Source organism: Ipomoea triloba, chromosome 2 (genome assembly GCF_003576645.1).
Source record: "Ipomoea triloba cultivar NCNSP0323 chromosome 2, ASM357664v1".
Taxonomy (NCBI): domain Eukaryota; kingdom Viridiplantae; phylum Streptophyta; class Magnoliopsida; order Solanales; family Convolvulaceae; genus Ipomoea; species Ipomoea triloba.
Genome location: NC_044917.1, coordinates 14,842,477 through 14,913,959, shown reverse-complemented (window position 1 = coordinate 14,913,959; position 71,483 = coordinate 14,842,477). Strand labels below are relative to the sequence as shown.

General features: G+C 35.4%; 8 protein-coding genes and 1 pseudogene across 9 annotated transcripts; 6 read left to right on the top strand and 3 right to left on the bottom strand.

The window, feature by feature from the left end:
- The first annotated feature begins 9,504 nt into the window (after nt 1-9,504).
- On the top strand, nt 9,505-10,413 carry LOC116010804 (agamous-like MADS-box protein AGL8 homolog). Its single transcript, XM_031250312.1, has one exon. The coding sequence runs from the start codon at nt 9,505-9,507 to the stop codon at nt 10,411-10,413; it is 909 nt and encodes a 302-aa protein (XP_031106172.1).
- A 5,685-nt stretch (nt 10,414-16,098) lies between these two features.
- On the top strand, nt 16,099-24,419 carry LOC116010803 (uncharacterized mitochondrial protein AtMg00810-like). The gene is made up of 4 exons (XM_031250310.1): nt 16,099-16,632; nt 23,577-23,629; nt 24,031-24,223; nt 24,327-24,419. The coding sequence occupies exons 1-4, from the start codon at nt 16,099-16,101 to the stop codon at nt 24,417-24,419; spliced, it is 873 nt and encodes a 290-aa protein (XP_031106170.1).
- Nucleotides 24,420-28,521: 4,102 nt separating this feature from the next.
- Nucleotides 28,522-30,245, bottom strand: LOC116009767 (autophagy-related protein 18a-like). Its single transcript, XM_031248895.1, has one exon. It carries the CDS (start codon nt 30,123-30,125, stop codon nt 29,256-29,258), a length of 870 nt encoding a protein of 289 aa, XP_031104755.1. The 5' UTR covers nt 30,126-30,245; the 3' UTR covers nt 28,522-29,255.
- Nucleotides 30,246-37,354: 7,109 nt separating this feature from the next.
- Nucleotides 37,355-38,158, bottom strand: LOC116009769 (oleosin 16 kDa). The gene has a single exon (XM_031248899.1). The coding sequence runs from the start codon at nt 38,058-38,060 to the stop codon at nt 37,572-37,574; it is 489 nt and encodes a 162-aa protein (XP_031104759.1). The 5' UTR covers nt 38,061-38,158; the 3' UTR covers nt 37,355-37,571.
- A 6,452-nt stretch (nt 38,159-44,610) lies between these two features.
- On the top strand, nt 44,611-48,423 carry LOC116010802 (annotated as a pseudogene).
- A 709-nt stretch (nt 48,424-49,132) lies between these two features.
- Nucleotides 49,133-50,735, top strand: LOC116010801 (protein ALP1-like). The gene is made up of 3 exons (XM_031250309.1): nt 49,133-49,438; nt 49,538-49,769; nt 50,533-50,735. Exons 1-3 carry the CDS (start codon nt 49,133-49,135, stop codon nt 50,733-50,735), a joined length of 741 nt encoding a protein of 246 aa, XP_031106169.1.
- Nucleotides 50,736-54,804: 4,069 nt separating this feature from the next.
- Nucleotides 54,805-57,153, top strand: LOC116009768 (single-stranded DNA-binding protein, mitochondrial). 2 transcript variants are annotated; one of them, XM_031248898.1, is made up of 4 exons: nt 54,805-55,160; nt 55,733-55,941; nt 56,701-56,801; nt 56,893-57,153. In XM_031248898.1, the coding sequence occupies exons 1-4, from the start codon at nt 54,876-54,878 to the stop codon at nt 56,970-56,972; spliced, it is 675 nt and encodes a 224-aa protein (XP_031104758.1). In that variant the 5' UTR covers nt 54,805-54,875; the 3' UTR covers nt 56,973-57,153. The 2 variants fall into 2 exon arrangements, with proteins under 2 accessions (XP_031104758.1, XP_031104756.1); XM_031248896.1 differs by having other exon boundaries at nt 55,715-55,941.
- Nucleotides 57,154-58,510: 1,357 nt separating this feature from the next.
- LOC116009766 (peptidyl-prolyl cis-trans isomerase CYP26-2, chloroplastic) lies at nt 58,511-60,318 on the top strand. The gene is made up of 2 exons (XM_031248894.1): nt 58,511-59,708; nt 60,024-60,318. The coding sequence occupies exons 1-2, from the start codon at nt 58,564-58,566 to the stop codon at nt 60,121-60,123; spliced, it is 1,245 nt and encodes a 414-aa protein (XP_031104754.1). The 5' UTR covers nt 58,511-58,563; the 3' UTR covers nt 60,124-60,318.
- Nucleotides 60,251-65,792, bottom strand: LOC116009764. The gene is made up of 7 exons (XM_031248891.1): nt 65,575-65,792; nt 65,136-65,358; nt 64,332-64,455; nt 63,846-64,183; nt 62,417-63,425; nt 61,449-61,645; nt 60,251-60,635 (listed from the first exon to the last, which is right to left on the bottom strand). The coding sequence occupies exons 1-7, from the start codon at nt 65,658-65,660 to the stop codon at nt 60,555-60,557; spliced, it is 2,058 nt and encodes a 685-aa protein (XP_031104751.1). The 5' UTR covers nt 65,661-65,792; the 3' UTR covers nt 60,251-60,554.
- Between the last annotated feature and the right edge of the window lie 5,691 nt (nt 65,793-71,483).

The window sequence follows — 71,483 nt, the reverse complement described above, 5'->3', positions numbered from 1 at the left end:
GAAGAATTAAGAATATTGTATGGAATAATATCAAATATTAACCAAAGCCTTAAAATAAATAAAATAATTATTTATTATATTTATTTAATAAGAAATTAATGCCCAAAACAATAAATTTTGGCTCCTAGGGCATACATGTCTAACATTGTCATCCCTAAACGGATGGTTAAACTGAAGTAGTGAATTGTACTTTAGTCACTTTACTTAGAGTTTTTGTGAAGAAATATCTTAAGTCTTGGGAGAATCATACTCCACATGTTGAGTTTGCGTATAATAGGCATATCCATAGCACCACTGGTTTTTCGCCTTTTGAGATTGTTTATGGATTTAATCCTATTACTCCCTTAGACTTAACACCCATATATGTTTCAGATTTTGAAAGCATGGATGCCGCAAAGAAGGCAAAATGGGTGAAAGACATCCATGCACAAGTGAGCCAAAATATAGCAAGACAGAATGAACAAGTGACTCGGCAAGTCAATAAAGGGCGTCGGAAGGTTGTGTTCAACCCTGGAGATTGGGTTTGGGTACATTTACGGAAGAGTCAATTTCTAGTTTAACGGCAGAGCAAGCTGATGCCACGGGGAGATGGGCATTTTCAAGTTGTCCCCTGATTAATGATAACGCCTACAAGTTACCCTTGCCACGTGAGTAAGGCGTTAGTACTTCTTTCAATGTTTCTGAACTTTCTCCGTTTAGTGCAGATGAGGCAGATTCGTGGACGAATCCTTCAATGGACGGGGGAGATGTTGATGATAGCAAGGATTTGTTAAGAGTCTTAGATGGTCCATTGACAAGGGCAAGGGCTAAATAATTACAAGATACCGTTGGAGGGATGTTTAGTGCTGGATGGGATATGGATCAATCTAATGGGGTCAAGGAGTGACTGGTTAATTTAATTGGAGTCCAATTTGGGGGCAATTAATTTGGTTGGACTGTGCTGATTACATGGATAGCAAATAAATTAATTGGGCTATCCATTCGTCTTCAAATAATAAGTAGCATATTATTTCTTTTTATAACAAGTAGCCTACAATTATTTTGTTATTTGTTTGCTAGTTAGACTTTAGTGCCGAGTTGAAATTCAAATTGGCTATGACCTAGTCCTTAGGCTAGAGGAGTGCTAGGCAGTTATATAACTCTTATTTTCTTTGTAAAGATCACAATTAGATTTTGAGAAATAGCAAGCAGGAGCACTACTCGTGCCTTGCCTTCTTTCTTGAGTTCTTCAAGACTTTCAACTTATCAAGGATTGTTTTCTTCCCTGTGGCGTCTTCTTCTTTCATATCACCTTCACACCAGGTGTGAGTGAATCTCCACAAACGAAAACACCAAAAATCTTTCCCACAGCACACCACAAATCCGTCCAACAGCACCACAACCATATCCAACCTAAACAATCCAGTTCCGTTCAACTAGAGGCGCGAAAATGCCTGAGGACCAATTGAGAGCACAAGGCTTCAAAGCTCTATCTCCAGCCCGAGGATCACATCATTTTCAGATGTGTTTTTTAGTTTCTAAATCCCGGTTGTGGCTCACCCACTAAAGCTAGTCTACCGCTCGCCTAGGGCCTAGTGCCTACTACAACCATGATATATATATGTATGTGAATAAAGCTCATATCTCTTTTTTTTTTAATATAAAATTTAATAACATTAATATTCTTAAAAACATATCTTAATTGATGTGTGCATGCATATTCCTGGGGAGTTTTACTTACTTATTTTTTAAAAATAAGTTATCTAGATGTTGTGTGAGTTTTTTCTAAACTAATGAATATTGGACATTGAAGAGTTCATTTGCTTACAGGGCATCAGAACTACTATTGGGAGAGCTAAACGGTATTCAACAACAATTGATATGTGGTTGTTGGGTTGCATTAGTTATCCAAACAACCATTATTCAATGGAAAATCATAGATTGAACAACTTGATAAGGTAACTATTGTTGTGTTTGTACTTTTTGTTACGAAATATTACTACAAAATAATATTTTGGGAAAATAACAATCACAAGAAATGAAAGGCTTCTCTGGTAGCAGGTGGTAAGCTTGAGTCGTGTAATCACTACACTGTAAACCTTATTTGCTACCTCCCTTGGTGCTAGGAGCGTTGTAGCCTAGGTTTTCCAGGGTAAAACAAGTTACGGTTTTAAGTTTGAACACTCAAACAATGAAACTCGACGAACAAGAACAAAGATATGAACACAGTAGGCATGAAAGGAGGAATAGAGTTTCGAGAGGAAAATAAGATTTCGTTGTGTTGTGGTTTATTATTATTATTATTATTTAAAATCTCTTACTCATCCACAACTTATATAGGAGTTGTAGGATTAAATAGCATTTAATCATGACATTAATCTGATAATAAAATCAGTCTTACAACCCCTGTAACAGCAGACCATTACCTGAGTATTAAGGGTGTGTTTCGTTGACAGGTTTAGCTATGAGGAATGGGTATCAAAGTCATTTTTATTGTTTGGTTGATAGATTTTTAGAACACTACTATGGGTTTTTATTACCCCCTTAATTGCAAAACTCATTCCTTAATAAAATAATGGTTTCATTTTCTTCCTCCTCAACCACTCTCCCATGTCCCAAACTACTAATAATCATTCACATTCCAATCTACTACCAAACATGCAAAATACTTTCACCAAAACCCATTACAATCACCAAGTATTTGATACCCATTCCGATTCCGATTCTCATGTGTGAACCAAACACAACCTAAATCTATAATTCAAAATTGGAATTAATTCGAAATTAATTCTATAACTGATGAATTAAGACTCAGAACGGTCACTCCCTGAGTTGTACTATGAGGCGAGACGAGGTTCCTAAGAGGTTAACCACTCTGTCAAATTCGAGTTATCAGCGAGCTGAGCCAATGGCCGAATCCACTCTGCCAAACATGAGTCGCTGGCGAGCCGAGCTATTGGCCGAATCTGGCAATAGCTAAAGCATCAAAGGAGTGTATTTTGGCAACCACTGACCTTTCAGCCGATAAAGTCGAGAGAATATGAATGTTTTTTAGAGACTTGAAGGAAGGTGTGGCTTGCTATACGTTAAAGAGGGCGTTCTTTAAAAACCAATTTCATTTAGGGTGCGTTTGGTTCGCACATGGGAATCGGAATCGGAATGGGTATTAAATACTTGGTAATGGTAATGGGTTTTGATGAAACTATTTAGCATGTTTGGTAGTTGGGTGGAATGGGAATGATTATTAATAGTTGTGGAAGAAAGGAGGAAGGGAGATGAAACCCTTATTTAATAAGGGTATGAGTTTTCTCATTAATGGGGTATTCCAAACCCATAGTAGTATTCACAAAACCTATCAACCAAACACAAGCAATCACTTTCATACCCATTATTCCTTATGCCTAAACCCACCAACCAAACACACCCTAAGTTGTTTACAATGTGTGACTAGCTTGCTTAGAAGTTAGATATTTGATTTGATATAATGTCTATCATCTTAGGAATTACTAACATCTCTAATATATTACAAAGTATGACAATATGGAATGAATTTGTTCTCCGCAAAGGAATATGCTAAACCTGAAGCTTCAAAAGAAGTGTGCTAGAACCCACTCCTCACTATGTGGAAGTGTAAACCAAGTGCCACTAAACCACAAGGTCTTTGGTGAGTTTCTCTTATACAAAAGTATTACATGGTTTACAAAATGTACATTTAATGGCCGTGTGGATTTTCAGCATCTTTACTCTGCTTGATTTTGGCTTTTTGATGCCTGAACTGGATTATCATTGTGAGTTTGTTTTGCAGTATGTCTGCCATTCGAGACACCTACAATTAAACTTAACTAAAAAAAATCTTTGGCAGCATATCCAAATTTTTTTTTCTTTTTTTCTTTTTTTTTTTGTATGTAAAATTTTGAATGCAGTTGTGGAGCTCAAAATGTGCTGATCATTCAAGATACCTCCCTAAAACAAAGTGCAGCCTTTTTTTTTTTTTTTTTTTTTTTTTTTTTTTTTTGGTTTGCTTGATAAGACGTTTTAATAATTTGTAATTTTAAATATTTTGTATTACACTTTTAAAAAAATTTGTTATTTTAACTAATTACCAATCTTAAATATCAATTCTTATTTTAATTGTAAATGTCTCCATATAATTTTTTAATATCAAATCAACATAATTAGTAAATGACAAAAACTATATATGAATGAATAAACCTCATATCTCCGTTTTTATGTGAAAATAACATTAATGCTTTTTGATAACATAGAGTAATTTCAATACTTATAATCTTTAATCCATGCATCGCACGGGCATCATACTAGTAATACTAAAAAGAAAATAATTCTTTTATGATCCAAAATTATACTTGGTTTACTATTACGTATTATAGTTTCCCAATCCTAATATGTATGTGGTATACACAATTACACCCTTTCCTAATTATATATATATATATATATATATATATATATATATATATATATATATTGTTCACATGAGGACACATGGTATGAGAGGGCAATGAGGGCAAATCATAGACATTAAAATTAGATGCATGCACCGCTGTGATACAATCTAAAATATGGTGTGATTTTGACTATAAATAACAAGGGAGGGAAAATAAGACAATTGATAAGGATTTTAATTTTGGTAGGATTGTAATTAACATATTTAGCATATTATAATGTGTATATTCATGGTAAAGAATCATAAGCGAATAAGGAATGCTACGCGGAGGTATCTTCATCTTCGAATGGAAACTAAGCAGAGCAGTTTTAACACCTGATCCATGGACGACGAAAAACATAGAGGGTCGCACACCACCATGGACGGCGACAACCTGGGTAAAACACACACATATGTTTGTGTTATAGAATGTTGTGTGCCACATCGATAATAATTGTCTGCCATGCATGAGAATGTCGTGTGCATGTATGACGCAAAAAAGGGGTCATGATAAATGACAGTGTGAACAATATATTCTAGTATTTTGTATTAAAGAATGGTATCTTTGTGTATGAATATCACATGCAATTAAAAGTGGCAATTTAGTCTTATTAAAAAATAGAAGAATACTAGACATAGAGATTGATAGTGTGTCAAACGATTTTTATGTTAGGGGAAATGCATTAGGGTAGAGAATAGGGTGTGCGAATTATGCAGTTGGCGTACGCACGGTTCAAATGTGGGGTAAATTACGCACATATGTTTGTGTTATTGGATGTTGTGTGGCAAACTTATAATTATCGTGTGCCATGCATGTGAATGTTGTGTGCGCGTTTATAGCAAAAAAGGGGTCATCATAAATGGCAGTATAAGCAATATATTCTAGTATTTATTAAAAATAATGATTATTATTATTTTGTAGGAACCCACGTTATATAATTCACAAGATTGCAAGAACTCCACCAAAACTAAAAAAGGAGAGAGATTGTGGGGAAACAAGTGGAGTAGTAGAATACCAATAGTCAGCCGAAAAAATAGCCCCCAAAATTAAAAACATGTTCAAAGTTACAAAAAGACCCCAATCTGTGTAAAGAATCGCAAATTATATCGTGGACCGCGCATCAAAACAACGTCGTTTTGATTAATGAAAACAGACAGATGAAACCACCTTCGTTCCGTGCCATTCACTTTCAGTTTATATACACTGTAGTTACATTTTAACAAAACTGCAGTTACATTTCAACACAACTGCAGTTACATTTCGATATAACTACAGTTTCATTCAATAATATAAAAACACAAATGTGAAACTATTATTCAGTATCAGTTCATATACACTGCAGTTACATTTCAACACAACTACAGTTACGTTTCGATATAACTACAGTTTCATTCGATAATATAAAACACAAATGTGAAACTATTATTCAGTATCAGCTCATATACACTGCTGTTACATTTTAACACAACTACAGTTACATTTCGATATAACTACAGTTTCATTCGATAATATAAAAACAAATGTAATGCACTATCTTTTGAGATGAGTTGTAGTATCAGTGACCACGGTCCACAATGCAGTATGGACCGTGGTTCATAGTATAACGACTGCTAAAGAACTACACACTCACAATAATTAATTATTTGCCTGCTCTAATACTTACCATTAATCGTCACCATCCATTATTACAATACAATGTACAAAATTTGTCCTCATCATCCTCCATAATGTATGTGTTCTCATTTGAATACATTTATACACACGCGCACACACACATACACACACACAATCACACACATAGACACATAAATAGGGGCATAAATATGTCCGTTACATAATCATGTCCAATAATGATATTATTTTTTTAATTGATTTCATTTTTCTTTGATAGCTAAACATTAAAAAAATCTAAAAGTCATTTTTTGGATTTTCAGAAAGGCTATAATATTTATTGGTTAGATTGTTTTGAATAGAGTGTCGAGAGTAGTTTTCTCCCGATAACAAATTCTTATGTTTTTTTTTTTAGTACTACTAACTCTATTAGAATGCAGTATCTATTTATAACTACTTTTTCAACCTATTGAAACATAAGAATCAATATTACCTCCACTAAGGCTCGAACCCACCACCTCCCGTATAAGAGGAAGGGTTTGATGCCACTGGACCACAAGGTCCTTGCTACGGGGAGAGTTAAATTTTAATGCTTTTTGTCCACAAAAGGAATTAATGGGTGGTATTTTGTGACACGACTATTTCCTTTCTTTCTTTACTTTTTTTTTTTTTTAAATTGAAGTTGGACATTCTATAGGTTTCCTTATATATAATTAAAATATCTTAAAATGTTCCGAACTAACGGCACGGCTTCGGAGATTAGTTCTAGATGATAACCACGCACACTTATTTTTTTTTTTTTTTGAATACTACTAACTCTAATACAATGCAGCATCTGTTCATAACTACTTTCTCAACCTATTGAAGCACAAGAGTAAGTATTGCCTCCATTGAGACTCGAACCCAGGCCACCACCTCCCATATAAAGGAAAATGTTTGATGCCACTGGATCACAAGGTCCTTGGCAACCACGCACACTTATTTATAATTAACTAAAAATTAAACATTAGAGTTCATATTACATTGTGAATTGACTGAATTATTATCCAAAAGTTATTATTTGTCGTTAAAATATTATTATGTATCTACAATTAATAATTTTTATATTTGTAAACAAATTGAAAACACATGACATGATAATTACACACACAAAATGATAACTACACATAAATTGTTAACAATATAGAATATGTTAACTGCAGACAAATATGATATTGGTTAACATGTTATGTCTGCAGTTAATTAACATATTATGTACAGAATGTGTCAGTTGCAGGTATAAAATCTGAACGTTATTTTTGGACCAGGGTCCACAATGCATGATAAACCCTGGTCCATGATATAATTTGCTTTAAAGTTTTGAATAAAGACAAAAACTTGTGTGAAACCGTCTCACATGTCTCAATCCATGAGACGGATTCAATCTTTAATTAATGAGGTCAAATGTCAAATCCATTAATCAAAGATTTGACTCATTCATAAAAAATTCTCACACAAATGTTACTCTTGAATAAAATATCTCAAATTTATGAGTTATCATAACAATTTAATATTCAAATACAACCATCATCACTTTAAATTAATCTACTAGGATAAAAAAGTTTTACAAAAATCATTCAATTTGACGTAGCAATATATAATTTGTATTTAATTAATATAATTTTTTTTTTATTCTGTAGTGAGGTAGACTAATTCGTGGTATCCAAAGAGTAAAAAATATTTTATTGCCATATTAGATAGAGATTTTTTTTTTTTGTCCTTTTTAGCTTTATTCAACATAAAATTTATCTATTTTTGGGTGATGTTACATTGTTATTTTTGTAAAAACAAAAAAATTGATTTAAAAAGATTCTGTCTTTTGAAAGAAAAGAAAAAAGATTATCTCTTTTATTGAGATTCCAGAAAAGAAAATTATAAATTGAGTTAATTCCATTTTTGGTCCTAGATTTATAGGTGACCGTCCATTTTTAGTCCACTTTTATTAAAACATCCCGTTTGATGTTTTGGTCCTAGTATTATTGTGGCATGACCATTTTTGGTCCTCCATCAACAAAATCGTTGAAATGCCGTTAAATACAAGGACATTTCGATCTTTTTAATACAAAGTCCGTTGACTCGTCATATTTTTTATGTTTATCTTTTTGAAAAAACTCATAATTAAAGACCGAAATGTCTTTGTATTTAACGATATTTAAGCTATTTAGTTGATAGAGGACCAAAAATGGTCATGCCACAATAATAGTAGGACCAAAAGAGGATGTTTTGAAAAAAAAAGGACTAAAAGTGGACTGCCACCTATAAATCTAGGACAAAAAATGGAATTAACTCTTATAAATTTAAAATGTGTATGTTGATATATTTAAGATTCCAAAAGTAGCCTTCATGAGCACCTCAGTTAGTAACATGGATGAAATTTGAGAAAAAAGACCAAGTATTGAGTCACACTAGCGACAGTGTAAGAGCAACGGTCAAACCTCTATGTTCAACTAAGTTACCATGATTTATATCATCCTAAATGTTCTGTCAGGCCGAGATCTGAGATTCCTTTGGGTTGGATATTCAACTTTTCGAGAAGAAAGATTCCAAAAGTGTAATTGAAAATGGAAACAAACATAAAATCTCAACTAATTAGCGGACAATAATTCTATTACCAAAAATAAAATTAGGTAATCTACTCCACAACTTCTCCGTACCACTTATAAAATAAACCTTAGTTGAATTCAAGAAACATTCATTCATCGTCAGAAGAGGTAACTTTTTAACTCTTGGTTTTTATTTTATTTTATTTGTTTCTTTCTGCATTATATTTTCAGTAATATATATTAGTACTTTATCCGCCATTGCCATTGTTGCTGACTTGCAGTTGATTCGTAGTTAAATTAGCTGTGTTGATCTTTAATAATTATATCAAATAACAAATGCTTTTTCTCTATCTTTTTTTTATTTGGTTATGTATTCTTTTACAATTAATAACAAAATTTTGACAAGTATATATCATGCTTTTAAAATATTAAAGAGCAATTACAATAGTAATTTTCGCTCAGTTTTTTAGGAAGAAAAAATTATGTATTGATTTTTATCTTATGGGAAATTGAGGGTTTTTTTATTAGATTTTTTTCTTGCAAATATGATTTTTGAGTGGGTCTACTTTTAAGGAGAAAGGGGAAAACTTGCACGGAATATCGCATGTGCAGCAATCTGGGTGCCTAGAATGCACGGCCTTTGGGCGCGTAATGCATTTATTTTTTTTCTGTCAGAATTTATTGTTTCCCTTTTTCACTTCTCACTTGATTCTCTCTCTTACATGACCTGCAAAAAACTCACAAAAATCTACAACTATTGAGGTTCTCTAATTTATTATATTGTGTTGTTGCTTGATTGATTTATATTGTTTTTGTGGTTTAATTGAAATTAATAATTAATAATAATAACAATAATGTTTCTTTCGTAGGTTTTGATCCTCTTGAAGATGGGTCGAAGAAAAATAGAATTAAAACTTATAAGCAATAGAAAAAGGCGGTTTGTGACGTTTCAGAAAAGAAAAAAGGGGTTAGAGAAGAAGGCTTATGAGCTCTCGACGCTTTGCGACGTTAAGGTTTGTCTAATAATGTATGGCCCTAAAGGAAACACTGAGAATCAAATCCCAGAGCCCAACATATGGCCGGAAAACCCGGAGTTTGTTTCTACCATGATTGAATCTTATCAAAATCAAGTCGAGTCCAATAAGAAGATTCGAACTCAAGATCTCTCCACTTTTTACGATAACTTGGCGAAGAAGGCAGAGTGTGAACGCGTGAAGAAGCTCCATGAAAGGAAGAATGGCGTTAACGCCGTTAAGTACCCGACATGGGATGAGCGTTTTAACAGGCTGTCGGCTTGTGAGTTGAGAAACGTTATTAGCGAGTTGGACGTTAAGGTTAAGGCTTCAAAGGAGAGGATTGATTTGTTGAAGGGCAAAAGAATAACGGTTTCCCCGCAAAAACCGGATCTGGCGGCGCAGCCGCCGCTGATTTCTCGGAGACTGGTCGGAACAGGCAGTTTGCAGATGGAGAGCATTCAGCAAACCTCGTACAATATTAATCCTCCTACGATAAATCCGGTGCCTTATCATCTTCGTCATGATGGACGTCATCTTTTGGCGGCGGCTGAGGTCATGGTGACGAAGAATAGGGTAACGATGACGAAAGTTGAGCCTATGCCCAGCAGTTTGCTATCTTGCGCCCAACCTGCCGCCGAGATGAGGCCGTACTTGCAGAATCTGCCGCCGCCGGCGACGGTGCCTTACAGTTGGAACCTCCCGGCGGCCGTGATTCCGTACGGTCAGTATCAGTGGATGCATTATTCTGATAATGTGATGAGAAATGGATACTATCCCTAGTTAGTGCATACAAAAAACTTATATTATTCTTGTTTTATTATTATTATTATTATTATTAATTTTTTTTCTTTTTGTTAGAGAGCTATTTAATTTGAATAATTGAATCTTAAACTTGATTGAGGTTTAAGATTTCTGAACATGAAGATCGAGAATAAATAAAATATTAATTTCTTGCCTTATTTTAAAAATAATAAATATAAAAATAAAAACAAAACCTTTAATTCTTCTTCCCTGCAAAGAATGAACTTGCTTCCTGTCAATTAGTCATGGCTCATGAATTGATCATATTCTTTAAACTGATAATAATTAAGAACATCTATATACAATAGTTATAACTATTTGTGGACTAACTATCCTTTTTTTTTTTTTTTGAAAAATGGACTAACTATCATTTTAATCATCTTTTATTTTATTTCCATCTATTAATAAGGAGTATAATTTAATTTAAATTTAAATAATACTTTAAATGGCCAAAGACCTTGTGGTCTAGTAGCATCTGGAGTCCCAGTTAACACTCCCACATGGATGGTGGGGGTGGGTTCGAGTCTTAGGTTGAGAAAGTAGCTATGAACAGATTCTATATTGTAACTGAGTCAGTCGTACTCAAAAAAAAATAGTATCAACAAACAGTTTCATTTTGTAGTGTTTGGCTGAAAATCATAAAACAATCTTTTTTAGTTTTTAGTTAAAAATAATATATATATATTTTTTGAGTATAATATATATATATATATATATATATATATATATATATATATATATATATATTATTCAGTTTGGTTATGTTTTAAAAATATGAATATAAATATATTATAAAATTATTTCTAAAATTATATTATAAAATTTAAGAAAGATATCAAATAGACCCTCAAATTTTAAAAGCTTCAATTTTACACTCGAACTCATTAAAATCGTTCATCTAAGTTCTTTTTACCATTTTTTACGTGTTACCATCCGGTTATGGGGTCACTTGCCACATCTACATCATATTTTATTTATACTATATTTAATACAATAATAATAATAATAATAATGTTATTATTATATCTTATTTTTATAATATCTTATTTTAAATTTATCTTGCTCAAACTCAAACATGTGTTCGCTGCCCTCAGTTCGCCGTTGCCGTCACACCATTACCGTCCTAATCAATTGCGATGCCTTCATTATATCTGAAGAATGCAGTGACATCGCCTTCCTCTTTCGACTCTCCTTCATTCGCAAATTTATAAATGAATGAGCATGGAAGAAAGCAATCATGGCCAAAAAAATTAAGACAATTGATCGTAGTATGCTGTATTAGAGATAGATATGTATTAGAGTTATATTTGGTTTATGACTCTTATTGTATTTATTCATTATGTTCCCTATTAAAGCGTCGAAGAAAGCAATCATAACGGTCTCATCTAGTATCAGTCGCTAGGTTTTCCCTATGGCTGAGAACCGTGACAGCTCTGCCAGAGTATCCTCCGAGCGGACTGTATCTAATGCTGCGTTTCCCATTCCCGTTACCACTAGCAATAATCTCTCCTCTGCCCACCATTTTATTTCCATCAAGTTAACATGAAGAAATTACCTCTTTTGAAGGACTCAACTGGTGCCATTTTTAAAGGGCCAAAGCTTGCTTGGATTTGTCGATGGAACACTCCCGTGTCCGATGCCTGCTGTGTCACCGGCGCCGGCGTCTGCTTCCGCACCGGCGACGCCTGCTGCGGTGGATCCCTCCGTTGCTGCTTGGGTGAGACAGGACCAGGCCATTCTCTCTATGCTGATCTCGTCGCTCTCTGACGAGGTCATGCATTTGGCCGTCGGCAAAACGACATCCCGACAGGTGTGGCTCACCGTCGAACAATCGTTGGGTTCGGCGATGCATGCTCGTACCCTCCGGCTACTGGGGCAGCTTCAGGGTCTGCGACAGGGCGATGAGTCCATGGTGGAGTACCTTGGTCGTGCCCAGGTGCTCGTCGAGGATCTGGCGTTGGCTGGCTGATATCTACTATTTTATACAATAATTCACCCCTTATTTTAATTGTATTTCCCTTATCCTAGTGAAATTGGGAATTGTTTGTGTGTTATATTGTCCAAGTGTTGAATTATCTACAAGGAACTACAAAGGAGGAATTTTGGAGCATTTTGGACAAGTTCTAGAAGAAAAGGGAATTACAAGGAAGAAAGGAAACAAGAATACAAATTAGAAAAGAATTGAAAGTTGCCTAATGGGCTAATGCCCATCTACCTCTTATATATTTGACCTATTCTCTACAATTAGGGGAAGGTTCCCTTACAGAGTTCTGAACCCTAGCTTTTAGTTTATATTTCCCCAGCATTGTTTAGACTAGTTTTACATTAGATTATTTAATTTCAAGATTGGAATCAAAGATTGAAGATTGGATTTGTTCTTTATCAGTTAAGTTTCTCTTCCCTTTATATTTCTTGCAATGTTTATGGTTATTAATTATTGCTTTGTTTTGTTTACTCCCATCATGCGGGAGTAGTTCGTTTATGGGTTTGGATTAGGGATCCATTGTTAATCTTGATGTTCAATTGGTAATAAATTGCATAAAGGGATTGAATCTTTTACCTAGGGTTTATGTTGATTTGGGGATTTCTTTCTACTTGTTATTGATTGATGGCCACAATTAATTGCTAGTCTAGGAGAGGGATTCATTACAACGAAAGTTGGATGGAGACCTCGAGCCTTAGCAATTTCAACCTAATTTTCCTGCTATGAAAGTAGAGGTAATTTTGGGGGCTTACAATGCTTAGGTGTTTAAGGTTATAATTGATGCATCACGACAGTGGGGCAATTGTAGCCTAATTCTTGTTATTGATTACGAAAGTAGCTGACTTGAATTCTTCAGTGCATTGCCCATAAATCCCTTGGTTAATTATTCTTTCCCTAATCCTGAGTTGATTGGAACATCAAGATTACAATCCCCCTAATCTGGCCCATACCTTTATCATATAGTTTTCACCTTAATCAATTGCTTTCTTTTATTCCACATCATTCAGTCTTTGTTACTTGGATTCTATAAATTCATATACTCGAGTGCCTGGTAATTCACACAGTTTCGTGCCATAACACCAATCCTCAGCGGAACGACATTACACCCTTTTCACACTCATCATTTGTGCTCATCACCGGCCGAGAAGTGACTCTTGATGATCAGAACCTTTACATCTTCCGGGGGCTTCGCGCAGAGTTTCGTCCGCTGGTGGCTACGTTGACGGCGATGAAGGAACCGGTGACCTTGGCTGAGTTGTCGGATTTCCTGGTGGCGAATGAGTTTATCTACGGCGACGAGTACGATGCAGGTGGTGTGCCGATGGCACCGGCTGCCATGGTGGCTCAGCGTGGGCGTGACAGAGATGGTCGCGGAGGCAGTTTCGTTCGTGGAGGCGGTCGCGGGCGTTGGCAGCGAGGAGGCCGTGGTTGCGGTCGCCGATCTCCGCCGCGCTGTCAGATCTGCGGCAATGTTGGGCATACTGCCGTTGGATGCTACCAGCGCTATGCTGCTTCTGGACCCCAGGCGCACATTGCGTATTCTAATCCAGATGCTTCGTCTACTGCTGGGTCTCACAATTGGTTCCTGGATACTAGGGCAACCAATCACGCTACGCCGGATTCTGGGGTGTTATCTACTGCTGATGAGTACACGGGTCCTGACGTTTTACGCGTAGTGAATGGTACAGGTTTGCCGATGTCTAGTGTTGGTCATGCATCTATTTCTACTCCTAGTCGTTCGTTTCAACTATCTAATGTGTTACATGTTCCGCAGTTGTCTGCCTCATTACTTTCTATACAGCGATTTGCGTGTGATAATCGTGTTTTCTTCGAGTTTCATCCTACTTGTTTTTTTGTGAAGGATCTCGTCACCAAGGAGGTTCTGTTCAAGGGGACCAGTTCTGATGGTCTCTACTCTCTTCCAATGTCCAAGTCTGGTCCTACTGCGTTGCTGTCTACGCGGGCCACTCCTTCAGTATGGCACAACCGGCTCGGTCACCCACATCAGCGGGTTCTCGGTCATATTCTGAAGTCGTGTCAAATTTCACCTTCTAGTGTTAGTGAGTCTTTATGTTCTGCTTGTCAATTAGGGAAGTCAACTCGTTTTCCACTTCCTCGTGTTAGTTCATCTAGTTCACATGTTCTTGAACTCTTGTACTCGGATATTTGGGGCCCTGCGCCATTATTATCTAGTAACGGTTCTCGATACTTCGTTATTTCTATTGATGATTATTCCCATTTTACGTGGTTTTACCCTATGCGTCAAAAGTCTAATATATATGTTATTTTTGAGCGTTTCCGTGAAATGGTGGAGCATTTATTTTCGTGCAAGATTAAATCTGTTCAAACTGACTTAGGTGGTGAATATCAAAAATTGCATAATCATTTCGTTTAATTGGGAATTGTTCATCGTCGTTCATGTGCCTACACCCATGAACAGAATGGGCGTGTGGAGCGTAGGCACAGGCACATTGTTGAGACGGGCCTTGCCTTGATGGCTCAGGCTTTTGTTCCATCTCGGTTCTGGGAGTTTGCGTTTGAAACTGCATTATATCTTATTAATAAAATGCCTACTGCAGTACTTGGTCGTGTCAGGCCTCACTTCAAAGTTCATCGGCCTTCCCCGTCATACACTTTTCTTAGAGTTTTTGGTTGTCTCTGTTATCCATACTTGTGCCCTTACAATCGGCATAAGATGGATTTCAGATCGGTTCCCTGTGTGTTTCTCGGGTATCCCGAGTTCTTCCGTGGTTATAGGTGCATGGATCTTAACACTATCCGGATTTTTGTCTGTAGACATGTGCGTTTTGATGAGCAGAGTTTTCCCTTTGCGCGCCCGGCACAAGATGGTCCTGTTTCGCCTGTCAAACTTATGCCTTGGGGTGCAATTGGTTTTTCTCGGTCTATGGCACCCTCTGTTCCGCCCCCTGTGCCGAGTGTTTCGATTGCGCCTAGTGCTTACGGTCAGCCTGTTATTGTGCGTCAACCTCGTAGGCGTGTGTGTGGTCTTCCCCGCTCGCACTCGATGACACTTCGGTCTCAAGGGCCGGCAGATTTGCGTGCTTTGGTGTCTCATGTTGCTGCTCCAAATTCTCCAAGTTCTGAGCCCATGTGTTTCTCTCATGCTGTTCGGCACAGTGAATGGCTGAGTTCAATGCCCTTTTGCAGAATCAGACTTGGCGGCTTGTTCCTCCTCATGTTGGTGTTAATGTGGTTGGTTGTAAATGGGTCTTTCGTGTGAAACGGAAGGCTGATGGTTCGGTGGAACGCTACAAGACTCGTCTCGTGGCAAAAGGCTTCAATCAAGTCCCGGGTCAGGATTTCTTTGAAACCTTTAGTCCGGTTGTTAAACCAACCACTATGCGTTTACTGCTTTCTTTAGCTTACTCCCGTGGTTGGATGATACGCCAATTGGATATACATAACGCGTTTCTCAATGGCCAATTAGCTGAGACATTTATATGCGTCAACCTCTGGGGTATGAGGATAAGGATCATCCTGATTTTCTTTGTTTGTTGCAACGGTCGATGTATGGTCTTAAGCAAGCTCCTCGTGCGTGGTTTACTGGATTGCATGAGTTCTTGGTGTCTGTTGGTTTTCAACCGTCCAAGACCGATGTGTCTTTGTTCGTGTATTCGGTTAATGGTGTCACTGTCTATCTTTAATTTTGGTTTACGTCGATGACATTCGCATTATGGGCAGTGACGGCATGCATTTTCGGCTTGGTCAGTAGGTTGTCTATAGTGTTTAAAGTGCGTGATATGGGCGGTCCCTCTTTCTTTCTAGGTATTGAGACTATTGCTGATGGTGATGGTGTGCTGCTCTCTCAGCGTCGTTATATGGGTGACATTCTGAAACGAGCTGGTATGGTGGACTGTAAGGCTGTAGTCACGTCGCTCTCGACTGCTCAACCGGGTAATGATCAGGTTGAGCCATACGCTGATCCCTCACAATATAGAAGTCTAGCTGGGGCTTTGCAGTATTTGATGGTGACTCGCCCAGATTTGTCCTATGCGGTTAATAGGCTCTGCCAGCACATGCACTCTCCGACTGTGGCTCACTGGGCTATGTTAAAGCGGGTCCTTAGGTACGTTAAAGGCACTTTACACTACGGCTTATCCCTGTGCAAGTCTACCTCGGATGCTTTGCATGCCTTTAGTGACTCTGATTGGGCTGGTTCTCCTGAGGATCGCAAGTCTACTAGTGGCTATGCGGTCTATCTAGGTTCAAACTTAGTTTCATGGTCCTGTCGGAAGTAGAAAATAGTGGCTCGTTCCTCTACAGAGGCGGAATATAAGGCTCTGGCGGATGTCTCGGCTGAAGTTACATGGATTGTGTCGTTGATGCGCGAGTTGGGCTTGCCTGTTGCGTCATCTCCTCGGCTGTGGTGTGACAATCTAGGCGCAACCTACCTTTGCGCTAATCCTGTTTTTCATGCCCGCACGAAACATGTTGAAATTGACTACCATTTTGTTCATGACAAAGTGGCCAATAGGGAGTTACAGGTCAATTTTATCTCAACGAAGGATCAAATAGTAGACATTTTCACTAAACCGTTACCTGGGCCGCGTTTCACTTGGCTGCGTGACAAGCTCAATGTTGTTCGTCACCCCACTTGAGCTTGAGGGGGAGTATTAGAGATAGATATGTATTAGAGTTATATTTGGTTTATGACTCTTATTGTATTAATTCATTATGTTCCCTATTATCAATAATATTCCTGAGTTAACGTTCTCATCTGCTGACATCTAAAATATAAAAAATAAAAATAAAATCCAAAGCACTAATATGAGGAGGAAACAAATATAAACAAAAATCTAAAGGTAGCGAAGCAACGTGCACTAGAATCTGCAATATTTTCTTCCTAGGGATCATATCATCATCAACAATGTACAGAAAATCTGCTTCTGTCTGCAAAGCCATTTGGAACCTGCTATAGTTCTTGAAATCACATAGCTTGAGCAAAATAAATCACTAGTAAAATCTAGTAAAATCATATTAAAGTAGTAACAAAAACCAATAGCAGAAAAATCATTTCAAACTTCTCTTCATCCACAAATATCAAAACCAACAGCTACTTTACATGTACCAACCAAGGGTTAAAAGTCAAGCCATGCAAAGAAGATGGATACAACAATGTAAAAATATACTGCTTTTTGTGCTCAACATCTAATTGAGAAAAATAAATTTAGTGCAAAAGAATCTTTTAACAAGATTGTTGTAGCACGAAACATGTATGAACTAGGTAAGCCAAGCGATTAGAGGTCAATTTTCCATATTGAACATCAATAATTGTTTTTACAGTGGCCATGAAACGTCAACCAAGCAAAATTTGCATATCCGACTCATCATGATTACATTTTTTATTCATGTCTAAAACCACAAAATATAATGAACAAGAATAATCAACTTATCAACCTAAACTAAAACATTTTCTACAATGCCCTTTGGACGTCTAATTGAACGATTAGCAAGTTCTAGAGACATGATAGTGCGTTTTAGCTCACTCAAACCTAATTTCAAATAAACAGAAAAGGGCATCAAGTTGACACTTGCCCCCAAATCAAACATTGCATTTTCTTTTTAACAATCCCCTATTTTAATAGAAATGTTAAATTAAAACTGTAGTGATCATCTAATTTAGGTGCAATTCTTTTTTTTTTTTAGCACTACATTAATTGTTTCAGACACAAAAACTTTTTCAGGTTGATCATACGTGCACTTTAACATGCAATTCCTTCAAAAATTTTGCATATGCAAGCATATTTTTTATCATATCAAGAAGAGGTAAGTTAACATGAACTTTAGCAAAAATATCATAAACGGCCTTTCTAAAAAATATTAGAGTTTTTGAGCCTATTTGGAAATAAGATTGGGGGCACAGAAGGCTTGGGATGTACTTAGGGTCCTTCTTCCTCAAAATCTTCTTTTTTCATAGTTTGGTTTTTCAACACGTACTTTCATCAATGGTCTTACGATTATTAATGATTTTTATGGACTTTTCTTCCTCGAGCTGACTTGGTAACCTTCCTTGCACATGCCCATGTAATGCTTTTGCAATCTAACCTACCTATACTTCCAACTTCCTCAAAGAGGGTTCATTTCCCAAAAGAAATGCCTCTCTATGTTGGAAGCGTTGCTCATTTGATTCTTGATTTTGTATGCACACCTGCATAAAACGCTGCAAAGTATCTTCAAAAGATGGTTTTTTTTAGGTTAGGGGTGGGGTTGGTTGATAATTATTTTGATTATTAGCCCACGAAAAGTTGAGATGATTTCTCTAATCCGGATTATAAGAATTAGAAAACATTTATTTCATTAGCATGTTCAAAATTCTTGCTACTTCCTTGAATCGTTTTTTTTATACAAGTTGGCAACGGTTAAATAATGTTGTGCTAGGAAATGGGTTATCTACCAGCCATGTTGCTCCTGCTTTAGATACTTGACAACAGCCGCGATAAGCACCAAGAATAGTCGAAATTAGGGTCGGTTATAAGACATTATTACGTAGTTTTATAGCCCATTTGTAATCATTTCATGCGTAAAAGACTCTGATGTGATCAAATTTGCAAACTCCACTTTATGGTATATATGTTTCGAAGCCATTCCCACAGGACAGAACAGGATCCAAGGCCGAAAAGAAGCAGCAAACAAAGAAACAACCGGACAGGATCAAACCACGCATACTCCACGCGTGGAGGTGGAGTGGATAGTTTCCAGTGTGCATCCACGCGTGGATGCTATGTGGACAGGGCCATTAAGGGCGATTTCAGAATTTTGACTTTTAGTTGGCTGTTTAAACCCTTCCCCTGCATTTTTGAAATGAGAGCCCAATTTCCAAATCTGATTTCATTTGCTGTCTCCCCTTTGGGGGGAAATCCCCCATTTATTTAGCCTAGATTGATTCTCTAATGGTAGATTTAGCTAGATGGATGAGAGTGAAGATGTAATAGGATATCTTAGATTCAAGTAGTAACTTTTCTCTACTCTTGTCTTAGTTAATTTCATTGTTATTTCCTTTGAATCCTTCATTGTTATTTCTTGTTTATTTCGTTTGCTTTGAATGATGTTTGCTTAGATTAGATTAGGGGATTGGTGGCCCCAAGCTAGTTGTGTGGTTGATTTGTTGAAATATTTCCAATTAATTGTGAGCATGTTGAATTAGGGTTCTAAGACTTGTGTGGTTGATGTTTGATGCAATTTATGCCTAAGTGTGGCCACATTAGATAGAAAACTTTGTGAAAGCGGGTGATTGCACGATAGCGGGTCCTCACGAGTTCAACTCATCCACATCTCCGCCCTTTATCCGGAAGGATGAGGCCCGGGAGGAGTGGTAGACAAGGTGTTCGATGAAATGCTCCAGCCGAATGAGGATGTGGGAGTCCGAGTGTGGCGCCACCCAGTGTTGTGCCGTGAGCTCCCTAGTTTGAGTCCGAACCACGTTGTTTACAATCCCGTTAGTAGTGTCGACCACATGTACTAGCTAAGACTACCGATCCCCGTTATTTTTCGTTGTTTTCCTTAGTTCCCATTTCTTAACCCTTGTTTATGATCCTTTTATTTTCTAAGCCGTTCATGTAACTCTTGCTTATTAACCTCTTGAACGCCTACATGTTATTCAACTCCAATTTGCCTTCCTTGAGACGACGCTTGGGGAATTCTTTTTTCCTCGTTTTATCACCTTCATTCCACCACCACCACCACCACCATTTTACCACTAAAGCTACCCCTTTTCACGCCGCCGCCCGAGATGTTTAAAGCTTAATATTGATGTAGCAATGGATTTTCAACACCGAAGGATGGGTTTTGGTTGAGTAGGACGTGATGAGATGGGAAGGGTGCAAGCTATGATTATGGCTAGAATGGAGGATCTTTATTCGGTTAAAGAAGTGCATAAGTCATGGGCGCTAGAGAGGCATTGAGATGGTTAAAGCGGATGGGTTGGGAGCAAGTTGTTCTTGAAATTGATGCTCATGTGGTCACTAGAGCGGTTCAGTTATGCATGGATCTATCTCCTTTTGGGACAATTATTCATGATATTTGAATTTTATTGCAGGACCTTCCGAATGATATGTTTGTTTTTGCTAAGCGTAGTCATAATATAGCAACCCATTTTGTGACTTCTTATGCTTTATGTAATACTGAGGGGGTCTAGTCGAGTTTTTAGATTCTATCCCTCGTTTTCTTTTGGATGTTGTTTGATTCTCTATTGATTTATGGAAGTGATTTTGTTTGTTTCAAAAAAAAAAAAGAAAAAAACCTTAAATTTTGTAATTGAAACTTTGAAAGCAACAAAATAGGCGTAAGACATTCTTCACTTCTTCTGCCACAGTGACGACGCCCGGCGGTGGTAATTAAACCAGCGGCGGCGGTGGTTCGAGGTTATGACTCGCACCTCACTAACTAAGGCAACAAGCGAAAGCAATCAAGCATTGATTCTTTAGTAGCGACCCAGCAAACGGCGATTGTCCTCTGCTTCGCACATCGTCAACTTGGCAAATCACAGTTTGACTACGCCACTGATTCCGTGAGTCATGTTTACGACTTTACTCTTTAAATCGCAGCTTAATCTCTGTAAATTCATAAAATCAATTTTTAATCTTTGTACCCGCAAATTATATGGTGGACCATGATCCACAATGCATTGTGGACCGTGGTCATGGCTGATACTGCAGTTGTGTTGAACGGATACTGCAGTTGTGTTGAAAAGATACTGCGATTGTGTTGAAAGGAAACTGCAGTTACGCGGAACAGAGGTCGTTCATCCATTCAACACAATTGCAGTATCCATTCAACACAATTGTAGTATCCATTCAACACAACTGCAGTATCAGTTCAACACAATTGCATTTATAGACGAATGAAATGGCCTCTGTTCCGCCCAACTGCAGTTTCTTTTCAACACAACTGCAATATCCGTTCAACACAACTGCAGTATCAGCCATGACCTATGGTCCACAATGCATTGTGAACCATGGTCCACGGTATAACAACTGCTTTGTACCAACTCAACGCATGCATCGTCCATTTGTCTGATCTTTGTTCTCTATATCCGACAAATCGAAACAACATTAAAATATTTAAACATACTAATTAACAACATAATGGTGTGGTTAGTTTGTGAATATATATATATATATATATATATATATATATATATATATATATATATATATATATATATATATATATATATATATATAGTGGCAGAAGAAATTTCAGTGGGGCGAAACATATTGTTAGATATAGGCAAAAACATAACTAAAAAAAAGCTTTGTGAAGGAATAAGGAATTGAACTCTAACCTTTTTTAGCACAAAGACACATCTACCAACTAGTCAAGAGCCATAGGAAGCCCAATAAAAAAACTATGCTATCTACAAATTTCAAACCCACATCATTTGTTGAGTGATACACACATCAATAGCCTAGTCTAGCGAATCCATTGCTAATTATAGCTGTTTTTAAATATTTATATTAAAATATGTACTATATATACATATATACATACAAAGGTTATATATGCGGTGGAGGTGGGTGGGTGGGGGCAGCTGCTCACATGCTGAATCCGCCAATGTTATATATATATATATATATATATATATATATATATAGGGACGGTCTTGCAGGGGCGGGATGGGTGACCGCCCAGGGCCCAAGAATAGAAGGCCGGGGTCATCCATATATATATATATATATATATATATATATATATGTATGTATGTATGTATGTATGTATGTATGTATGTATGTATGTATGTATACATATATGTATTATAGTGTTATAATTAGGGTAATAATTATATTAGAAAATAAAAAAATTAGTGTTACAATTATATTAAAAAAACAAAAAATTAAGAATAGATGGGACTGTAGGAAGCTAAAAATCGATGCTTAATTAAATAATTTAGAAATAGAATCGACACGGGGAGTCGAGGGCACCTAATTATCTTTTATCTATTAGAATCGGCACCCTAGCCGGCTAACCCATTCGTCTTCTTCAATAAAAAAATTTTCCAATTCAATTAATCAACGATTGTTCATTTGTTTGCCAGTTTGGGTCTCATTGTCCGTTGTAACTTGTAAGTTTTCTTCTATTTGTAATTTGTTCTGTCTTTAAAAATATTCAGGTGCTTTTGTTCTTTTCTTATACACAGTTTTTAAAATCATTTTATATAAAGTTACTTAAAAAGCATTTATGTGATGGTGAAAAAAGAAAAACAAAAACAAAAAACAAAAACAAGTAGGGCAGCTAATAGAATCACAAAGATGAACTATAAATAAAATTTTCAAAAAATCAGAATCATTTAATGAAAATTTGAAACAATCTAAAGAAAATTTAAATGACCAAGGCCATGTTAATGACGATTTTGTGTATTGAGAAAGATATGATAAAGAATGTTAATCTTGATGCAATTATCGATGATTTTGCATTCCACGTAAAAAAATTTTGTCATGATTACTTTTGTATTTAAAAAAATGTTGAAACTTTTCTAATAGTATTTCATGTTATTTGATGTTATTATTTTTAAGTATTATTACATTTAAATTTTAATTTTTCATAAAAGGGGCCCATTTTTCAAATTTTGCTTAGGGCCTCTAAAATGTTTGGACATGCTCTATATATATATATATGTGTGAATGAAGGTGGACAGGCTTAATAGGGCGGGCTGGCCCACTTGGCTTGACCCCTTGTCCAAGTCGGACAGTAGTATATTAGTATTCTGCAATTTTTCATTCCTTTGGACTCCGCAGCGTAAGAGAAGGTTTGATAACTCTTCCTTTTCTTTGACAAATACTTAGGGTGCGTTTGGTTCGCACATGGGAATCGGAATCGGAATGGGTATCAAATACTTGGTAAGGGTAATGGGTTTTGGTGAAAGTATTTAGCATGTTTGGTAGTTGGGTGGAATGGGAATGATTATTAATAGTTGGGGAAGAAATGATGAAGGAAGATGAAACCCTTATTTAATAAGGGTATGGGTTTTGCCATTAATGGGGTATTCCAAACCCATAGTAACATTTACAAAACCTATCAACCAAACACTAACAATCACTTTGATACCCATACCTTATGCCCTAAACCCCCCAACCAAACACACCCTTAATTCTTCCTCATCTTCTATTTCTACATTATCTCCTGCTTATTCTTGTATCAGTTATTCGATTCCCAGACTTTGATTTCATTGGTCTCCTTTGCGATTTCACTCAGGTAAATTCAAGCCCATCCCCTTTTTGACTTTGAATTCATATGAATCAGTTCTAATTTTATTACTTTATGCTATTTTGCCCTGTTTTATCATGTGTGGAATGGATTTTCTTCAAGTTTTTTTCCCTAACCCTTGAAGTTGTATATTAAAGAAAGCATTCATGTTAAAGTACTGAAATATGAGCACATATTAGCTTTGTCAACAATTGATTTTGCTCTATGGAAACAACTCATTGCACATTACCATTTGTCCATTTATGACTTATGAGAGAACATACTTAAGGCAAAAAATTGATGAGCTCATATCTGCTTTAGCAATCCTCCAATATTCCACTGTGAGAACTCATGGTATATGAACTGTGTAACCAAATCTCATGCTTAATCTTAGGTTGTTTTGTAATCAGAGTAATGGCTACTGAAGGAGGTAAACCTGAGACACAAACCTCAGGTGCAACTGTTAATACGGTGACGGCTTCATGCCGGAAGAAGAAGTCTGAAAGTGCCACTTTTTTAGAGGATGTGAGAGATCATATGGACGAGTTCATCAATGCTTCAATGGATGAACATAAAACCTGCTTCAGGAAAACTATGCAGAAGGTTTGTTTTGAATTTCTAATTATGTGATACTGTTGCTATAATGAATATTTGAATTTTGAACAGTTTTGCATTGTTATTGATCCTGGATAACAATTCCTCTCAGATGTTTGGAATGTCGAAAGTTGTTGCGGAAAGAAATGGTGAAGTGAAGGAGGTTGAAAGCAAACTTCCACTCCGAACAGTCATATCTGAATAGTAAATTCAGAGCTGCAATTGGAAAAGAAAATCTTTAACTAAATCTTTTCTTATGTAGGCTAGGAGTTTCAGTGATAGATAGGTCTTGTTACTTCCTCAATTCCTTGATTTTCATGTGGTTTCCTTAATTTTAGGTTATTTGCATGTTCTTCTGAACAACTTAATTAGATAACTCTTATGGTCAAAACAACTTGGTGTAATAGAAGTTGGTTTATGATATAAATATAAAAATCACTGTGTATCATGAGATATGCATATTTTGTGAATATTGCACTTGTGTTTTTGTTGTAGGCATTGGGCTTATGAGTTCTGATATGGAAAAGAATTTGACCTTACAACAGCAATTTTAGAGATGGTTATGGTTATTATATCTCAATGAAGCCAGAACTTCTGTTTGTAGTACTTCTGTTTGTAGTTATACCATACAGTCTGTAAGGCCGTCTCCAATAGTTAAGAGTTTGGTATAGATTTTGAGGAGATTTCCTAAATGTGATTATGAAAGAGAAAATAGGGTAGAGGGAAAAAAGAAAAGGAAAAATAAAACAAAATTAAAAAACAAAAAAAAAATTTTAAAATTATAATTTACGCGCCCGCCTGGGCGCGTGCAGTGGGCGCGAATCTGCGCCTCACGAAACGGGAGGCGTAGCTATTATGCCATTTGGTGGGCCCCAAAGGGCTGACAAAATCTTGAAATAGCAGGAGAAAAATTCTCCTTCCATCTCATCTCCCCATTTGTTTAAAAAATTAACATGTCAGTTTTCTTTCTTAAATTTTGTGTCCAAAATGGCTATTATGGATGGGCCTGAATGATTTATCTGTACAAGATATTGTACTTTTCTTTTGCTTCTCTTTAGGCCTTCCCCAATAGTGGGTGTTGGCACAAATTCCTAGACATAAAAACTTAACCAATTGAATTTTAACTATTGGGGTTGTTGCATTTTAGAGATATATTTCTCCTGCAACAGCCCCTGCTTTGTAAGGTTCTTTTTTTTTTTTTAAATATATGATGTTGATAGGGAGCCAACCAGCGGGCGCGTGAGTGACACGCACTCGTTGGGGCACTGGCGGCCACTCTCAGTTTGGACCGTTGCCATTAGCAACGACTATTTTCGCCAATGGCAACAGCCAAGTTTCCGGTCATTGCCAATATGGCAACGGCTGGAAAATTTTGTGTCGTTGCCATATTGGCAACGGCCATTTTTTTTAAATTTTTTTTTAATATTATTAATTAATATTTTTTTTATATATAAATATTATATCTTCCATACTTTTTATCCTACATTCCTACTGTCAATTTATTCTTATACTACTCTCAATTCATTCTTATACTACTCTCAATTCATTCCTCTCTCAATTGTTACCTTTCAAAGCAATTGTATTTTTATTTTTTTTTTGCATACAACAATGGATAGAGGCAATTCAAGTAATCAAAATTCTCAACCTAATTTTTCTTCTTCTCAACCCAAATTTTGTACTTCACAACTCAATTTCTCTTCTTTCCAACCATCAACACAAAATTTTAGTTACACACCAAATTATTCATTTTTTTACACAAGTCCAAAAGTCTCAAATTCCACCCAATTTTCAATTTCCACAATTTGCACTCATTTTTCAAAATTCTCAAATTGGACAAGCTTCACAATTTCCGTTCAACATTCAAGGTGGCCAATTTCCGGGAAGCATGCAAAGTCAATTGATGTATAGGAAAGTAGATACCTATGCAACCCCAGTACTTATATATAGGCCTTGTTTGGTAAAATAGCTAGCCTATCAATCAATATTGACTGTTTTAAAAAAAAATCAATTTTGACTTATTTGACCAGTACTAGCTGTTTGACTTGGTTAAAAATCAACATATATGTTTGGTTAATAAGATTTTTGTAACTTCAAAAATGCTAAAATTCAAAAAGTTACCCAAAGTAACTTTTTCAATTAGCTCTTTGAGAAGAGAAATTATACCAAGCAGCTATCAGGTAACGGCTAATTTACCAAACACATTTCTATAATCAGCTAATTTATCAACTAGTTATACCCTCTAGCCCAATCAGCTAACAGCCATTTACCAAATAAGACCCTAGTTTTTCTTTTGAATAACACTTGCGCATTCTCGCTGGAAAAAAAAAATTGTTGGACAGAGTAGTATACAAAATTGAAATAAACGGACTTAATATTCAAAATTTAAGATTCTAATGTAGTTTTTTCACATTTTATATTATATGAAAAAAAATTAAATTAAAAAAAACAAATATTCAACAAAATAAAATGGAAACATTGGTATACAGACAAATACAATTACAAATATTTTTAAAAAAAAAATACAATTACAAATAACATCCTATAAAAAACAAGATTTAACTAGACTAAACTCTATAATTATACAATATTCTTTACTGTAGTCTACTCTTTTTTAGATAACATTTGTCCTATTCTAGCAAATCTCAATAGTGATTCAAACTTAGGTTAAAAAAAAATAGAAACACAACATTTTATCTTAAACTAATCATTATTTTTTCTTATTATATTCAAATTTGTAATTAAATTTAAAAAAAAAAGTAGAAGTTTAAAGGTAAGAATTATTTATTTTAATTTTTGATAGCTATATAATTTTTTTCATAATAGGAAAAATCGCACTTTCAATCCCTCAACTATGGATTGATATGCAATGTAGTTCCGGTTTTCAATTTTAAAAAATTCGGTCCATTTATTTTAATCGTAGCCAATTTAATCCTTTTGTGAAATTTTCATTTAACATCCATTTAAGTTAACGACTTTTTAAGGATTTCACTCCCTACTAATTATTTCCCTCAATTTCTTAAATTTTTTAAAATTGAAAATCGAGGACTACATCTCATATCGGACAATAATAATTGATGGACTGAAAGTGCGATTTAACCCTTGTAATATTATCTATAAATTAGTATAAATAGATAAATTTATGATTTAAATGTTGAAGAAGTTATACTATAATAGTTCAAGTAATTATACACATACCAATACAATTAAAAATAGCATTATATCCCAAGACAAAGATTCAATTAAACTAAACTCCATAATTATACAATATACTATTCTAAATCAAACTATACTTGCCAAGGACCTTGTGGTCCAGTGGCATCAAACCCTTCCTTTTATATGGGAGGTGGTGGGTTCGAGCGAGAAAGTAATTATGAACGTATACGATACGTTAGGTGAATAGAGAGAGAAATAGAAGTAGTTATGAACAGATACTGCATTGTAATAGAGTTAGTAGTAGTATTCAAAAAAAAATAAATAACGGAATTGAACTTTGGGCTAGGTGGTAGATTATGAGTTACACCCCTCATTATCCAGTATGTATGTCAAGCTGGGAATTTCACTTCAAAGTCAAAGAATTGGGTCAAATAATTCACTAGAGGTCGACATCATATCCTTTTTGGTTAAGAAAGCCCGGAGTGGCGGCGACGTGAAGAATGACCATCCAGCGTAAAGTTCTGCGATTTTCGGTGCTGAACTGGCTTCATACGAGCTAGACAGAGCACCTCCATCTCCGCTATTTCCATTTTTCTGAGGACTTCAATTCGCTTCCTCCTACACCACTTCGACGGGAAAGGCGTAGAAAGGGAACTCTTCAACGGGTCACGCAGATGAGGAACCCAATGCTGGCCATTGGAAAGTTTTGAATTTTCAGAGAAAAACAATATAATCACGAGTTTACGTTTATAAAAGAGACTTCTATGATCATACATTCATACGAGTGAGTGCCTATGGGAAAATTTGCGAAAAGAAGGCACACATTTTATAGAAACAAAGATTATTGCAAGCGGATTGGAGCTATAGTGTGTTTTTCTAATTTGACTGTGAAAAGCACTACTATTATTTTTCTTTGTCAAACAGTATTTATCTTTTTTTTTTTATTATTATTATTTTTTTATCTATTTCTAATCTAAATATAAAAACCTTCAAGTGAATTTACTTTAATACATTTGACTTATGTCTGTATCTCTATGCTTAATATAGTTATACAGTACGGGCATTACAAATATTATACAATTGTTGTTGTAAATTATCCTATGAACAATCTATGTATAACCACATGATCTTTCTTAGATAAAAAATGAAGATAATTATTCGCGATCAGTCTCTCTTTGGTTTACAAAAATGATATTTATACATTCAACTGCCACTGAGTAATCTCAATATATAAGGACCTTAGATACAAGGGAGTTGGGATTATCAATTAGTCTCCAAGCTTGTTTCCCGAGCTAATGACACATTGAAATCACCAATTCTGCGAAAGCCTAGACCACTGGCTGATTTTGAAAGGCAGAGGTCACGCCATGTTCTCATCTTATCCTTTTCCTGTTGTCACCTTGGCCGCACCACCAAAAGTCAAGTCATTGAGAGCAAGCTCGATGCTTTTACTGAGAACAAACTTAGCTCATGGCGTACATCAAGATAGGTACTTCTCTTCCAGCTCTGGAGAGGAATTTGTTATTCCACCTTTTTATTCTGCCCATGATCTTGCCTTTGATGAACCCCAAGATTTCTGATTTTCTCCCACCAATGAGAGAAGGAAGGCCAAGATAAGAGCTCCTTTGATTGCCTTCCTGAATCCCCCTCCAATACAGACCCCCTCCTAGAGAATAGAGAAATCCACAGTAGTAATACAGATAGTGATTTTTTTTATTTTTTTTTTGACCCAAATGTCACCACTTGTATATTTACAGTTCATGTCCGTTCACAAGGTAAATAAATTAATATACTCTCAGAGACAGGTCATAATAGTAGAAATCGATGGCTAATATTTATGATCAGAAGCTCTCCTCAGGTTGCAAGAAATCAAGATGTTCAAGGAGGGTCATCTCCTTTCAAGAGTCCCTTTACTACTTGTTGTAGCAACCAATTTCCCATCGTTTGTTATAGCAAAAGATGAAACCCTCGAATCGTGAGCCGCTATAAATTTTGTCCTCTTTGAGGCATAGTGTTCAACCCTGACCTGGCCCTTTTGCAGCCCCGGACAAAGCAGCACCATAGACCCTGAAACCTGCGAGACCTCACACAATCCTTTGGGGTTCACCATAGTCTCTATCTGGTGTACCAACTTCAAATCAGCGAAATTGTACACCAATATCTTCTGCGCCAAAACAACCACGATTCTATCCCTCCGAAGCCGCCGGACGGACTTCACCTCGGAGCGAAAGGATAGCTCTCCGATGCACCTGGACTGATGATCGTCCCAGATCATGACCTTATTCAAAGGATACTGTGGTTCCAGCGACAGAATATTACAACGGAATAGCATCTGAACAACCCCAATTCCGCCGCCCACGCCGCCACTGTTGTTGGCGAAATCGCGGCGGAAAATCTCACGGACGGGATCGCAATTGTAGATACGGAATCCCCGATCGGTGCCAGCAGCGAACCAGCTATGGTCCTGGTTGAAGGAGAGGTGGAGGAGGGTAGGGCGAGAGGAGTCGACGATTTGAGGAAGCGGATTAGGGTTAACATTCTGCGAAGTAGTGGTGGGGGAAGAAGTTTGAGAGCGGTGGTTATCGTCGTCGGGGGAGACAACGGCGGCGGAGATACCGGAGAGAGGGGAGTGATCGTCGGCGTCTAAGGACGGAGGAGAGTTGGCGTCCATGAAGATCGGTGAGGGGAGGCGGCGATTGGGGGTGGGACTTGCAGGGTTAAGGGGCCAAGGGGAGGAGGAGGGTAGAGTTGAGGTCATCGGAAGGAGGAACGGCGGCGGAATACGGCGGAGGAAAGAGGGGAACTAATTGCGTACAAGCGGTGGCAAGGGATAGACTACAGACGGTAAAATAAACTATTTAAATATTTGGGATTTGGATATACAGATAGTGATTAGCTCCACAAAATCGGGGTAGAAACCAAAGTTCTTATATACTGTGGACCACGGTCCACGATATAATTTGCGCAATTTCCCCGAACACCAGTGATCAATTCCCAATTCGATCACCTTGTCAAAGGATTTGCTCATGTCTATTTTCATACTATCCATGCCCTCTTTTCGCCTAGTTTTTCTGTTTAGATAATGATAGGCCTCGTAAGCCAAAAGTAGGTTAGCAGAAATTAGTCTTCCTAGAACAAATGCACTCTGAGGGCTGGAAATAAGAGAGGGGGGAGAGGTTTGATTCTGTTTGCTAAATTTTTGGCAAAAATTTTGTACATGACATTGCACAAGGAGATGAGTCTCAAGTCAACCATGGATTCGGGTTTGGAGGTTTTGGGGATAAGAACTATGTTTGTGGCATTGCTACTCATAGGTACGGATGTCAATCGGGCCCGAACCCGATGGGCTAGTCCGAAAAAATCTGAAATTGACAGGGCTATAGCCCGAACGGGTTAGCCCGATGAGCCCGAAACCGATAAGCCCAATGGCTCGATAGGACTAGCACGAACAATTGAAAACTATTCTTTATTATAGAAGTGATGTGAAACATAACATACATGGAATTTATATGTGAGTTCATCTTTAGTATTTTTTTTTATCACTAGGTACAATTTTAAATAAAATTTTAATAAATATATAAATTAATAAATTTTAAATAAATATAAATAAACATATAACTATAAATATATATTATACTAGTTTTATACGCGCATTGCGCGTATGGGTTAATGCCCAATGTTTATATTTAAATAAATATTTGAAAGTATATATCAATGCAAGATTATATAGGAGAAGTTTATACATGGGTAATTGAATGTCGATTTTTTTTTATTTAAATATCTAACTCAAAGTATATGAATCCAAGATAATATAGAAAATTCATTATAATTATTACTAAAATAAATGTTTACAACCTTATAAAATCGATAGTCTAAATATTTGGTCTAAAAATGATAGTCTAAATAAATACTACTTTTCATTTGAATTTTTCTAAGTGTTCTTAATTCTCTTTTGAGTAACATTGTCATTGTCTTCATCTTTACTATTTGTTCTCTTCCTTTTTTTTGGTAGTGTGTTATTTGCAATTCGGTTATTGTTGGTAGCATAGATGACAACGTCATGCAATGATATTATGATATAGAAGCTATTGACTTTCCTTTAGTTGTTCTGTTTGGGGTTCATTTGGTTCAATTATTATTGTTGAATGAGTTATTGTGGATAAAGAAATCCCTAGTTTAAGAAATTAAATAAATTAATAAAAATTTGAAAATTTTAAATATTATATATTCCAAAGATATTAAAAGGTAGTTTCTCGCTTCAATTTGCTGGGTAATGGGTTATTTGAGTACTTTCATTGTCAACAAATCCCCCAAGTAGTTAATATGATTGGTTTCAAACTATTCTTTTTTATTTTTTTCATGGTATTAAAGAAATACATATGTATCATTATTTGGTATAATAACTCAATAAGAGTAAACTAGAGCAATTCTGCTTCAATTTGTTGGGTTATTTGAGTACTCTCTTTGTCAACCAATCCCCAAGTAATTAATATAATTAGTTTCAAATTATTTTAAAATTTTTTTTCATAGTATCAATAAAATACTTGGTAAATAAATATATAACATTACTTTGTACTATAACTTTGATATTTAATTACAAGATATTGTAAAAATAAGATAATGGACAATGTAATGAATATCAATTGATAAATTTGAATGTAAAGAATCTTTGCATGAGAGAAAATAAAGACAATATAACTAATGAAATTATTTCTCTTATTTAATTTAATTTTTTGATAAAAAATAATTTTTTCAAATAAAGGTATTGTAGACACATAATTCTAAATTAAAGAAATACATATGTATCATTTTTTGTTGTAGCTAATAATTTATTTAATTTAATAAGAGAAAATAGAGTGAGAAACTTAATTATGTCAAATTTGATTGAGATGAGGTTCGAACTTAAGATCTTTCTTATAGAAATTAATGGGTAAGTTAAAAGTTAACGGAATATTAATGGAGAAGATAATATTTAACGAAAAACTTAACGGATAATCATAAAAGTAAGATTAAATTAGGTAATCTCTATTAATAATATTAATCTGAATTATCTTAACCATCTATTTGATTAAATAATTCATCTGAACCATCCATTTGATTAAATAATTTGACTGCCATTTTTTCTACCCATTTTAGGCCTAACTCTCTTTGGCTCTTATTAGTATAATAGATATAATTAATAAATAAATAAATAAATATTATAAATAATATAATAATAAATATATTTTTTTATTTAATAAATTTTAAATAAATATAAATATAATATATATATATATATATATATATATATATATATATATATATATATTATAAATAATATAATATACTGAAATGAATTTCCAATTCTAGTTCTGGAAATTCATTCTAGTTTCCAGTTCTAGAATTAAAATTATACTTTTTATTTTTTATTTAATTTGTTTGAATTGTTAATTTGTTATGTTGGTATTTAATATTTAGATATTAGATTTTAGATTTGGGTTATTTGATATTTCATGCATAGTTATTACGACACCCCATTAAGCCGCGGCACTCATTGACCGCCTTGTCGCCTAGGAAACGTTAAAATTTGGGGGTCTTAAACCGAATCGAACGCCGAACAGAATTAAATTTGAACCGAAACCGAACCGTTGCAATTGCATTTGTTAAAATTTTGATGTGTTCAATGCTCATCCGGTTGACCCGTTCTAACTTCTAATGTTCTATCGAATATTCAAATGCAAGTATTCATTTATCTCTTGATTTAAATTTTAAAGTGTCAATGCTCATCCGGTTGACCCGTTCTATCAATCCGGATCCGGTTGACGACTTGACCCGTTTTATCGAATGTAAGTATTCATTTTCGATTTTAGTTCAAATAGTCTAGCCCGCCCGATAAGCCCGGCAACCCGAAGTTTAGGGTTAGGGCTAACCCAAATCCAAGAATAAAATAATAATTAACCGACAACCCGAATCTGATAAACCCGATAACCCGACAGGGCTAGCCCGATTGACATTCCTACCCATAGGGACACATTTGGAAATCCTAACTGATTCACAGAACATTATCACATCTTCCCCTAGGATGTCCCAATAATGCTGAAAGAAACCCGCGGACAAACCATCAGGTCTTGAGGATTTATCTTGGCACATATCAAACAAAGCCTTTCTAATTTCCTCCCCACTGAATTTCTTTGTGAGGTTAAGGTTCTGGACAATGTTGATCTTTTTTTCAAGGCAGCTCAAAACAGGGGTAAGATCACAGCTAGACGGAGAGAATAATGTGTGAAAATAATTAAGAATAAGATCATGGAGATCTTTATCGCTTTCAATCCAGTGGCCATTTTCGTCCTTCAATCGCCGGATTCTGTTCAATTGTCTCCTCCACCTCACCGCATTATGATAGAATTTTGTGTTTTGATCCCCATCCTTAAGCTAGAATTCTTTGGCCCTTTGTTTCCAAAAAGAGTGTTATTGATCAAGGGCTTTCATGTAGTGCTGAAGTTGGGCTTCTCTAAATAGGGCACAACCCCTCGGGTCAGATCTTTGCTTTAGAGATACCATTCTTCTTTCCCAGAATGTAATACGCCTTTAACATATATAGTTTCTAAAGCATCAAATTGAAGTAGTTGGCGTATATAACCCAAAGAAATACAGAACCTCATTTGTGTTGAGATCCTTCTCCTACTTGCCAAGTGTATGATGGTTATTTTCTCTTTTAACCTTCACCACCCACGTGTTCCATGTCTTGCACATATATCTTCGTCGCTTCACCACCCCCTCTTTCCCCTTCTTCACCCCCTCGTTGGGCACTCTCAGCCCCTACTGCCCACGCCGTGGCCTAGGGAACCTAGTTGGTTGTGGCCCCCTTACTTTGCTACAATAGCCCTCCATTAAAATAAGTATAGGCTGGTACACCTTCATATAAAAGACATGAAGTAGCTTGATTAGTTGGTGCTTGTTTAACCATCCAAAAGGTCACAGGTTTGACATTTCACTCCCTTACCTTCCCATGTTGTCAAGCCATGCGTACAGTGCAGTGATGCACCCACCTTCACATGCCTCCTCAGTGAGGCGCCATTGGTGCGACAGGGCCAGCTCAATCGCCTGGCCTAGTGGTGGTCATGACCCCTTCTTGTGGGTTGACATGTTGTCTTTCATCGCCCCTCCTTTTAGGCCGACATGCTTCAATTCTCTCGCACCCCCTTGCCTTAGTAATCCCTCCTTTTCCCTTGCTTTGAGCCTCCTTAATTCCCTCCTTTAAACCCAACAAAACATCTTATTCACTCTTCTTGAGCCAAAACTTTGCCAATAAAACAAACTTTTTAGACTCCATGACCTCATCAGCTAGTATCATTTTCTAACATAAACATCAAATCTTCATCTTGACCTGACTCATTTTACATGCAAGGATCGTAAAACGGTCTCACAAAAGACTTACCTTATATTTCGATGATCGGATGAGAAGTGGATATCATCCCCACTTGGTGTATACATTTTAGTATGCTTGCAAATCCATAGGTACACACATCATTTTAATTTCCAAAAGATAAAACTTATTTTCTTGTTTTTTTTTTAAATTTATTTGGAAGGTGCATGAGGACAGAGATTATATTTTTATAGTTGCTATTTCGAAAGTATCTAGCTTTTTCAAACAAGTTCTGTCATCCTTGGGCTATGCCTATGACCATGCAGAGAATAAATTAAATATTAATTTTTAATTTATTTTTAAAACAAATAAAAATATATAAAATCCCTTTTCTTTTATGCAAAAAAAGGATAGGCATGAAGAATAATTTTTATATCTAAAAATAACGAATTTGATTATTTTCAATATCCTTGTCAATACCCAAATCAATGTAAATGAAATTTTTTATTCCCTTCTTTTTCTTTTTCTCAATATATAGGAGTAGGAATATACTAATTTTTCTTAACTAATTTAACATGCATAATATTTCCTTAAACCCTTAAACAAGCTTTTCTTCTATACGACCTTCCGAATAGTTTAATTAGTTCCTAAGTAATAGGATTGACCTTTCGAATAGTTTAATTAGTTCCTAACTAAGGACATAGGATTGAGTCTTGACAGTCGCAATATAATCTTACGTATAAGGTACGTGTATATACAATTGAAAGTGGAGTGTAGTGATGCAGGGCCGGTCCTGAGCACGGGCGGGCTGGGCGATCGCCCAGAGCCTCATGCTAGAAGGGGCCCATCCATATATATGTATATGTATACATATATATTATATTGTTATAATTATATTAAAAAATAATCCAATGGGGTAGCTCAAGTGGTAAGTAAGCTATTTTTATGAGGAAGAATTTTGGGAGAATGTGGGTTTGATTCCCACAAATGACAATTTCTCTTAGGCTGGCTCCCACAAAATTGTGGTTGTGTTAAAGAGGAGAACTTTTTAAAAATATTCAATGTTTTCTTTTTTACTTTAACGCAGCTAATATAATCACAAAGAGGAGATATAAATAAATTTTTCAAAAAAAAAAAACAGAATAATCTAATGAAAATTTGAAACAATTTAAAGAAAATAAATGTATTTCATGTTATTTGAGATTATTATTTTTTAGTATTATTAAATTTTAATTTTAATTTTAATTGTTTATATAGGGCCCATTTTTTTTAATTTCGCCCAGGACCTCCAAAATGTTTGGACCGGCCCTGAGTGTGACGCAGTATGCCAAGCTTACGACTATTTAGATATTAATTAATATTACTTAGAAAATATTTTATATATGGAGAAAAAGTTATATAGAGGATATTATATAATAAATAAATAAAAAGATAAGTGTATAGTTGTGATTCTTTGAAATAGGAAATCATTTGAAATAGGAAATCATGAATATAGGGTTGTAATTTTCATATTTAAAATTTTGATCGTGCGTTTTTTACATAGTGTGTGATGTTTGTGGAATAAAAATAATAATATAATTGTGATTTTTAAAATTTTAAGTCAGTATCGAGTAAAATTCAAGTACTTGAGTGATAGTATTGAGACGAGTCCAGGTAATATGATGCAGTGAAAGTAAAAGGAGCAATCAATCAACAATATAATAGACGCACAAAACTGAAAAAAAAAAAAACAATTAATTAATTAACAAAGAAGAAAAAACCACTTGGGCAGTCCATAGATTTAATTAGTTAAAATATCATATACAATCTAAGCTTTACTTTATATCTTGTCTATAAAAAAAATAAAAATAAAATAAGAAAAAAGCTTTAATTTATACATAGCTGCTTCATATCCGATCCTTATCTTAGTTTCATGTAGCTTTTCCATAAGTTTCATGTAGTTTTGTAGGAAAAGGTTGAATCCTCGGGTATTTGAAAGATATAAATTGAGACAAATATTTTGAAAGAGGTAAATTACGATAATTTAATGATCATAAGATTAAAAGATATAAATCACTAATTCAGACAAATATTTTGAAAGAGGTAAATTACGATAATTTAATGATCATAAGATTAAAAGATATAAATCACTAATTCAATAGCTCACAAGCCCAAATACCAGTGCGCATAAGAAATTAATCTGCCTAATTTGAATATAATTCATGACAAGATCAAATCTGCTCAATTTGAATATAATTCATGACAAGATCAAATATCAGTGTCCACAAGAAATCTGTTCACTTTGAACATAATCCTCACATTACCACTATTGAGATTTAAACCACAATTTCTTTTTTTAAATATTGTCTGGTCTACAAGAAATCTGTCCACTTTAAACATAATCCTCACACTACTACTATTGAGATTTGAACCGTAATTTCTTTTTTTAAATATTGCCTACTAAACTAGTGATCTCATGTACCCTGCTTTTGATGATGGATTTACAATAAAATATTTCATTGCTTGGCTATTGCAAACAATTAATATTAATATATATAATAATAATAACCACTCCATTAATGGACGATGCATCATTACGTACCAAATTAACATAATCTATAATCACCAGGCCACAATCATAACAATATTAATATATCATGAAATTGAACCAAAAATATGTGGGCCATTAGATTTCTCACGCAACACACATACATTTCATTCCATGGAAATATTCATCAGTCCATCACAAAGTTTCATATGTGTATTCATAGTGCTGGCAAAGCCTGATTGATTAAAATTAATATCAAACAAGAAAAACTGAACCCGGTTCGGTACGCATCATCATATCATATCCCTTGCAGGCAGCTAGCGGCGGTCCGATCAGGCGCCGGGAGCCGCGTCCTTGACCTTACCTTGAAGGTAGCCGCCGGCGTAGTCCTTGACGTGGTTGGCGGTGTCGACGATCCTGCTGCGGGCGTAGTCGAACCGGTCGGAGCCGGGCGGGTGGAAGCCGCGGTAGTAGCGGTAGAGCCAGGAGACGGAGAGGATGGCGGCGATGGCGAAGGCGCAGACGGAGAGGAATCCGGCGATGGCGATGAAGAGGACGGTGCCGATGGGGATCCAGAGGGGGCTGGAGATGAGGATCAAGGGGGTGAAGAAGATAAGGCCGAGAATTGAGGCGGTGAGGGTTAGGCCGGTGAGGAAAAGGAGAATCCCGGCGGAGATGACCAAGGTGAAGAAACCGAAGATCTGAGAGGAGTTGGGGGCATGGTCCTGAAATCTACGGAGGAAAGTGGCGGAGGGGACTATGGCGCGTGGCTGCAGCGGCAGTCTTTGATTTTGGGCGGGGAGGGATTGCATGTCGGCCATTTCAATTCAATTCTGAGCTAGCTAGCAAGATAGATAGCCCTAGAACAAGAAGAAGAAGAAGAGTTGTTACTTGTTATTTTAGGAGAGATAATGATGCATTGGAAGTGAGAAGGGTAGCTGGGAATGAAGGTTATAAAAAAAATGGGATGTGAAGACACGTGTGGGGTATACAGTTAGCCAGCCGCGAAACCCCATGCAAGCATGGCCACACGTGGGAGGCTAACTGAAGCTTGGACCTTTTCTTTTCTCTTCTCATCAAAACTAGGATCCATCTCTCATCTATCATTTCTTTTCTTTTTTATTTATTTAATAAATTCAAACAAGTGCATGTTGACATGCACTTAAAATTTTGACACAAATTAAGTGAATGAATGTGCTGCAATCATCTTAATTGTCTATATCATAGTTTCACTAGGCACTAGTCGGGCGATAGAATAACGTCTAGCGCCTAAACAACTAACTATAATAAAAATAAATAAATAAATAAATAGTACGCGCGGGTAAGTATATGTCATATTATATATATATATATATATATATATATATATATATATATATATATATATATATATATATATATAATACATATATTATATATACATATGTGTGTATGGAGAGCCATTGATCTTGTCAAAATTAACGTTCATGATTAACAATATTTTAAAAAAAATATCGTGGCAATTTGATCATTTTTCATATGGGTCAAACTTAAGGTGCGTGATTTTTCTTCTTAAGGTGCGTGGATGCGTTAGTTGTTGAAACTTAAGTGCGTCGGTCTAAAGCTTTAGGTGCGTGATTTCCCTTCTTAACGTGCGTGATTTTTGTGTTTAAGGTGCGGTGTTTTGAGCTTAAGGTGCGTGTTTAATTGTTGAAACTTGAGTGGTGATTGGCTTTCCTTTTAAGGTGCGTTTTTTTTCAGTATATACGTACTGCGACCCAGCGCGGTGGATAGGCCGGCGATGCCTTTTTTTTTTTTTTCTCTCTCCATCGGATCGCCTCTGTTTTATCTCTCTCTCGCTCTTGGCGGTCTGTGCGTCGGGCGGCAATAGCGGCGGCGATCTGTGCGTCAGGCAGGGATGGTGACGACGACTTTACTCTGTCGATTACGATCTATGCGTCGTCAGTCCTCCCTTTTCTCTGTCGATTGCGGTCGAGAGCTCCTTCCTTTGTTACTGCTAGATTTCTTTTGGTTAAGGGAATAAATTGATTATGGACCTATTTGTTATATTCTGGACTTCCTTTAATTTTTGGACCCAATGCAAGTCAAATTTTCCTCTTTATTTGGGCCCTTAATATTAATTTTGGATCAAGTTTCATGCTAATATTATATTTTGGGTCTATGATTATTTAAATCTTTTATGATATACATATACATGTATAAATTATTTTGGGTCTATCAATAATGGTCTCTTCGGTTTTATTCGAAACCGTTTGGTAAATTGCCCTTTATTAAGTCTAATAACACCAGAAGCGTTTTTTCTTAAAAGTATATGGGCTAGCAATTTTTTATTTTTTATTTTTGCAAAATTGAGAACTATATTATTTTCAAATTTCCATTCAATTTATTATTTGAATTTATTGTTAAATATGCTCATATATTAAATTGTTACTTTGTGCACTTTATTTGGACAATATGATTTTATAAATTCCTATGCATATTCTGTTAGCATAATATATAGTTATGCTTTACAAATGGACCTTCAGATTTAGCTAGACTTAGTATACATAGATTTTTTCTTTGAAAGTTGTATACACTTGTTCTAGACAGGAGCAATTGTTTCACATGGCCTCTTGATATTATAATTTATATCGTTAAGAAGTCCATGAGCGATGTGGCTCAAAAAGCTAACTCCTTAATTTTTCTTACGTCATCCCTAACAAATGCATTCCTTCCCATAAAGGACCCATGTGCCTATAGAAATCACCGAAGGATAATTTTGACTAGTACATATTCATGGTCCTTTCTAAAATCACAATTTGTCTGTCTCACCTTGATCTTTCAAAATTATAAGTCAAATGACTGATCCTAAATCAGTTATATGCACAATTGTGACCCAACTAAAGTTGTGTAAGCAGAATGTCTCTAGCACGGATTTGATTACCGAGACCTTGTCTTCTTTTCCTCACCACCCTCCTCCCATAACTGTAGAAGCTCAAATACCTGTTGATGCAAATATATAATGCATGCCCAACTGGCTCTGCACAGATGCCCAAGCACACAAATGTCACCTACTAGTGCAACACCAAGAGGGGTTGCGGAAGAAGATGGGAAAGAGGTATGACCGAGGTGGCAACAACAATCAGTCCCGGAACTTGAATAAAAAGCAAAAATGATCCAACTTGACAAAAAAAAAAACAACCATAAAGTCATAACTTTGTCCCAACAGTAAGTTATGCTTCACGTATGGGTGTAAAAGGTACTGCTCACGTGCGTGCAAAACCAGACGCATTTTATTGAAACATAAATGAACATCACAATGTTGAATCTAATTAAGTAGCTTTGCCTGAAGCAAATGATCTTGTTGGTAATATTAATAAACTACTTTTTCATTCAACATCATTTTAGTGATGTTCCCTTTTTAGATGATCTTTATGTGAACCTCTAATTTCTATTGATAAGGTTTCCTTGGTGGGTTCCGGTAGAGCTGCCCTTTTATACAAAAAATTCATAAATTCAAATACCTTATCATAACCTATATTGTTAATGGCAGAAAACAATCTGACTTGAAGTTCCATGCACTAAACTTCCTATGAGTCGGTTGTTTAAACATGTTCGAATGGATGACTAATACTTGAAAACGCCTAATTTTTCGTTTTTTATGAGGTTGGGCATTAAGGTGGAGCATCACGTACCTTATGTATTCAATATAATGGTTTAGCTCCTTAAATAAGTTTAAATTATTTTTCAAAAATCCGATGTGCCGGATACTTGTTGGGGAAAAGTAGTATTCATGCTGCTACTTTAATTATAAAACTTTGGCACACAACATATCCCTATTCCCCCTTACATCTAATACGTGGTTTCAAATCACACATTTTTCAATCTGCGTTTCTATTCTTATGTATGCAGTCCATTCTATTACATAACCACCAACCTCCAAATGTTGTCTCAAATATTGCCCCTCAGAGAGACACAATGGATACACTGACTGCATGAAGATCGGTTCACGACATTAGGGGGAGATATGATGAAATTGAAATGGTATGTCGAGAAATTTCATGGAATGAAAATGATCTTCGAAAATTAAATCATGTACTAATTAGACTGAATTGAAAGTTCAGAAGGAAATCAATTATAATATGACAAATAAATCTATTTCATAAAAGAGTGACTAGGTCTTATACACATTCCCCAAATTGGACCATATATCTACCAATACTCATTGGCACCAGATCTAGTAAGAATTTTGTCACAATAACTAGATCTAGTAAGAATTTTGTCACTCTTGAAAAATCTTAGAGTTATATCTTTAATACGATCGTCTAGAAGACGAGAAAACCCTGTAAAAATTATAGGTGCACCTGTTGGTCCCGATAGGTGAAGGAGTGAGTCTAAAAGGGGAGGGGGGGGGGGTTGAATAAACTCACTAGGTTTTAGAAAATTTTCACAAAGAGAAACCCTTAAAGGAGTTAATACTTTATTAGAGTTTTAAGCAGCAGAAATAAAGTTGTTAAATGTTCTTTACTTTGCACGGTTTTGATAGATATGAAAATGTTAGGCTTGGTTCGTGAGTATGCTAAGCAAAAGATAAAAGCAGTAAATAAGAGAGTAAGGGAGAGAGAGATTTTTATAGTGGTTCGGCTGTTAATGAAGCCTACTCCACTCTTCTTCACAACTTTTGAAGGATTGCACTATTATCTCCGTTTATAGTACAATATCCTCTCAACGCGCTCCTTTGATCACAAAGCTAGGCAACCACGCTATTGAAGGTTTAGTCTTCTCCGCCTCGCCTCTTTCTACTTCTTCTAAGTAGAGGTTGGTTGAAGATGGTTGAACTTTTCTCCAACTTGGAAATCTTGGCTTTGAGCTTCTTGAATCAACACTTGAGTATCACAATTAAAACATGTGCTCCATCTCAACTAAAAGCCTAAGGACTGCACATATTATATTTATGCTCACACGCCCCCTCAACGTGTGTGGTGGATTCCAAGCGCAACACGTGGAAGTCTCTTTTTGAGGGTGACGCGGAGATTCGAACCCATGATCTTTTGCATGGCTCTGATACCAAATTAAAGTATGTGCTCCATCTCAACTAAAAGCCTAAGCTGATAGTTGGACTGCACATATTATATTTATGCTCATAATCACAAGATTTCTCTAAAAATCTGGATTGAGAGTTTGAGTTTTTTCGAATATTTTTGCTCACTTTGAATTTCTTGAGAGCTTAAATGAGCCTATTTCACGTATAAAACCAACCACTTCAAATGGAAGGGAGCTTGGGTATTTATAGCCATGAAATTTGAGTCCATTGGAGGGAAATCAAATTTCAAAACCTATGACTAGTGTGTAATATCCGCTGGGTAAAGTTGTCACATCCGGATGTCAGTACCTTTTTAGCCATTTGTCTACTTTAGTGTAAAGACAATTTGTTATATGTCTTACACAAAAGGACATAACATTTAATGTTCTTTGGGATTGCTTCCTAGAATTCGTTTGACAATGATCATCCACAAAATCAAGGCTATGGACAAGACAAACTTCCAGAGAATGTCTCTAGACTTGTCCTTATGAGTGAATATTAACTCATGCCTTAGAAGCTCATGAGAATGATTGACCTTATCATTCTCTCATTATCTCCTCGAATGAATCAACTTGATCATTCGGTCTTCTCAAGAGACTGACCCTTCCAGTATTCGGCCTTGGTCTTCTTGATTTTTCTTGGTAGGTCTTCAGCCTTGAATTCTTCTAAGTCTTCGGCCTTCATGTCTTCAAGTCTTCGGCATTCATGTCTCTAAGTCTTCGGCCAATAGTTTCCTCGTATTTGGTCATGAACTCATTACTAAGAGTTCTATTGAGTATTCGGCCTATAAGTAAAAAAGCAACAAAGACAATGTAAAATTGGGGGGTCTCCTCTGGCTTTTGGTATCATAAAAAATCAAGAGCTCAGGTTTCTAACAACACCAAATAATCATAATACTGGGGTGCGGAACAACCAGATATAAATATCATTGAGAAATGATTATAATCTGGTTAATTTTGAAAATTACTTTTATGGGATAAATTCTTGAAAATGTTATAAGTTGTCAACAACACAAATTGCCTTTAAATTGCTCATATTATATGACAATCTGGATCCAGAACTAGGTGTTAGAAGCGCCTAAATTTATTAACGTATAAAAAGAGCAATTAAGGCATATATATCTCGACTCGCTAGTATAATCATTTTTGGGCATCATTAAAGGTATTAACCATTTAGGTTAACAAATGGTGTGAAAGGAAAATGAGAATGATGAGGTGGTATAATATAAAGCGAGTTTTGTAACACTAGGGTTCACATAGAGACCCTAAAAATTGATTTTAATATACTATCTCATAATGATTATTAAAAGTTCCGCTACATAATTGGCAGAATAATAATAATAAATTTTGATATGAAGCTTATTAAAGTCATGACCATAAGATTATGGGTCATTAGACACTAATATGTTTATTTGAGAAATCCTTGATGGATTTATAATTTTCAAAATGAAAGATTGAAAATCTCACAACATGTTTGTTGTTGTAGTACAAAGGCTTTACTTAACTTGAAATAGTAAAGCAAATTAACTAAGTAATTTCCTCCTGAAGTAGGAAAATGTAAAAAATGAATATGTACCATTAGGTACTTATTAAGAGGCTACTAATCGAATTATTTATTTATTATTTCAACCTATGTTGGTGTTATAAGCATCATAACGAGCTTAATGATATTAGCTCATGTTCTAAAGACGAATTTTGGAAATAAAAGACTTGGAAAACTAAGTATTATCTCGACTTGCAGATCGAGTATTTCCCTGAAAGGAATTTTATACACTAGTTATTCTATTTTGAAAAAATATCTTTGACATATTTTATATGAATAAGTATCATTGACTTATTACACTAACGGTTGTCCAATAATCTCTTGAAGTAGATAAATGACCATTTAGACTCAAAGAAGATAATGAGGACATTTTGGGATTGGAAGTCCATTACTTCATTGTTATTGGAGCACTACTGTAGAACCAGAAGTTTCATGAACGCATTAGGACTGACATTGTGCTTACAATGAAATTACTAACAACTCATTGTGCTCTTCTTACAATTAAGTATTCAAAATATCCTACAGTATCTTCGATTTATAAATCTATGCAATAAAACCAATGTGTGTTTTTCATAGGCCACTTGGTACAAAGTTATAAGTGGGTATGTTTAAGGAATACCACATAAGCTCCAGAAAAGTGACGAGATTATTGTATAAAATGTTAACTTCTAGTGACAATCCTGAAGATTGCACCATATCCCATCTCTACACTTCTGAAACCATGATTTTATTATGTAGAACTTGAAGATTGTTATCTTCAGGGGGAGATGGGAAGTACATTTACTCGGATCAATCCTGAAGAATTGGACTTAAAAATCCTAAAGATTGGATCTTAAATAATTATCAGTTGTACTCTTTTGCAACATATGAATGCATACATATCTTGTACTCTTTTTCTCACTAGGTTTTTCTCGTTGGGTTTTTCTAGTGTGGTTTTAACGAGGCATGATTATGATATAGTAATGTCGATGGGGAAAGTTGCAAATAAATACTTAAATAGACGAACCCCGAAATCCTAAAGATTATGCCTTGAAAGCTTATGGTTGTACTCTTTTTCCTAAGTAAGTTTTTCCCACAGGGTTTTCTTAAGTTAAGGTTTTTACTGAAGCAACCAGCACAATATATGAGTTTACAAATATCATGAACTCTTTTCTTCAACTAGGTTTTTCCCACGTGGTTTTTCTAGTGAAGTTTTTAACGAGGCATGAATGATATTCAAATATACTATCCAAATACCTTGTGCTCTTTTATTGTCTAGGTTTTTCCCATAGGGTTTTCCTAACAAAATTTTAACGAGGCAAGATTATGGACAAATAATGTCCAATGGGGAGTGTTATAAATATATCAATGTGGACATTACTTCTATTGTGACAGACGTAACAGTCCGGTAAGTAAGCATGTCATTATTGTATCCATTATATGGGGGTGTTTGGTTAGTGGCTGATCAGCCAAAAAATAGCTGATTTGACTCAATTTAGCTGTTTGACCCATGAATAAGCTGATTTGGAGTGTTTGGCAAATAGCTTATTGGCATTAGCTGTTGGCCCAATCATCCAAAATATAAAACGCTTATGTACCCAGCGTTTGCAATCAGATTATTGTAAATTAATTATAAAAAGACTCTTCTATCCCCATGTAAATCCCTAATCTAATTCACCTCTGTCATTTCACTCATTCGCATCGTCACTTCCGTTCTGCCTCTTCTCACTTCCGATTGTTGCTTCTTCTCACTTGTGCTTGCTCACCTTCGCAACTACTTTCTCCGATCCACCGTCTCACACCGGTCGCCACTACTGTACTCTTCCCGGTCCAAGGTGCTCTCACCGGCCGGTCCTCACTGTTTCTCTCCAATCGCCGGCCACCACTCCTACTCTCCAAGGTTAATTCATCCCCTCCATATATCTTTCTCTCCAATCCACTTGTGTTAAATGGAAAATGCCTATTTTTTGTTGGTTTTCTCCCACTGCCGAATTAGCTCATGCAAAATCAAAGATTAAAATGTGTTTTCTTGTCCAGCAAATGTCATTTGTAAAGTATGTATTTATAGGTAAATATTTTATGGTTTCCTGTGTACATATTTTCTAGTTTAATTTTTTTATTTTCGTGTTCTACTTTAAAAAAAATAAAATTGAACTGTGTGAATTTATATTTTGACATTAAAGTAGTTGTGTGGTGAGTTATCTTTAATTTGTGGTTAGTTTAGGTGAGTATTTAATAAATGCAATGCTTAAATTAGAGTTCTTATTTTTAGGTATATATTTGATGGTTTGCTGGGTATACATTTTCTGATTTCCTATGGATGTATGTTATATTGTTATGGTTTTCTAGTGTTCTGTTTTTTTTTCATGAATAGTCAAGTAGACACTAATTTATTATTATGTTACTTAGATGGCACTGAATCGAAAAAAAAATGTACTTGAAGGTCAAAGTGAGAACAACAATGAAAACCAACATGATAAAGATTCAAGCAGGGTTAGTTGGTCAAAAGAACAGCTTCACATTCTTTGTGATCTTTGTTTACAATATATTGAAAAGAGTAAAGGGAAAAACGGTGGGGTAACCTCCCGAAGGTTACTGTGGAAGAAGATAGAACCAGAATTTCAAAAAAATACAAACCTTAAATGGGATAAAATGAAACTAAAAAACAAGGTAGATTGGATGAGAACTAGATGGGGTTTGTGGAAACAACTCAAAGGAAGAGAAACAGGATTAGGATGGGATCCTGAGAAGGGAACTATTAGTGCTACTGATGAGTGGTGGGATTTGAAAATTAAGGAAAATTCAAAGTTTGAGGCTTTTCAGGAAGAAGGGTTTGATTTTGAACTAGAAACTAAGATGGATCAAATTTTTGGTTGTTATGCTCAAGGAGCACTTAAGTTTAATCCAGTATTTGATCCCCCGCAAGGACATTTGCAACATGAAAGTGATGAAGTCTATGTTCCTTCTCCTCCTTGTAATGATACTCCCCATGTTGATCTTGGTGACATGGATGAGACTCATGGTGATGATAATGATTATAATACATGGGATGATGTGTGGACAGAGTCTATACCTAACCCTCAAGATACACAATTTGAGAGAAGTGAAAAAAATAGAGGTAAGAGGGTTTTAGAGGTTAATTCTTTACAAAGTAGTAAGCGTGCAAGGGCTAAAACCACTAAAAAATGAGGAGCGGTTGCAACATTGTTTGAGAAACTTGATAGTATGTTGCAAATTATTGGAGAAAGAGCTAATGTATCTAAGGATGTGAGTATGTCACTTATGGATGTTTTGAATTCAATGAAAAACCCAAGTCCTAATGAAATTACGGATGCATTGGCAAAATTGTATGTTTTGCCCGGTTTGGAATTTGGCACCCCAGAATTTTTCTTTGCTTGTACGCTAATTGAAGATCCAAAGAAAAGATATGTTCTCTTTGGATTACCAGATGATAAGGTGAGCGTGGACTACATCAAGTTCTTGTATGAGAAAGAAAACAAGCATTAATGGTTATGAATGGACTATTATGTATTTTGCTTTGGTAGTATTCTGTATTTTGCTTTAGTAGTAGTGGTTATGTATGAATTTTTATGTATGAACTGTTATGTAATTTACTGTTGTCTTATTATGAACTCTTATGTAATTTCTTATTGAGAAAATTGCCATTTTGGTCCAATGACTATTGTAGTAGTGTTAATTGCTATCCGCGACTTTCAAAAATGTTAATTACGTACCATGACTATACATTTTTTCTCAATTTTGGTCCAGCCGGCCAAATTGCCAGCCAAAACTAGCCGGAAAAAATAAAACCAACTTTTATCCTTAATTGATAGGGGTAAAATAGTCTTTTCTTGTTTTTATTATTTGGTCTTTGAAAACAGCAGGTTGCCGATGAATGCTTCAGTGGAAGCAAAGTCGCCGGTATTGGCTTAACAAATCCAACGTCATCAACTCATCTGTTGTCGTCGTTCCCGTACCTGAAGTTTCAAGTTTACTGGTTCGACGACTCCACCGTCGCCGGGCTAATCTCGACCTCCATCCGCTCCGCCCTCGACTGCCCTCTCAACTACGCACGTAGCTACTTGGACAACATCCTCCCGCTCTGCGTCCGGCGCGTGGTGTACATCGACTCCGACCTCGTCCTCGTCGACGACATCGCCAAACTCGCCGCCGTGCTCGCCGCGCCGGAATACTGCAACGCGAATTTCACGGCCTATTTCACCCCGACATTCTGGTCAAACCCCTCCCTCTCCTTAACACCAGCGGCCGTGTTATTTCAACACCGGCGTTATGGTGATCGATCTTGACCGGTGGCGAACAGAGGATTTCACGACCAAGATCGAAGAATGGATGGAACTCCAAAAAAGAATGAGAATTTACGAATTGGGTTCACTGCCGTCTTTTCTCCTAGTCTTTGCCGGAAAACATTTCCCCGGTGGAACCAACACGGGCTCGGCGGAGACAACTTTCGCGGGCTCTGCTGGGATCTCCATCTTGGCCCGGTGAGCCTCCTACATTGGAGTGGGAAAGGGAAGCCATGGGTGAGATTGGATGCTAGTCGGCCATGCCCGTTGGATGCTCTCCCGGCGGAGACCAAATAATAAAAACAAGAAAAGACTATTTTACCCTTGTCAATTAAGGATAAAAGTTGGTTTTATTTTTTCCGGTAAGTTTTGGTCGGCAATTTGGCCAGCTAGACCAAAATTGAGAAAAAATGCATAGTTATGGTACGTAATTAACATTTTTGAAAGTCGCGGATAGCAATTAACACTACTACAATAGTCATTGGACCAAAATGGCAATTTTCTCTTTCTTATTTTATGAACTCTTATGTAATTTCTTATTTAATGAACTATTATGTATTCTTATTCTATACCAAATTTTATGTAATTGGTTTGTGGTTATTAACAGTATGAATGAGAATTCTATAGTTAATATACTAAATGTTATGTAATTGGTTTGTGGTTATTAACAGTATGAATGGGAATTCTATAGTTAATATTATGTAATTTTTTTATGATTTCTAACAGTATGAATGAGAATTTTATAGTTAATATACTAATTTGTGTGTAGGCAACAAGACATGGATAATACTGAGCAAATTAGGAAACTTATCATAATTAAGGAGTACGTGGACAGTGAGGATGAATTTTGGGACTTGGTGGCTTAGCTTGTATGACCGGGTATATGTGTGTATACTTTTTGAAACATATTTACAAGGAGCCATGCATGACTTCATGTTTAACTGGAGAAAGATGGATGAATGAATTAATGAATGGTTATGAGAAACGGTGTTTTAATGTATTTAGAATGAAGCCAAATACATTTCGCCATTTATGTGTAGATTTAGAAACCAAGTATGGTTTGAGAGCTTCGAATAGGGTCTCAACTATAGAGAAACTTGGTATATTTGTATATGTGCTTAGTAAGGGTGCTTCTAATAGAGATACTCAAGAACGCTTTCAATATTCCGGTGAAACTATGAGTAGAATTATTAAAGAAGTGTTGAATGCCATGGATGGATTCTCAAGAGATATGCTTGTACCAAAAGATCACGAGTTCAAGGAGATACCACCACAAATTGCTAATGATAATAGATATATGCCACATTTTAAAGTAAGTGAATTAATATGTTGTTCATCTCATTCTTATGTATATATTTGTTACATCAATATGTGAATTAATATATGCCACTTTTTTTTTGTCTTAAATTAGAATTGCATTGGAGCTATTGATGGCACACATATTGCAATAACTATAAGAGAGGAAGATCAAATGAGATATAGAGGAAGGAAAGGGATTCCAACTACCAATGTCTTAGCAGCGTGTGACTTTGATTTGTTATTCACGGATGTTTTAACAGGATGGGAGGGATCAACACATGATGCTCGCATTTTTCTTGATACGATTAGTAATCCAAGTCTCAAGTTCCCTAAGCCACCACAAGGTAGTTTAAAAAGTTTGTTTCATTAATTACTATTATGGTTAAATATACTTACACACAGGGCCGTTCCAATAAAAATTGGGGCCCTGTGCTATATCTTAATATGGACCCTTTTTTTTCGAGTAATTTCTATATATAAATAATAATTGCTCAAAAAGTTGTACCAAAATATAAATATTGTATAAAAAATACATATAAAATTTTATTTAAAAAGTGACATGCATCGCGCACATTTAGATGCAAAATTATCAACCAACTTCTTCCAAAAGTTTATTTTCAACGAAGAATTGAAGAATCAGTTGAGTTGCAATCTACGATCTACGAAATTACCGAAATGTGAATTGGAAATTGTCGAATTGTCAAATTTTGTTACGGTATTGCCATATTTTATACGGTTGAAAATTGAGAATTTTCTAATTGTCTAATTGAGAAGTGTGATTATGATTTATGAAATATAATTGCCGAACGGAATTGGCAATATTTTTGGATTAGTGTGTTTGTGTGTGTGTGTGTGTGTGTGTGTGTGTGTAGGGTTTTAAAGCAATTGTCAATTAGGCTCAATTTCATCTTGTCACAAATTAGTCCAATCTTCATACATTTAGCCTAAATTTTTATAAATTATATATGCATATAAACTTTTTTTTAAATATGGGGCCCCCAATGTGCGATCGCACATGTTAGACATACTCAGATACGGCCCTGCTTACACATATTGAAGGACATTTAAATATACTTATAATTTATTTTAACTTTTATATACATGTAGGGAAGTATTACTTAGTGGATAAAGGCTTCCCGGAAAGAAATGGATATTTAACACCTTACTCCAATACTAGATATCATCAATCAGAGTTTCGTGGAGCAAACCCAAGGGGATCTCAAGAAGTATTTAATCAAGCTCATTCATCTTTAAGAAGTTGCATTGAGAGGGCTCGGTGGAAGATATTGTTCTTTAAGAAGTTGCATTGAGAGGGCTCGGTGGAAGATATTGTAAAAAATGCCAATATATTCATTAATGGATCAAAATAGACTTATTTGCTCATGTTTTGCATTACACTGATGATAATATGAGAACCCGAGAAATGACGATTATTCGTGATAACATTACATCAAGTATAACTTGTATTAATTGTACTACTGACTCTGTTAATCAACAGTTGACTCCACTGAGGCTCGAACCCACTCCCATCATCTATGTGGAAGTGTTAATCGGGACACCGGATGCCACTTGACCACTTGATGTTCAACTATTATTAATTACAAAGTCTTCCTCTATAATTGTAACATTATTAATAATCAAACAAAAAAATTAACAGTTAACATTTTATTGATAATAAAAAAATAATAATAATAATAATAACAAAAACAACAACAACAACAATAATAATTAATAATAAATACAAATAAATTGTATAGGTATTTAAAGAAAATAAATTGTAAAAGTAATACAAAAATTAAGAAATTAACACAATGCCCTTATAGGTCATTTTAGATACAATCAGCTATCAGTTAACAGCTAATTTACCAAACACTTTTCTATAACCAGTTGATTGCCAAACACCCCCTATGTGTATTGTATATATACTTACAAATGTCGTATTGTTGGGGGTCAATGAAATCTATTGATATTCTCCCTATCACTGTCTCTACTCTTCATACCACTTTGCTAGCATATACTTTGATATTACCTACAATTCACCGAATAGGGGCTTAAAGGCCATCGGGCATAACCTTTTACAACAATATGTTACTTATGTTAAACAGATTTAAATCTATATACTGCAACATGTGTGTATTCATCACCAACATGCCCATTCATAGAACCACCATTATTCCCCTCAAATCTCTCATCAGAATCATCACCCAAATTTACAACATCATACCCATCAATTACAAAGAAATCCTGGAAACACAATAAAATAGTTAAACAAAAAAAAAGCCAAACAAAATATATAAAATAGAATTAAATAGTTTGGCAGCTATACCTCATCAATGTGATTTGTACTTCCCAGACCACACAAAATGGTGAACCAACGGCCCTTTCACTATCACAAATCAAATTACCACAATACTTGGCAACAAAACAACTATCCTTGACAATTTCTAACACAACAAATGCATAATGCAGACTTTCAATCTGCTCATTTTTCATCACAATCCTATACAGCAAAGTCATTGCAATAAGGGACCCCAACTCAAGTGGAATATTTTTATATTCCTATGTATGGAATTTTAATTAATCATATACTATGATTTCATCTGTAAAAAAGAAGTACTAACTAACAAAAATTCACTTACCACACTATACTTCTCTCTTAAACTGGCAGCAGGACTGCCTACTAAATATGAACACTCTTGATCTCATAGCAACAAAGGAGCATATATCCATAGAATTGTCTCTTACACGTACTACCACCCCTATACTTGGTACACCCCTCATGCTAACTTCTCGCACACTTACTACAATACATCAAACTATCACGGGGACTAACTTTTTGTCATAACTGTTACCCTTATATGAAATGTAATACCACTTAACCAAAGACTCAACACCTAGAATTTTAGCAGCAATCTGGTATTCACACAACTGCAAGAATAATACTCATGTTAATAGCTGAACTGTATACTTCTAGAAGGATTAAAATACAAAATTTTAGTTTACCTCGTTTCTTCTATATACTTCTTCAATGCTGGTAACCACAATCTCAGAAGTTGAACATGACCGCAATGACTTAACTAAAGATAGTCTAGACTCAGAATTCATTATTCATATAGGAGTACAATTAGAGGGTAAACTGGAAAACATGCATAAGTAGATCATATATCAGAATAGATGGAAAAATAACAAAACAAATTTGTAATCTCTTAAAATGCACTACACTACAATAACAATTACCTCTCTACAAAAGAAGCAAACTCGTGAGAGTGACGATTGAACCAGAGCTTTGTTGCATCAAAAGAGCTAGAAATTCGAACCTCGCCATCTTAAAATTTAAAAGTAAACTGGTCACAATCTAATAATCTAATAATAAAACCAATAACTACAATTGAGGAAAAAAAAAACTTAGTGTCAAGAATCTTAGCCCTGCATAGCTGGACCAAAAGTATGAGTGGCTCTAGTGAGCTTGAATTAAAATATGGTAGCAGCATGTGATCATCCCACATAGTACAATGCAGTTGATTTTGACTGAAAATACATAATATGCACCATATACAGATAATAAAGGGAGATTGAATACGCACACAGAAAAAATATAAATTATTGTACTTACTTTGCATCTTCAAGCATAAACTCAATTAATCTAGTAGTCCTTCCACCAACATTTCTCTCCAAGGGAGAGTATATTTCTACAACTCTGCCAATCACATCTAAAAATTAAACATGCTTAGTTAGAATAATATATCAAAAAGTATAAATTCGAATAACTAATAAAAAATAGCATACCTACAACACTTTCTCATCAATATCTTGTTTGAGAAGAAGTGAGGAAAAAGATTGAATACTAAACACTTGGTTAGGAAAATCATCACACTTGTACTCCTTAACCAAAGTATCGTGCTTAAACTTAAGGATATAACGATGCAAGTTGGTCTTGTATTTCAAGAAATTGGTGATACAAAGAAAGTTTTTTATACTGTATACCCTACTCCTTATACTTAATGGTATCTTTCTATACATGCTCCTTAGATATGTGGGCATGTATAAAAGTGCCCTAAATCCTTAACCAAGAAATAAAACCTTTAAAAATTACAATACAGTACACAATAGTACAAATTCTTATTTAACTATCAACTAACCTCGGCATCTTGAAATAAGCACTCTATACTATTGACTCATTTTGTTTTATTGCTTTCAAGTATTGCATATGTTCGCACCAAGCGAACGAGAATTGCTTTTGTTGTAAATTCTAAATTGAGTTGAGATGCAAGAACAAATTGACCAGTCATTTTAAAGGGCTCAATGTGCATGAGATAGAGTTGTGCAATGGCGACTATTGTGAATGGCGGCATGTAATTGTATGTATGTGTGTGTGTGTGTGTGTACCAAAAAGTAGAATAGATACAACAAAAATAATGATCACACCGTAGCTATTGCAGTGAAGCTATATAGGCATGAGGAGAACTAATCGTTTTCCAAGAAGGACATTAAACATAGATAATGACTAATCCACCAATGAGATTAAATATAGCTATAAAAATAAAATAAATAGGATTAGACTCCTAATTAACGTGAATGATTACAATTTATACCTGATGGTTTACTTGTGTTATCACGATTTAGAACAAATGATAAATAAATACCATATTTAAATTTAACCAATTAGAAATAAGAATCCAAAAAATTATTAATGATTACAATCTGATCGAAATTGTTTAACTTCTGCTAACACGTTTCCTAATAGCAAACACATTGAAAACCAAAATCTTTACACCCCATATTACACACATTGAATATCTACAACCAGTTACTTCATCCCTAAATAAATTCCAAAAAAAAATACTAAAAACTAAATTAATACCTACAATACTTGGGCGGGAAAATGGAGCAAAATGAGAGGCTAAATCCCCCGACTTTATTATAATATTAAGATATATATATATATATATATATATATATATATATATATATATATATATATATAAGAGATACGAGACTTGAGAATCTATACGTAGTTGAGACATATTTCATAACTAGTCTTTTTTAATATTTATATTTTAAAAAATAACTAACAAATTCTTAATAATTAAAATCTAAATGAAAAAAAATTACTCCGTATTTATTATATTAATCCAATATATAATGTCTACAAATATATAGTACAACTCTAAAAATTCTCGTTAGCATTAAAAACATGGCATAAATTAGGGATATAATTTTGATGGAGACTTATTATGTCTTTAAATGTTACATTATTTACCAATTTCAGTGCAGGAACGGTGAGAACTCTCAAGTTTGGAGTTCAAATTTATAAAACAAAATTGTTTTATTTCCCGCTATTTATGTAATTTTTCAAAAGTTCCCCACAATTGGCAGGGTTTTACTCTTTACCCAAAAATACTAGGGTTTAAGCCCCAACTGATAGAGGAACTTTTCGCACTCCATTTCCAATGGCGTCCACACTCTCCAGAAGACTACTCCGCACCCTCATCGCTAGCCCTAGGTCATCGTCCCATTTCACGCGCTTCCCTTCAACGTCCTATTCTATCTGCTCGAAAAGCTTTTCGACTGAGGGCGACGATTTGAGTGCCCTGGAATCGGACCGGTCCGGGTCGGAATCCGAATCGGAGGTCAAATCGGACCCTTTATCCTCTACTCCCGAGCCCGATTCCAATCAGCGGCGCAATACTGGAGAGCGCCCCCTTGAAAATGGCATGGATAATGGCATTTATAAGGTACCTTTTTGTTTACTGTAGATTCTACTTATTCACAGTCTCTAGTCACTTGTATATTCTTTATTTGGAAGTAAATCAAATTAGGGGCTCTTTGGTTCTGTGCGTTTGTAACATTGTGTATAAAGAATCCAATTTGCTTAGAGTTTGTTACCTAGACACACCTTATATTTTGTTAATCTATATATGTGAAATGCATATATCTATGTAGATTTACAGTAGACATGCACCCGACCACAATCTACTATTAACGTACAGAGGTTCATATATGTAATAATGAAATTGTTGTGTTCTGTAATATGTATATCATGAACTCACATGGTATACTTGTTAATTGGTGATGAAAGGAAATTTGGACTGTTGTACTGGTTTCAGTTAAAATCTTAACCTTGTTTTACAAGAGTTATTTCACACATGCTGTATGCAAAATTGATACCAATAACCCAAATAGAAAGAGTGTGTGTGTGTGTGACTGCGTGTGTAGAAGGATAGATTCTATCTGTCTGTGTTTATCACAGGTAGACTGGTTAATGGTATCATTTCTGAAACTGTAACAGGCAATATTGGTAGGTCAGGTAGGGCAAGCTGCAATACAGAAGAAGCTGAAGAGTGGGAATACAGTGACTCTTCTTTCTATTGGAACGGGTGGGATTCGTAACAATAGGAGGCCATTTGATAATGAAGAGCCTAGAGAGTATGCCAATCGGTGTGCTGTGCAGTGGCATAGGGTCTCAATTTATCCTCAGAGGTTGGGGGACCTTGCCGCAAAGAACGCTATTCCTGGGTATGCTTCATTTACCTTATCATTTTTTGGGTAGTAAAACTTTTTCCTTGTGCAACCATACCCATATCTCAAACTTTCCTATTTGCCATATTAGTTTGTTTTTGGGTTGAAATTGGATCCATTCCTTCAAATGATAAAATTGGTTTTCAAAATGAATCCATAATGTTGCACTTAATTTTTCTGTTATAGCCTTTGGAAGCTTTTTGCAGATGCATTCACCATCTTCCTTGTTACTTCCTAATATGGGTTATTGGATATTAACTGGAGGTTCTTTAGTTTCACATATTACTAACGTTTCAAGAATATTATTTTAAAAATCTATTGACTCAAGAATTTCTTTTCCCTAGTCGGAAGCTGACAAAAGAGCTAGCCTTATGGGGAACTGCATAACAATTTTAGACTTGAAATTTTAATTTCTATTACAATTTCATTCAATCACTCTGTTTTCATCTAGTTGTTCTTGCAGTTAAGACTGGTTGTCTTGTGCTTAACTAAGTTTCATTCTTCTATATGGGTAGATCTTCATGTCAACGTTGCATGGGTCTTTTTTCATAGATGCTTGGTTCTTAATGTTAATGAATGTTACCTAATATATGACATGATTTTGTTGGAATGTGTATGTATCCTGGGGTATTTTTCTATCTTACCTGAAAATCTGTCTTGTATGTTCTCAACATACTGATATTTGTAATTATTATGCTGATTGTTCTCTTGAGAATAGTCCATAATACTAACGGTTTGTTGCATTGTGCACTGTAGCTCAATCCTGTACATAGAGGGTAATCTTGAGACCAAAGTGTTTAGTGATCCAATTACAGGCCTTGTTAGACGCATACGAGAGGTTGCTGTACGCCAAAATGGTAACTTTGTCACAACTTAAATCAATTATAACATTAAATTTTTGTCATTATAACAAAAGTCTCATCAACTTTGGTTATATTGGCCTTGCAGGTCGACTTGTTTTTCTTGGCAAGTTAAATGATGCGGAGCAGCCATCAAAAGACGAAATAAAATCTGTTGGTTATTACTGATACTGGGTAAACTTGGAACAGAATTACTTCATTTAACTTCTGTAATTATTGTTTTGCTTTGCTTTTAGGAGAGGATGGTCCATAATTACTAATTAGATGCCTGTTGGGTATTTATGAATTCTGGGAATTTGATATTTCTCCACATCATATTGTGCTATCTCATATTTATTTACTTTAGCCACACCTACACGCCCAAGTTACTACTGGAACCAGGAGTATGATGTGATGTGCTTTTTTGGGTGGGTAATTTTCATGTTTGGTCTTAAAATTTTAGGTTATTTTTATTTCAATTCCAAATGAAACCAAACCTAATTCTTATGGACTAAAATATAACAAATTAAAACTTAAAACGTAGTTTAAAGATGATTAGGGATGCCAATCAATTAGATAACTAGTTTCAGGCAAGTCTTGTCAGATTGTTGGGTTGAGCTTCACAGATTTGACTTTTTATTGGGGTGATTTTTTTTATTTTTTTTTCATAAACCTTAAAATCTCAAGTTATTGAGTGGATTCGATTAAAATCTTTTATTTCAAATTTTGATAATCTAACATTTACAATATAAATGTAAAATATCATTTAATCAATTTAAATGTCTAATTTTAAATTTCAACATGAAAATACAATATAATAATTATAAATTTGTATAAAATTTATAAATAATTTTTTATTTATAGTTTTAACAGTTAAAAATAATTAATATATTTGCAAATCATATAATAATTATAATAAGTTTTATTTTTCATTATTTATTTTTCATAAAAATAATTTATTTTATAGTAACTTTATTAATATATTTATTAAATTTTATTTTAAAAGTAAATAAAAATAAAAGAAAAAAAAAATGTAAAAGAGAAGCTTCTAGACATACTTCTATATATTTTTTATTTCATATTATTTGTGAAACAAAGAGAAGCCTTGAGTAGTTATTGGTTAGTCCTTTAGGCCAACTCACTAAACTTTGGAGTCACTTATTTAGGCTATTGAGCTTATTAATTTTGGGTTAATTTTATGTCAATTATAAAACTTTCTTAGTTCTAACTCTTAAATTTGTTGTCAAGTATTTTATGATTTGATAACATCATTGTTACAATTTCAAACGAAAAGTCACAAGTTCAAGGGTTGACATATTATGTGGAACAACTACGACAGATGAAATATTAGCATAACGCAATCTAAATGAAATTCTATATGGAGTCATGGACCTCTAAATTCTACTTCCTCAATCAAACTTCCTGATGTGGCAAACATTGGTAAGGCATTATCATCATGTGGATCCTAAAAAAGTAGTATACTTCAAAATTCAAGTATAGCGAGTAAAAATTAGGAATAAATTTTGGAGTCAATGTAGTATCCCTTCAAAAATTATCCATAAAATGCAAACCTATAAAATGCAAACCTATTGGATGGCCCACTAAAGTATTGAGAACCAAATGAACCAATAGCATTGGAGTTGTGGATGCATTTTGATCAATAAAATGGGACCTCAGCGATTGCCTTCTTCTCATCCACACATTGCACTCAACTTAGGACAAAGGCTTCACCCCCTCAAAAATGCAGAGTCTAACTTTGAAGGAGTCTTAACCAGAACAAATGTGGGTTAATCAGAGGACTGTTGAGCCCTCGGCTAAAATCATCCACCCACATGCAGCACCAACACCACCTCCCAAGCAGATTCAAGTCACACCCACATCTCATTCTCCTTCAGCTCTCAACAAATCTTCCAAGTTATCGCGGAGAGAGCTTGCCATTTCAGCCAATTCATCCTTGCTACTACTCCTAGGCACCCAAGCACTAGTGCCATTGCACCAGTTCAAGGCACGGGCCGAGGAAGTTTCTGAAACCACTGATGTAATCCAACCAGAAAATACCCCAGGGGAGAGCGAGGTTAAGGCAGGGGAAGTTTCTCAAGGCACTGATATAACCGAGAACGAGGCAAAGGCAGAGGCAGTTTCTGAAAACACTGATGTAATCAAACAAGAAAATGACTTGGGGGAGAACAAGGCAAGGACTGAGGAAGTTTCTGAAAACACTTATGTAACCGAAAAAGGGAATGGCGTGGGGGAGAGCCAGGCAAAGGCAGATGAAGTTTCTGAAAACACCAATGCAACTCAACCAGAAAATGATTCAGGAAAGAATAACTACTGTGCAGGTCAAAATCTGACAAACCGTGCATTTCTTGAAGTATCTATTGATGGGGAACCTGCAGGAAGAATTGTTGTAGGGCTGTACGGGAACACTGCCCCTGGTGGCACAGCAAGATTCAGTAATCTCGTAAGTGGCAGAGCGGGCATCAGTTACAGGAGAAAAGAGTTTGTGAAAATCATGCCAACCTATGTGCAACATGGTGGAGTGAGGTCATATGGTGTGGATGCTGAGCTTGCAAGTAGAAGAGGAAGCAACATGACAGTTGATAGCCTTGTTTCTGAATGGGAGAAGCAATATGAAAGCTGCCCCGGAACTAAGAATATAGCTGGGAGCATAAGCATCATAGTCAGAGATCCATCAAAACCACCCCCAAAAGTGAAACTGGTTGCACGCAATGGGAAGCTGGAGATTGATCAAGAGGAAGTGGGAAAGGCTCCAAATGGAACCGAGTTCATCATAGCTACAAAAGACTCACCTGAGTTGGATAGCTCAGCTTTGGTGGTTGGAAGAGTGCTGGAAGGGATGGATGTAGTGGAGAGAATTGGTCAGGTGAAAACTGTGAAAGAGAATACCAGTTCTCCTTACTTTAGGTAACTGCTTCTTGCTCCTTCATGCTTCTTGTATGGCTAAAACCTGCATATCTTGAATACACATGGATAGTGGAAAGGAAAAAGGAAAAATTAGATTTAAGTGACATAATAATTGGGTGTATAAGCACTTGACCATTGCATCTAAGGCATAAGAATATGCTATTAGACAACATGAATAAATTTGAATTGAAAATAGAAGAAACATAGAAATAACATTAATTGAGAGAGAAAGTAAATTTGCCAGGAGTTAAATCTTCACTGACATGCTGTGATCATAACTGAGATTATAACACTAATTGTTGTTCTTTCCAACAGGGTAGCGAAGTTGATAGGAGATAAAAGGGCTGTTGTTGCAGAGAGAGGCTTCAACCGACCTTACTCCAAAGTGATGATCACAAATTGTGGTCTGATGTAATGAGTGAAATGCTTTGGGGAACTTTTTTACCTTACAATTTTTGTGAAGGGGACAAAATGTCAGCAAACTTGTACTGCATTCATGGGGAACTTTTTTACCTTACAATTTTTGTAGAGGGGACAAAATGTTGGCAAACTTGTACTGCATTCATACTTTAAATAATATTCATCATAGGATCTTTTACAATGTAAAAAATGCTGTCGTAAAAAAAGGATATTTCTCTCCCTCTCTATCTCGATTTCAAAATGTTAATAGACCTCTCAAGCAATACAGGAACTGGTCAGACAACTCATCCCCTACCTCGTCTCTAGGAGCAAGTGGCTCAGAAAAATTGATCTCCATTATGAAATGCATTGCGCTTCCATTTCCTCTTGTGAATTGAGAGCGTAGCATACTGCACTGGTTTGCAATCTGGTGGCAATATATTGTGTTTAACTAGACTGGATAAGCTTCTTTCTTTTTGAAGGGGTAGGTGTAAAAAGCCTTTTCACCGAAGCAACAGGATCATCAACCTACCAGGAAGAAAAACAAGAAAATAACATCTTTTAGTGCTGTAGACCAATACCTGTCCCATGAACCAAGCACCATTTGGTCAAGATACACAAATTCTTAACAAAATTCACGATAATGTAAAACCAGTATTATAAATTTATAATTGTACAAATTAAAGGGAGGCATGAGTGGCATGACTGCATGAGCATAGTGCAATGAGTACAAGTGTTGCATTAAACACGTTTGTGTTAGACAAATTATATATTCTAGTATGAAGGATAAGATAAATTGGAGAAAGGTAATGAAAAAGTAAGCCTAAATTAATCACTGCACTACATTCTTAGTTTATATCAAATATTATGCATGAAGCTGCAGCTAGTTGGAGTAGTTAAATATTTGGTGGATTGATGAGGATTGAGGAAAAGATAATGAAGCATGCAGAAGATATCACATAAAATTCAATTTTTTTTTTTTGAATACTATTGACCCTGTTACATGTAGTATCTGTCCATATACTTTCTCAACCTACTGAAACCCAACAAAGTCAACATTGCCCTCACTGAGGCTCGAACCCATGACCTCCCACTTGGGAGAATCACTTCATGCCGCTTGACCACAAGGCCTTTGTTTACATAAAATTCAAATTAATTACAAAGCAATGGCTATCTTAAGTAATTGAACTTTTGAAAATTGTAAATATTTCAGGAAAGAAAAAAATAAAAGTTCAGCCACTGGAATGAGACACAGGGAGCCTATATCTTTGTTTTATCAGTGAATTCAAGTTAGGTTACCATTACTATCATTAGATGCTACTAAATTCTTCTCTTCCTTACCTTAATCAGGGATGACGAAGGGGCATCTCCAGTCAAAGGATGAGAAAACTCCTTATGACATTCTAAAGCAGATAACGTTTGTTGCCATCCAGGTGCAGAGCCACTACTAGATGCAATCCAGGGACAGAAATGTTTGTGTAGCCTTATCGGATCGAACTCTGTACCTTTGTCTAGTGGTACTTCTTGTAAAGTCTTTGCTGAAAAAAAAATAAAATAAAAATTTAAGGATTACCAGTCAGATCAACATATAACAGAAGAAATCAGATTAGCATCTGAAATAATATCACTGGCTTTCCTTTCTATAATTATAAAAAACTGACAGAACAAAACACAATTTATAGCCTCAATTCTCACTTCTAGAGGTAAATTTAGCTTCACTGTAGTTGCAAAAATAGAAAATCCAACTTAAATTCATCTTTGATAGGTGGTTACTAACATGCCATGTTGCAGAGATGAGCAAATTGTATTGAAATAAGCATTTGGAACTCCAGCTTATTTCATTTATGTGCTCATCTAAATTTGCTATATACGTATAAGAAGTTATCTAACCTAATGAGTAATGAGTACATAAGTATATGGACCTATAAACAATGATATTACAAGACTTTTACATCCCTAGTACTTTCAACATTTTTCTTAATTGGGTTTTAATGTTGCTTAAGAAGTTTCATTATCCACTTCATCTTCATCTGTAAAAGTAGATGGTTCTTTCAAAAATGCTGCATTATCACTCCAATTAATGAGACTCTCAAGTTACTCTACTTTCTTGTATCCAAATAATTTTACAACAAAAAAAGCCAACTTACTCTTATAGGACCCTATATGCATATACCACTGATCTGAGCTTGAATAAAAATATATACAACTGGAAGCAATAGCAGAAGCTAACAATCAGAGAACAGTTAGAAACTTAGAGTGACACTCTTGGCTGGAAAAACATGACAATGAATAGGCTCATATGGTCATACCTATAGTTGGCACAACATCACGGTTCTGAACTGTCGATTGTACTCCATCATCCTTGCTGTCACCTTGCTTGATGGCTTGTTTTGAATTGTAAGTTCCAACCTCTAATCCATTATGCTCAGTAGTTTTTCCCTGATGAGATGTGTCTCCACCTTCTCTAATTGATCCAAGATCATCTCCAGTTTGGGATGTAGAATGATCTGCAACAACTGGATCAACTATCTCAACATCATCTGCATGATCTGGTAGTTTTCCAACCTCACTTGAAACCTGTGCTACCATCTGAGTGTCCTCTGATTGCTTTTCTGTAATTGGGTCTGATTTACTGGTATCAGATATTTCTTGTTCGGCATTATTCTGTTCATCCAGAGAAATGTTCTGACCTTTGCCTACCAAGAGCGAGTCCTCAGTAGTTAAGCCATCACTTATCTCAGAATCAGTTGAAAATCTAGCTCTTATATTCTGTCCAACAACAGGAAGTGATATTTTTGCCCTATAATTTTGCGATGCCGGAAGGGGGCCACCTGCAATAGTTATATTTAAATTTGGTCTTTCATTCAATATTGTGGAAACAGCTAGTGCAGTATTCGCAGTGCCTTCTTTACTATTATCACGATTGTCATTGCTCAAAATAAGGTTTCCAAGAGCACCACCCATGCGATTATCAGCTGCATTTTCACTATTAATATCCATATATCCACTCAACCTTAAAAATTCAAGAGGACGTTGAACAGTAGAAAATGCCCATAATCCAACACGGGCCCCACAAATCTGACACTCCAAAGCAACAGAATTAGGATCATAAATTGCACCATCAGATGTTTGAATATCATCATTTGCCCCACTATTCTCATTAGAAGAAAGAATGGTAATGCCATGGTTCTGTCCACTAAACTGAGATAAATATCCATGCTTGTTATCCTTAGCAGATTGATTTAACTGGTCCTTGGAATCAACAACATATGGCAAAGCACGGGGTTCCCAGCCACATAAACTAATCAGCTTTTGTGCCTAAAAATATTCAATACAGTAACACCAATTAATAGGAGGGTTTACCTGTTTATATATTATATTATTGATATAATGAAGTAATAAACAGTTCAAAGAACTGAAAGGAAATATAGACATGGTTATGAGAAATTAGTACAAGATATTAGACTAATTAGAGATAACCACAAGAAGCCAATAAAGAGATTTAGGAGCACCAGCTCAAACCCCGTGCTTTCATGTGCAGGGTGTAAACAGAAGGTGAAGGACCAGAAAGAAGCTCAAAGTTAGCATGTTAAAGCCACAGGATCAAACCAGCTCACATTTTGCATGTCATGGTCAAGAATATGAACAACATTTGTAGTCCAAAGGAATTAGCAATTGCATGAAAGTGCAAAAGAATCACAGCTTAATTGCACCATCAGTGAAATTTAACTTGCAAACCTGATAATATGTGAGAGACGAAGTTGATTTCGGTTGGTTTCCAAGATCATCTTCTCTAGAAGTTTCAGTGGACCTGCCAGACTCTACTGCTGAAGATGTTTTGAGAAATTCTTCTAACCGGGTGCTTCCCAAGCAATTAACTATAGAAGAAGAAATCACAGGTAGGGCTACAAGCTGCACTAGAGCAGAACAACGGGATTTATATTCATCAACTAAAACAGCAGTAGGCATTGGTGGGAAGGCTGCTAGCTTTTCGTCACAGGCATTGTCAACCCATGGGCAAAGCAGCTTGTGTCCGCTGTCAAGTTTCAAGCTGAATACTAAGGCTGCTTTATCAACTGTTGTCCACCCATCAAAAATAGAAAGAAACAAAATTTTATCAAGGCTAAGTTGAAAAAGATCACGAGTACTGCTTGTTAACGTCAACAAGGGTTGGAGAGTGGGAGGAGTGGGGACTGGAGAGGGGGGGGTTGTAGTACAACTTGCCTTGTTGTTGGCTCCAAGACGGTGGACAAGAAAAGATAAGGCGCACTCCACATGCTTCACATGCAATAGTATCCATATCTACATTTATCCAACCCCTTCTAGCACAGTTTACTGCACTTACCACCTGTTATGATGATCAAAGCATGCACTTCATACCATTGATTTTTTTAAAATCTTAAAATCTCAGAGAAGTTTTTAATACAAGCTGAAGAACATAAAATGTATCTTTACCTATGCAAAACAAGTGTATATTTAATGGCTACATAAAGAAATCCTTCAAGAGCACACAACATAATCTAAGAAAAAGAGACTAAGAAACTAAGATGTAATCTCATAAAATGTTGTCACAAGTATCTAAGAAAGGAAGCTCAATAAGTTTAAATCATGAAATTCTAAAAATTGTCATGCCAGGAAATCAGAGAATCAATAATTGCCCAAAATTTCAACTAAACCCCCAGCCTTAACATTATTCCCATGTACTCATTATTATGATAACAAGTTCAGTTTTTTTTTTTCTTTTTTCTTTTTTTTTGAAGAAGAAGAATCTAATGTTCTGATGTTAGTTTGGAAGAGCTGTTGGAGTTTCTAAGCACTAAACACAATCTATTTTCTTCTGCAAAGCTTAACCACTGGCTTGGTGTCACTTTTGTTAATAAAGTACCATAAGAATTGTTACTCTTCGAACAAATCCCCAGAAAGTTGATTCACATATTAGAGGAGCCATTAAGTACTATAAGAACAAGCTTCATATTCTTATTATATATGAGAAGAGTTGCACCACAACAGTATGTGCTAAAATCTAACCTGCGGTTTGGCAAACCACCACATAGATTTGAAACTGGCCAGCCTTCTAAAATAATCAACTCTGTCCCAGGGTCTGCAAGGAGAAGCTTGAGTTTCTCCGCTCAAATCCGACAAATTCCGTAATCTCTCAGCCGCCTTGAATGTCGATTTCGGATCGGATACTACTAATGCATAGGAGGAATATGCTCGTTTCTTGCCTCTTGATAACTGACCTTCCGATGAACTATTTTGGCATAAACACAAATAAACGAAGCAATTTGTCAAAACCAAACCATCTGAGCGCACATTAACACCCTCAAAATTGCAACTCTTAACCTGACTATTCTTAACCGCAGCTGCGATTTGAAAGATAAATATACAAATCCAAAAGCTAAATTGAAAAAAAAATCACAAAAAAAGAGAAAACAAAATGCGAGAAATCGGGAGAACGAAAGAGAACCTGGTCGCAGGGAGTTTGGATTTGGGAGGAGTCTGAAAAAGTTTGTCCATCACCGCATGAAACCTCTTCTCTGATTCTTCGGCCATCTTCTACTGCTACTCTCCCTAAAACATATATAAAGAGAGAGAGAGAGAGAGAGAGAGAGAGAGAGAAAGAGATATATCTTCTTGTTGTATGTATAGTAGGGTGCAGTTCAAACTTGTAAAACTATACGCAGCGCCATAGAACTATAGAAGTGTGACGCGAGGGTTGGATATTTCAGGGGGGGGACTGCCGATTGCCCAACGTAGTTTCTAAAGCTTAGGTTTGAAAATATGAAAAATGTTTTTCTTAAAACGATTACGGAGTATTTTTTTTTTTTAAATTATTTTTTTAATGTTTTATTGCCTAGTTTTTTTTTTTTTGCTTAGTTCATTTTTCTGAAAATAACATATTATTTGTTATAAAATAAAATAATAATAATAATAATAAGGTTCAAATTGACCACTGAACGAAAAAAATATGCAATTAAGCTACTCAACACTTCAAATGTATGCAATTTCACTTGATAGCAGGTTAACACCACATCTAGCAGGTTGTATGTTGACATTGAAAATGACTTAACATTTTTTTTTTAAATTTTCTTCTCATTTCTTTTTTTTTTTTTTTTGAAAACCTTTTTCTTGCATAAAATATGTTGCTCTTCCACCATGTACTAGGCAAATTAGGCAAACTAAGCTTCAATCATTCTTTCAAAAAAAATGAAGCCTCAATCATACGAAAGAACTAGGTATTGCAGCAGATTTTATTCAAATTATAATAGTAGGACGTGTACTGTGAAGAGAGGCTTTAGCACCAAAGTAGTGTTTGATCCACCTTTTGCTTAATTTAGTTCTCGAGTAGTGCACTGCGAAGGGAATCCTATTTCATTCTATTTATTAACATCTTAATTATTATATAAAATTATAAACCGAATATATATCTTTCAAAAACAAATTGAATATATATTGCAACAGATTTTATGCTAGAAAATGGTTTCCAAAAATAAAAATAAGAAATGAAAAGGGAATTTTTTTTTTTTTAAAAAAAAAAAGTCAAATCATCGTCCGCATTAACATGCGACCTGCTAAATGCGGTGTTAACCTGCTATCATGTGAAATTACATATATTTGGAGTGTTGAGTGGCCTAATTGTAATTTTTTTCGTTCAGTGGCCAAATTGCACTTTCACGTTTCGTTCAATTGCCAATTTGAATCTTATTCCTAATAATAATAATAAGTGGTGGTGGTGGTTAGGGGTGGGAATAGGCCAGGCCCCTTCATAGGGGCCTACGGCCTGGCCTACTTAGGGTTTAGCCTGGCCTAGCCTATTTAATAGAAAGGCCAGGCCTAGGCCTAATTAGAAGCCTATTTAGTTAAATAGGCCTAGGCCTATATTTAAAAGCCTAACCTACAAGCCCGCAGGCCTAGCCTATTTATATATATATATTATAATATTTATATTTAATATTTAATTATTATATATTACATTTTATATCTAATATATTTTTATATATATAATTTACCCCACTATATATATATATATAACCTACAACCCTAATTCCCAATACCCAAATCCCAAATACGACTTACTAATTAGTAAACAGTGTTAGATATTACTAGTTACTATTGCTATTATGTTAAATTGCTAATAATTAGTATTACTAATTACTAGCAATAATTTTGCTAGTCGTTTAGTGTTTACTGTTTACTAGCAATGAGTAAAGTAGTAATAATAATGTAATATAAGCCTACTAGTAATTGATTGCAGGATTTATAGATTTGTAGTAATACTAGTAATTAGTAAACAATGCATTGTTGAATTTTGTATTACAAACTTCTACTTATTAAACTTATGTTGGATATTGTATTATGAAATATGAACTTATGATTTTGTCATTCATTAAGAAATATGAACTTAGGTAGTTTTTGTTAATTTTTTATAGGTAAACTTTAAAAGGCTTTAAAATGTAGGACTTAAATAGGTTCAAGGCCTATTTAAATAGGCTCAAAGCCTATTTAGGATCTATTTTGAAGCCTTTTTAAAGGCCTATATGTTAAATAGGCTTTTAAAAAGGCTTCAGGCCAGGCCAAGCCAACTGTAGGCTCAGGCTTGAGCCTAAAAAAAAAACCTACATACAGGCTAAGGCCCAGGTCCAGGCTTTAGATTTCCATAGCAGGCCCAGGCCTAATTTTCTAAAGCCCGGCTCGGCCTAGCCTATTTCCACCCCTAGTGGTGGTGGTGTGTTAATGGTGGTAATAATAATTTGGAAACTAGCTTGTTAGGAATATATTGTCTTAGATTCTAATGATATCAAATGATAAAAATTTTAGACCTCAATTATTTTATTTTTAGGCTTGGGTTTTTCTACTCAATATTCGACCAAACCGAATGGTACTTCGAGTAGTTAAAATTTGATTCATCCAAATGTTAACTTGAGAAGTTAGTCTTAACAAACGATTCGTAGAGTAACCCAAGTGGTTATCTCGTGAATGACTCAAGAAGAAGACTGAAGATTCGAAGAGTAAAGACTTCAAGACCGCAAGGTTGTAAAAGCCGAAAGGTGGAAGGGCCTACCTTTCGAACCGTTAGAAGAACAAATGGTAAAGTCAGTCATTCGTATCCAAGAAGTAGTAGGTTCAAGGTTCGAAGCGTTAACCTAGTTAACCATTGGAAAGGACTACTCGAGACATTCTTTGAGCCTACAGTTCAAAACCTTAAACCAAGCTAGTGTGTTTGAGGAATAAAAGGATCCTAGGAACGCATCCCAAGAAAGATATTTCCCAAAAAGTCCTGACATTTTGTGCAGACCAAAAATATATGTTCAGCTCAAAATAAGTCATTAACGGTGTTACACTACCTACCCTCCGGATTACCCGGCAGTCTTTACACACTGGTTCATAGCCGTTTGAATTTGGTCTTCCCTCCAATGGACCTTTTCCATTCGCCTATAAATACCCTCTTCTAAAATTGAAGAATGTGCTGGTCATTCTAAGAATTTCTAAGTGTTCAGATTTCGAGTATTTATACATCTGGCGACTAGTGATTGAGAAAGAAAAACAAGCTATAGAGTTCATATCTAGATCCAAGAGACTTGAGTTGCTTACAAGCAAAGATCAAGATCAACAAGCAAAGTTATCTTCATGGGAGAAAGAAGAATTTAGTTTCTTCCAACTTGTATTATCTACTCGGTAGTAGTATAAAGGGACGGAGTAAACTCATCGTGGAGTTGAAAAACCTAGTGGAGTTCACGACTGACTTTTTGTTCAAAGCGTGGACTCTCTCTCTCTCTCTCTCTCTCTCTCTCTCTCTCTCTCTCTCTCTCTCTCTCTCTCTCTCTCTCTCTCTCTCTCTCTCTCTCTCTCTCTCTCTCTCTCTCTCTCTCTCTCTCTCTCTCTCTCTCTCTCTCTCTCTCTCTCTCTCTCTCTCTCTCTCTCTCTCTCTCTCTCTCTCTCTCTCTCTCTCTCTCTCTCTCTCTCTCTCTCTCTCTCTCTCTCTCTCTCTCTCTCTCTCTCTCTCTCTCTCTCTCTCTCTCTCTCTCTCTCTCTCTCTCTCTCTCTCTCTCTCTCTCTCTCTCTCTCTCTCTCTCTCTCTCTCTCTCTCTCTCTCTCTCTCTCTCTCTCTCTCTCTCTCTCTCTCTCTCTCTCTCTCGCGCAAACAAACTTAAAAGGGTTAACAAATTTTTCGTTGTGCATACTATTGAGACGTTAAACTAACCTCTCGGCTCAGTTCCCGCAAGCAGTCGGGAAACAGTGCCCGACCGGGTGCGCCCTAAAAGGCGGTTACTGCACAAAGGGATATTTTCTGAATAAGAGATTTGGTAACTTTTATGCCAGTTAAGAAGCCTCAAAATTACCTTCCTAAATTATATTTTTTAAGTATTCCGTAGTATAGGCTAATCATTCTTGTATAAATACTCCCTTGGAGTCGCATTGTAAAGGGGGCTCAATTTGAATACAAGTATACTCATTCTCCAATTGTGCTTATATATTTCCTCTAAGTTTTACGGTAGTGTTGGCCATCCGAAACGGTTGTAGCGCAGCCGTAGAACCAACAAATATATTTAAATATATTATAATGAACCTTTCTGTTACAAATATTATGCAACATTCCTTCCACACAACACTTGTTCTGAACCAGGTAAAGGTCATGGTCAAACCCATAAACTTGGTCAATATGTCTATTCAATATTCTTAACCTGAAGTCCAACTTCATTATACTCTGGCCAGAGATTCTCATTGTATGATTATTGAATAGATTAGAACATCCTTGTTACTTCAAGGCGGTGGATAACACACGCATGTTTCCGTACAATACTGAACTAGGCCACCAAGTACACTTATAGTCCCATAAGGACAAAAGACGCATACTGACAAAAGCTAGTCCACCATATGTACGAGACAACTATGTCGTCTCAAGTCAAAGGATTATTGCATACTTGTAACATACAACATATTGATGACATGTAGGTAAACACCAATGCGGTACATTGTAGTCAGTCATTGTTCAAAGACTTGTTCTCTAACAATCATCCACATATCCGCTCTCTGTATCTCATACAGAATGGCATGAAACTCACTATAAGAAGGACAATGTGCTAGTCGTATCGAAATTCAAATGCCCAATTAGAATTACTATGACTATGAACGTTTTTACTATACTTCATTTATTAATTCTTCGTCACTCATATTCTTAACTCTTAAGAATGAAGAATTAAGAAGATAGTATGGAATAATATCAAATATTAATTAAGTCAAGATAAAATAAATATAACACTTATTTATTATATTTATTTAATCAGAAATCAATGTTCATAACAATAAATGTTGGCTCATATGACATACATGTCTAACAGTCTCCCTACACTAGATCCTCATCTTCTCAAGATGCCGATCTAACCACTCCTGATTAAGTGGTATAAAAAATGAACCTGCTAGGTTATCCGTAAATGCTATTATCTACATTGATATATCTCTTTTTCCAATGAAATCTCTTGGAAGATGATAGCAGCAACATTCTCGGCTTGAGTGGTTGAATATGAAATCATTTCCTGTTTGGAATTCTTCCAACTGACTGCACCACTATTACAAAATGTAAACTTTCTATCATCTAGTCTGATAGAAAATCAAAATATGTGTATCATTTAATCTTTAATACTCGTTTTCCATTAGTTAAGATTAAACTCTTAGTTACTTAACTGATGTGTAGTGTTATTCACCTGGATTTAATTGATGTCTGCAAGTGACACTCACTCCATAAGAAACATCATATTTTGTACATAACATCACATATATAAGATCATCAATAGCCGAAGCATATGGTATTTTATTTATGTGATTCATCTCTTTAGTTGTGTCAAATTTTAGAGAGATAGCTTTCATGCTTGAAAGGTAATAAAACATTTCTTAGAATCTAACATATTGAACAACTTCAATATTTTATGTACATAGTTTGAGATAAACCTATTAATCTTTTCGATCTATCCATATAGACTTGAATCCCAATAATATAGGTTGTTTCTCCCAAATATATCATATAGAAAATTTAGGATAATCAAACTTTTACTAGAGTCATTATCCTTACATCATTTCTTATTATTAGTATGTCATCTACATATAATACAAGAAACTACTCCCACTGACCATTTTATACACATGGACCATCAATGTTTTACAATATAGCCAAACAATTTGACTACCTTGTTAAAACAAATGTTCCACATTCTAAAATTGATATATGATATCGCCTCTTTGTAAATGATAGGATCAGTAGTAGACACATTATCTCCAATTGCAAAGACACTCTCTGCGTCATGAAGACAACTATAATATGACAAATGAACAAACATGTCTAACACTTCTCCAAAGAGGAGACATAACTTTTGATTCCTT

Excerpts from the sequence above, each read along its gene's own strand:
- LOC116010804 (XM_031250312.1), top strand. The coding sequence starts at position 9,505 with ATGGGTCGAAGAAAAATAGAATTAAAACTTATAAGCAATAGAAAAAGG.
- LOC116010803 (XM_031250310.1), top strand. The coding sequence starts at position 16,099 with ATGACATTCGCATTATGGGCAGTGACGGCATGCATTTTCGGCTTGGTC. Across the intron at positions 23,630-24,030 it reads TCCTTTGCGATTTCACTCAG|AGTAATGGCTACTGAAGGAG; the intron begins GTAAATTCAAGC and ends TTTTGTAATCAG. Across the intron at positions 24,224-24,326 it reads TCAGGAAAACTATGCAGAAG|ATGTTTGGAATGTCGAAAGT; the intron begins GTTTGTTTTGAA and ends AATTCCTCTCAG.
- LOC116009767 (XM_031248895.1), bottom strand. The coding sequence starts at position 30,125 with ATGACCTCAACTCTACCCTCCTCCTCCCCTTGGCCCCTTAACCCTGCA.
- LOC116009769 (XM_031248899.1), bottom strand. The coding sequence starts at position 38,060 with ATGGCCGACATGCAATCCCTCCCCGCCCAAAATCAAAGACTGCCGCTG.
- LOC116010801 (XM_031250309.1), top strand. The coding sequence starts at position 49,133 with ATGAAGCCAAATACATTTCGCCATTTATGTGTAGATTTAGAAACCAAG. Across the intron at positions 49,439-49,537 it reads GATATATGCCACATTTTAAA|AATTGCATTGGAGCTATTGA; the intron begins GTAAGTGAATTA and ends GTCTTAAATTAG. Across the intron at positions 49,770-50,532 it reads GTTCCCTAAGCCACCACAAG|GGAAGTATTACTTAGTGGAT; the intron begins GTAGTTTAAAAA and ends ATATACATGTAG.
- LOC116009768 (XM_031248896.1), top strand. The coding sequence starts at position 54,876 with ATGGCGTCCACACTCTCCAGAAGACTACTCCGCACCCTCATCGCTAGC. Across the intron at positions 55,161-55,714 it reads TGGATAATGGCATTTATAAG|GCAATATTGGTAGGTCAGGT; the intron begins GTACCTTTTTGT and ends AAACTGTAACAG. Across the intron at positions 56,802-56,892 it reads GGTTGCTGTACGCCAAAATG|GTCGACTTGTTTTTCTTGGC; the intron begins GTAACTTTGTCA and ends TTGGCCTTGCAG.
- LOC116009766 (XM_031248894.1), top strand. The coding sequence starts at position 58,564 with ATGTGGGTTAATCAGAGGACTGTTGAGCCCTCGGCTAAAATCATCCAC. Across the intron at positions 59,709-60,023 it reads ACCAGTTCTCCTTACTTTAG|GGTAGCGAAGTTGATAGGAG; the intron begins GTAACTGCTTCT and ends TCTTTCCAACAG.
- LOC116009764 (XM_031248891.1), bottom strand. The coding sequence starts at position 65,660 with ATGGCCGAAGAATCAGAGAAGAGGTTTCATGCGGTGATGGACAAACTT. Across the intron at positions 64,456-65,135 it reads GGTGGTTTGCCAAACCGCAG|GTGGTAAGTGCAGTAAACTG; the intron begins GTTAGATTTTAG and ends TCATCATAACAG. Across the intron at positions 60,636-61,448 it reads CTTCGTCATCCCTGATTAAG|GTTGATGATCCTGTTGCTTC; the intron begins GTAAGGAAGAGA and ends TCTTCCTGGTAG.